The sequence below is a fragment of the Lontra canadensis genome, unplaced genomic scaffold (assembly GCF_010015895.1).
Source record: "Lontra canadensis isolate GAN:19392208 unplaced genomic scaffold, GSC_riverotter_1.0 scaffold6, whole genome shotgun sequence".
Taxonomy (NCBI): domain Eukaryota; kingdom Metazoa; phylum Chordata; class Mammalia; order Carnivora; family Mustelidae; genus Lontra; species Lontra canadensis.
The window spans coordinates 3,768,129-3,840,217 of NW_022631000.1; the positions used below are offsets into that span (position 1 = coordinate 3,768,129).

General features: G+C 36.3%; 1 protein-coding gene across 1 annotated transcript; it reads left to right on the forward strand.

The window, feature by feature from the left end:
- The first annotated feature begins 2,540 nt into the window (after window positions 1–2,540).
- Window positions 2,541–47,086, forward strand: ZPLD1 (zona pellucida like domain containing 1). The gene is made up of 10 exons (XM_032852646.1): window positions 2,541–2,649; window positions 17,513–17,733; window positions 20,831–21,012; window positions 22,296–22,368; window positions 27,026–27,123; window positions 28,495–28,575; window positions 39,021–39,192; window positions 40,437–40,545; window positions 46,477–46,506; window positions 46,906–47,086. The coding sequence occupies exons 1-10, from the start codon at window positions 2,544–2,546 to the stop codon at window positions 47,079–47,081; spliced, it is 1,248 nt and encodes a 415-aa protein (XP_032708537.1). The 5' UTR covers window positions 2,541–2,543; the 3' UTR covers window positions 47,082–47,086.
- Window positions 47,087–72,089: the final 25,003 nt, after the last annotated feature.

Sequence of the window (72,089 nt, forward strand, 5' to 3'; positions counted from 1 at the left end):
AGATGTATCCAGTTTAGTCTGTAGCAATAATTCTCACAGTTTTCATAATGAGGGACTTTTCTCCACTTTTTAAAAAGTAATTTTCTTCCTCATAATGCCTGTATTATAAAAATCTAAGCAGATTGCATTTACCACATAAGAATTTGTTTATCCATTTCGGATGAAAATATCTATTAAAAATCTGTTAATTAATAGGATGCCTGGATGGCTCAGTTGGTTAAGGGTCAGACTCTTGATTTTGGCTCAGGTCATGATCTCTGGGTCATGAGATCAAGTCCTGTGCTGGGCTCCGTGCTGGGCATGAAGCCTGCTTAAGATTCTCTCCTAGTCTCTCTCTTCCCTTCCTCCTGCTTGTACTTTCTCCTTTTTTAAAAAAAAAAAAAAAAAAAAAAAAGGAAAACAAAAAGATTCATTAATTCATAAACTTAAAGAAAAATAACTGATGACTGATGATAAATAACAACCAAAATAATGCTGAATTTATTTAATAAGAGATGATATTTAGGTAGTGTGAGCAGCAAATGTTACTAGAAAGACCTGGAGTTAAAATCTGGTTTCTCCACGTGTTTTCCATGCCACTTAAACTTCCTGAGACTTATTTGTCTCTCTCTATATATATGGAATAATAAATGCAATCTCATCCAATTATTATAAGGAATATGAATTAGAGACAATAGGCAAATGATCTGGCTCACAGTGTCTTCTTCATGCATAGTGTCCAAATGGTAAATGTTATTTTTCTCCTATGAAAGAATATAAAAGCTAGAAAGTGTTTCAGAATAAAAATCACTCATCAATGAAAATTCTCGACTCTGTGAATCCTAAGGGATGGATCCACACCGCTCTATCTAATCTAGAAATGCCTATTTTTCTAGATTAGAAGACAACAGTATGAGTCTAGAGTCTCCAAAGCCTTGAGGGAATCAATGGGAGTTATCATGAGAAGGTATATGTATACTACATGAGAAGGGTAGGGTGTATACTAAGTTTGTGTGGGATGGGATATACTGCTCAAAACAAGCTGCTCTCTTCCTACTAGTATTCCAAAGACTCCAAAAGGGCAAGGATTTCTTGTCTATTTGAAGTGCCTTGAGGAACTAGACAATGATGTTATAGATATGGCCAAGAGAACCCAGGATCTGGGTCAGCCATTTGTGTGAACTTTTAGTTTACTGAATGTCCTAGGGAATCAGAAGTAACCAGACATATGGCTGTTCTCCCAAAAGTCATGAGCCTGGTACCTGAATAGCATGTTATAATGCTGAAGGAAGGAAGCTCCTGTTGAATAAATATTTTTTCAGTCTATTTTTGAGAGTAAACTCATGCCTTCCTTTCCCACATCCTTACCAAAGTGACTTTGTTCACCATAAACTTGTTATACTAAAATGATGGTTCAAAAGCAAAATGTATTTCCTTCCTTTTGTTAAAGACTTGATTAATCATCTAAGGACAGATCTTTAAGGGAAGCTAAAATACCATTCCCCCCAACCCCAAGCTTTTAAAATGCACTAAATTATTTGAGTAAACCATTTATAATTTTCTTTTCCTTCTGCTTTTTACACACGGACCAAAACCACCAACCCAAATGATTTTTTTTTTTTTTTTCAGTGCACAAATTGCACTGAGACTAAATTGGGTGCTTTTGGAAGATGTTTTAACTTTATCTGGCCAAAAAAAGGGCATGTGGGGAAAAAAAAAAAAAAAACACACCAGACTGACTGCTGTTTAATTATCAAAGCCAGTTTATATTTATTTGTTCAACACAGAATGACAATTTAAAAAATCACTTTTCATTACTTTCTCCTAAGAATTCAAGGTGCTCATTTATCTGTATAATCAGTCTTATTTACCCACCAGTGATGAGTCATTGATGGAAGGATGATGTCAGTTCACACATAGTATTTTTCTATTCTTTGCTTTAGCCCTGTGTTTCTGAAAAAAAAAAAAAAAAAAAAAAAAAAAAAAAAAAAAAAAAAAAAAAAGCAAATGATACACACAACACTGATTTTGAGAAGCAGCACTAGTCTAGAATTCCTCTGTTGAGGGGAAATTTTTCCTGACATTGTTTAGCTATTAATAGTATAGAGAATTCTTTGAGAATCAAGTATTGAGTGTTAAATCCCTCTTAATTATATTGGTATTTTAAAGTGCAAAATGGTCTCTACATTGGTCAGTTTGTCTAGGTATGTTGTTCAAATCTATTAAATATTTGGCTTGAGTTCTTCTTATTTATAATACGTTTTCTTTTGCAAGCTTTATGACTTATATCTTAGTTCTTCCACTAGAACAGTCTGGATTTGTCACCTTTAGCAAACTCACACCCAAGAATGGGAGCAATTTACAAATATTGTCACCAAAATGTCTGCCTCATTTCTGATAATTATTTCTCATAATCCTCAGACTTTAAATGAGCTTTGCTTGCATGGAGATAGCCTGCCAGTCTCCTATCCAACAGTGAGTTCAGATCAGCCTCAGTCTTTCCAGCAAGAAGGAGTGAAAGCTGGTGATGTACACATGATAAGAACTCTTTTCTAGGTTTTGCAATGGAACGAATATGGTTGCTGTTGCTTCTAGCAATTGGAGTGCTTCTGGGGTCTGCTCAGTTTAATGGCTACAACTGTGATGCCAACCTCCACAGTAGATTTCCTGGTAAGTCTGAACCTAATCCTTTCTCTAATTGCATCTGCAAAGAGTGATTATGTTTGAATAGTAAGGCCCTTAAATACATATGGAAAATGGAAGGAAGTGATATCCATCTACATTAAGTGGATATTAACAAGTGGCAAATGACAAAAGACCTTTTTCTGGAGTTGTAATTTATATCCAGATTAACATACAAAGTGTTCATCATAGTTAATATTATTATAATGGCTGCTCACAAATGTGAAAAATATCGGTTATTGGGTGATAGAATTGGGAGAGGCTAATTTCATCAAAACTTGCCTAATTAATGCCCTTTTTTCCCCTCATAAGTTAATCCAGACATTCAAAACAACCCTTACATGCTAACAGTTTTACTTAGGAATAATACTTAAGAAAATGATTGTGAAATACTGTGCATTACTGAAAAATATTATTTCAATGGTGTGTTGGTCATTTCCAAAGCACAACGACCAACTTGAGGATACATGGCCCAGCAACCATCAATGTTGTGGACAGACAGGAGATTTTGACCAGATTGATGGACATGTCCTACAGGTTCCTACACTCAGTGAGAAGTAATTCAGTGTTTCATTTAATTATTCATCATTTTATGTCAGCTAAAGTTATAGATTCACAGATAAACATTTACAAAATAAAGATTAGATAGTCTGGAATCATTTTTCCAAGTTTGCCATGCAAACTGAAATACTTCCGGTCATGTTTTACATTTTCTAAACCTGCCAGTACTCCTGTGTTTGGAACATGCCAGAGCAACAACAGACTTGCATAGAGTAATCACTAGGTAGTTATGTTGTTGATGTGGGATTTCTAATTCACTTGAAGTGAGGTAATCTGTATCTCCAGAATAAAGATCCAAGTGTGTAGGAATGCATTCAAGAACCCAAGTGCTTGGCAGGTTAAGTACGACCTGGAGGTCAGGATGGGGAATGTCTAAAGGTAAGTCAAGCAAGGTGTTCTAAGGCAGGGATGTTAACGATTTTGAGTACCACAAAGGAGGGCTTTTAAAAAATATTTTTTGTTATGGAAAATTCAAATATATACAGAAGTAGAGGGGAGTAAAACAAGCATTTGTACTGATCACCCAACTTCATCAATTATCAACACATAAATTTTGCTTCATCTCTCTCTTCTTACCAACCCCCTCTCTGGAATAATTTAAAGTAAATTCATTATTCATGTTTCAGAATGTGTATGTGATGGAAAAGAACTTAAAATCTTTATACTTCATGTATATGTCTAATAAAGTTAATGATAATTCCTTTTCAGCTAAGTTGCCTCTAATACATCCCCATGGTCCATTTATTGACATGTGTCTTTAGTCTATTTTATTTTATTTTATTTTTAAAGATTTTATTTTATCCATTTGACAGACAGAGATCACAAATAGGCAGAGAGGCAGGCAGGGAGTGGGGGAGCAGGCTCCCTGCTGAGCAGAGAGCCCGATGCGGGGTTCAATCCCAGGACCCTGAGACCATGACCTGAGACGAAGGCAGAGGCTTTAACCCACTGAGCCACCCAGGCGCCCCTCGTCTATTTTAATTTATAATAGTTTTCTGTCCCTTGCTTTTCTAAAATGTTAAGAAATGTGGTCATTTGTTTTGTGGAATTGTGGCTTGAATCTGGTTGATGTAGCTCTGACGTGTCATTTTACATGCTCCTCTTTTCCCGTATACCCTATAAACTAATGAGGGCTAGCAGTTTGAGTAACTTCAAGTGTGGTTATTTTGCCAAGAAGACTTTGTGAGTTACTCATGTGAAGTATTTTGTCTTTGATCTATAGGCAATGAAGACCCATTGTGTCCTTCTAAATATATTATTCGAAGGATCTGACCTGGCCACATTTTGTTTTAGAGAGCCAACTTTGGGAAAAGTGAAAGAATCAAGTTAGAAGAACCTAGAGGCAGAGAGAAATGTCATGAAGGCAGGTCTGTGGGAGCGGCAGAACGAGACAGCTCGTAGAAGTATGTTGGCGGTGGAATTGACAGAGTTTGAGAGCTGGTTCAGTTGGGGAGGTGAAAGAGAAGATGATGTTCATGTCTTAGACGATGTTTTGAATTCAGATAACTGGGTGGTGATATTGCCAAATAACACCAAAAGTACAGGACACTTGCATGTTTGAGGAAAAAAGTTTGGGTTTGAAAATAATGAGTTTGAGGAGTTTCTAGAACTTCTAATGGCAGCCTCTATCCAGTAGTAGAATGGACCTGGTCTAAGGAGAGAGGTTGAAACCAAAGATAGCTATGTAGGAGCTGAATCGCCGTAGAGTAAGTAATGAGTGGGGAAATAAATAAAAGGTAAATAAGAGGTAAGAAAATAGACTATTATTTTAGATAACATTGGTGATGAAGGGAAGAGGAGTAACCTGAGCCAGCAACTGAAATACGAAGAGAGGATTTGGGGATTAGAGAACTTGAGGCCACTTAGTATACATGAGTAAAGGGAAAGTATTCAGAGATTGGGAATAGCAATAGAGAAAGAATTGATGTGATGAGGCAAGAAAATATGGAAGAGAGCAAAGATACAGGTGGAGGAGTTAACCTGGGGAAATTGGTAACTCTTTCTCTAGGAGAGAGGGAGAAATAAAAGACACAGAGAAGTTGATGGGTGCTCATTGTGACGTGGGAGCCAGAGGCAGAGACCCTCCGGAGAGTGAGGGCCCAGAGGCCTGGTTGGAGCCAGAGAAGGTAGTCAAGCTGTCTCCTATTATGTGCAGAAAAGAAAGTCAAATGTAAAAAGATTGTTCAGCAGAGAGGATCTACCCGATCTTGTACTTAATACTTGTAAAGGTAAATAAAGCATGTAAATGAGCCAGGAAGAGGCTAAGACAGGATAAGGAAGTATTTTTCATATAGAAAATTTAAAAATTATGTTAAAACACTCACTTATAACGGTGCCCACCAACCACTTGCATTAAAATCACCTGGGATAGCTGTTAAAAGTGTTTTACCCCAAATCTATTTACTTCACTGTTTTACCCCAAAAATGTAGTGTCCAAATCTCTGATAGTGGTGTATTTTAAATCCTGAGGATGAGTCTAATGCATATTTATGGTTGGAAAAAACTGACACAGTGTATACTATTATTTTCTTTAGCCCATTATTCCAATTAAAAGCATAGTCATGTGTTAGGGGAACAAAATTAAAGACAAAATCTTCCCGCCATCCAAAAATGCTCTCTGTGAGGAGAGTAGAGACGAAAACACTTATCATCGAATAAGCATTAAACCAGAATGTAAGACTTATCATAAACAATCCATCAGGAGAGTACAAAGACAGAAAGAAATCTAACCCTTTTATGTAGCCAAGCAGATGCAACATATTACATATGTTTTCAAGATAAACAATAACTAGTCCTCCAATAAGAGGACTTGACAGCACCATTTGTCACATATAGTTCATTCTAAATATACCTGGTAATTGGGATGACCATCTGTGTTAGCATATTGGCTTTATCTAGAGGAAAAATAAACTCCTATCTTTACAAAAGGAAGTCCTTTTGTAATTTGGAGCCGTGCTCCCTCGAGGGGAGGCTCCCATCCACCCACCTATAGAAATAGGGGGGGCTATTTTCCTTGATGTTTACATTTCCAAGAGATGGTTCCCTGATCCTTGAGAAACATTCCTGGGTCATAAAGCTGATAGCAGGCCTATTTAATCTTCAGAGGATTTATATACTTAGAATTACAAGTTTTCTAAGTACAAGTATTCAGAATTACAAGTTTTCTGATGTAAATGATTTAAGAAAAGGGAGGGAGAAGTTTCTTCCTTTATTTTAAACAGGGAGAAGTAAATCTCTCTTTTTTTTTTTTTAAGATTTTATTTATTTATTTGACAGATCACAAGTAGGCAGGGAGGCAGGCAGAGAGAGAGGGAGAAGCAGGCTCCCTGCTAAGCAGGGAGCCTGATGTGGGGCTCTGTCCCAGGACCCTGAGATCATGACCTGAGCTGAAGGCAGAGGCTTAACCCACTGAGCCACACAGGCACCCCTAAACCTCTTAATTTGTATTTGTCCTTATACATGTTAAAACTTCTAGTACTGTTCAGCTTAGAGAACAAATATCCAGACTTTCTAAATGTACACGCATGTGCACGCACTCACATGTGTACATGCACACACATATTATTGCAATGAAAAATCTATGTTAAAGAAGTCTAAGATCCGGATAACTCAGAAGTCCCAGGAGAGGCTTTAAGTTTATATGGGTATTATTTTCAAGTAAGCCTATTTTTGCAGGTCATTTGCAGAAGACTAGAATGAGCAAATAAAGCATAAAGGTTAATTGCTCACTCCCCTCTTGACTTGTGGCTTCTCTTTCACATCAGGATCACCCTTGATGTCATCAGGAGTTCCACAAGCTGCTTAGATACTAAGCAATGGGGTAGAATGAGAATGAGCCTGGCAAAGGAGAGGGACTATCTAAATGCAAAGTAATGTTAATAATGATGAAAGTAATCATCTCACCCTATCTGACCTTTGCTGTTTCATGACATTAGAACTATTTTCTTTAATTTCCATGGCATTTATCCTTGGGCCAAGGGAACTGCCATGGTTTAATTCATTTTAAATTTAAAGGGACCCCATTTAATTTTAAAGGTAGTTAACTCTTGGCTATCCAAGCTGATAGTAGGGGACAGACTTATACCCAACTGACATTATGGTAACGCTCTTCCCAGAATAAAATTCAAACCACAGTTGACTTTTAGAGTACCACAGAATTATTTAACCTAAATTAGATATATGGATAAATGCATTTGGCCTCTGTGACCAACAAATACCTTTCTGGAACTACCCCACCTTTTGGAAGATGGTAGCATATAAGGGTTAACCTCTAAGAAATCTTTAATGATTGGGGCACCTGGGTGGCTCAGTGGGTTAAGCCACTGCCTGTGGCTCAGGTCATGGTCTCAGGGTCCTGGGATCGAGCCCCGCATCGGGCTCTCTGCTCAGCGGGGAGCCTGCTTCCCTTCCTCTCTGTCTGTCTCTCTGCCTACTTGTGATCTCTGTCTGTCAAATAAATAAAAAAATAAATCTTAAAAAAAAAAAAAAGAAGTCTTTAATGATAAAGGCACCATGGAGGAAAGATGAGGCTTATAGCACCAGAAACTGTGGCTTGGTGCTCTCTTATAGTGAACTAACCACTCATGGGAAACTGAATATATCAGTGTTACACAACTTGTCATTTTGATTTCTACTTAAAACAACACTAATAAGGAAGAAAACAATGGGTCCCATATATTGAGTGAAATGTGCATTACTGATTCTTTCTTGTAGTCCTTATGACAAACCTATAAAATCTTTTAACATCATTTTACAATGGGGAAATTGAGGATTAGCATCTGTTTAATGTTGCAAAGCTAGAAATTGACAGAGATATAAAACTAAGACCTTTTCCATCAAACCATGATGCCTTAAAGTGAATACTAAGTTTAAAAGAATCGAAGTGGGAATTATCACATCAAACAATCTGAAAAATCACGTAGTAGGGAAAATTGTTTAGCCTTTTAAGTACTCGCTTGACTAAGGAAATCTTTTTTTCCAGTGATATTTATTAATATTTCAGTAAACATAAGTGTTCCACAGGAGATAAAATTAAGAATCACCAATTTAATTGAATTTATGAGCAGGTCAAGCAAAATGAACTCTAATCTTGTGTTCAGTTCTGCTTGACCATTGCATTATCCTGTGCTCAAAGTAAAAGTGGTTAATGGAATAATTATTCAAGGGAATATGTTTTGGACTTTCTGTGGTAAGAAAGGCCTACTCTCCTGCCTTCCCATGTAGTAGTAGTGTTTTGGTCTCCAAGCTGTCCAGAGAATGCCTGCCTTCTGCATTGCACCTGTGACTGCCATTACAAGACCAGATGAAGCAGAAGAACTGATCCAGGCAGTGATTGCTGATCACTTCCTGATTAATCTAAGTGATACAGTGCAGTGGCAGGAAGAATAATTAGCCACAGGTTCAGTGGCTTAGTAATTCAGAGTCCATACCCTTCTTTATTTCAATAAAGAATTTCTTTATTGCATGAATTTTTCACTTCCTCTGCTTGTGCAAGTAAAATCCATATGCTTTTTCCTGCCTGAAAGAGATGACCAATCTCTTCTGGTTCCAAAGAATGTAGAGCAGATAGTAATGAATGTAAGTCTGCAAAATTTGCCTCAGACTGCACATGAATTTTCTGCAGCAGTAGAAACAACAGCTTGTATTTGCTAATGAGAAACAGATGTGAAAAACCAAGGTGGCAAGAAACCTGTTCCATGTAGAAAGAATTCCTAATCTACCTTCAGTTCTCCATCAGCTGCTGGTGTTTTGTGTGGAGGAAATATCATTACCTCTTTGGGACTTCTTGCTCATTTAGCACCAAAATCTCAATATTGTATAAAATCTTGTTGAGAAGAAAATCAACTTAAAAAAATGAGTTAAAACAATGAACATAGCATCTGTTCTCTAAGCAATTTTTAGTTTATATAGTGCCAAATATTTCTCTCATTTTACAGAGTTAGAAATGGAAATGATATACAAATTACTCATAATCTGCTAAAATGGCACAAATTAGTTTTGGAATGTCTATTGGAGTTCAGGAAGTAAATTCTTTCCAGGTGAGATCTCTATGGCACTACAAAGCAGTGTACTCTTCAGTATAGTAAAGGCTCCTCCTGTTATATGTAATAGGTTTTGGTTCACACAATCAGTTTCAACTCAATGCTACTTCAAAGGGCATGTAATCCAACCTGTGAACAGAGGTGGAGTCTTATTCACAGGGTCACCTGCATCTGTGTCCGACCTGCACAGAGCCTCCATCTGCTCACAACAGATATCCACCCCCACCCCAGGTCTCCTTTGGTTTGGGGAGAGTGCCCAGAACATACTTGTCATTTCAGGTGCTCCACTGGTTATTAAACTGATGTGGTTTTTGCAATGGGGGAGAGGTGGGGAAAGAAGACTGATCCTATTCCCAGCTTTGTTTCACATACCACCACCTGAGCACTAAGATAGATTTTTTTTGGACTCAGGCTCACAAAGTTTTTTATGAGCCCTCTTTCACTGAGATTCAAAAACCAGACACAGAAAGGAGTCAGGATTCATCTCCTTCATGCTTCCTCCTCCCCCCCTCTCCCTCTTCCCTCCTCTTGCTTCCTCTCATCCTTCTTCATCCAAACTTTTTCTTGTCAGCATGGAAATCATACAAATAGGCATTTGGTGGGTGTGCTTAATCCTACCAGATAGAATCCACCCTAAGCGTTAGATTCTGCCCCAAGTATATAGGTGTGATTAAGCAGTTCAAGTGACTAAGAGACTTGAAATATTGGCATCACCTAGGGGCTTGTGAGAAACACACAAATCAGCCCACCCCCCACCAAGATCTCCTGAATCAGAATCTGCACTTTAATAGGATTCTCTGATAATACATATGCTTAGTAAATCATAAGAAGTGTTGGTTTGAGGGGTACCTGGGTGGCTTCTGCCTTCGGCTCAGGTCATGATCTCAGGGTCCTGGGATCGAACCCCGCATTGGGCTCTCTGCTTAGCAGGGATCCTGCTTCCCTCCCTCTCTCTCTCTGCCTGACTCTGCCTACTTGTGATCTTTCTCTCTGTGTCAAATAAATAAATAAAATCTTAAAAAAAAAAAAAAGAAGTGCTGGTTTGAGAATGGTGCCATGATGTCCTGCTAACTTTGTGTTGCTACATAACCATACTGTGTATGTCAAGTCCAGGTGGCTGTCGTGCACTTGCTCACTATTGGTGACAACAGGAATCAGCAAATCTATCACTGTTAAGGGAAAATAATTAAAAAAAATCATTATTAGTAATGAGGCAAGATAATTAGTTACCAAGACTAATGCATTTTAAAAGGTTAAATACCTAAACAAAAATAGAAAAAAAATCTATTAATTTCATATTCTTTAATGGGTTGAATTTTCTCAATTGGAAGTCAGAAAATATGTGACATTAAAGATATTGATGTCTGACTAAAACTCTGAAAACAGTAATCATCTCAGGCACTTAGCAGAGTACAGATAGGAAATATGAGTTCTGGATGAACAGTCAAGATGACACTGTATTAATTGCACACATATTTTCTTTGTGAATCTTGGAACTTATTATTAACCATTAGAAACCATGTATGCTGTTTGTGAAGGAATTGAACTAAGCATGTTTTTTTTTTTTAAGATTTTATTTATTTATTTGATAGAGATCACGAGTAGGCAGAAGCAGGCAGAGAGAGAGAGGGAGAAGCAGGTTCCCTGCCCAGCAGAGTGCCCCATGCAGGGCTTGATCCCAGGATCCTGGGATCATGACCTGAGGCAAAGGCTGAGGCTTTAACCCACAGAGCCACCTTGGTGCCCCGAACTAAGCATGTTTTAATAGACATTTGATGCATATTTGTTAGGTACCTGGGGAAATCCAGAGTTTTCAATGAGATCATAATCTACTGGGAAAGCAAATATCCACTCCCAGACATAATGTCAGCAGGTCAGTAGCCTCACAGTTAAAGGGATGCAAGACAGAGTCCTTCCCCTGGGAAATGAGGGAAAGTCTCATTAAATGGACAACATAGATATTATTTTTCTGTTCTCAGCTCATCTCCCTTCTTACCTCAATGCTATCATGAGTATTTCATCTATTATTATTGTTTATTAGTGATACATTAAGTATTTGGTGATTCTCAAATTTATGTTTTCTGTTCTTTGCTATACTCCAAATATTAGAATTATATTTCTGATCACCTGTTGAACATGTCTCCTCTTTTTCTTTCCTGTGTTCCTATCTCAGGGAATGACCTAGTCACCCACTAAAACTAGAAATCTGAATATCAGTTTGACATCTCTCTCTCTCTTCATGCCATCATCTAATTAATTTCTTATAAGTTAGCCCATTAGAATGATTTCATTTCTATGGATGGATGGATGGATGCAATCTCCACACCAACATGGGACACAAAGTCCTGATCTCAAGATCAAGAGTCACATGCTCCTCTGACTGAGCAGCCAGGTGCCCAGGAATGGTTTCATTTCTTCTCAATGGTCCCTTCAAAACAGCTCTCTCTTACAGAGGCATGGTTATATACAACAGGTATGTGAGCCTCTATCATGTCTTTATCAGGCTGCTCTATAATTGCCTAATTTTTCTGCCTCCTCTAATCAAACATGAACATCTTGAAGTAAAGTAGTATTCTTAATGCCTTTATCTTCAGAGTCTAGCAAAGAGACTTAATATGGATACAATAAGTAGTTTTAAAAAATTCGTTTTTGACATGAAGTAGCATATAGTTTAGATCTTGAAAATAAATAGGAACAATAGGTTCTAGCTTGTATAAAACTGATGGAACTGATTTTATCTTAAAGATTTTTATTTATTTACTTATTTCAGACACAGAGAGAGAGAGCATGAACAGGGAGAGGGGCAGAGGGAGAAGCAGATGCCCAGCTGAGCAGCAAATCCAACATGGGGCTTGATTCCAGGACCCTGGGATAATGACCTAAGCCAAAGGCAGATGCTTAACAGACTGTGCCACACTGGTGCGCCACTGATTTTGTCTTAAACTCCTGTGCACCTCGCCTTTTTTTTTTTTTTTTTTTTTAATGCACTGACCCCAGAGTTACTGATTTTCATGTGAAGATTTTTCCATTTTCAGACAGTGGAAGAATATTTTTGAGCCACTGCTCTGTGGGGCTGAGTACTAGCCTACAGTTCAATTTTTTGGGGGTGTCACCCTGTTTGTATCAGAATATGTGTATGCAGATTATTTGAATAATGTATTGCTTAGTGCTCTTGTTATGCTTGGTAATAATTAGAGAATTTTAGAATAAATATGCTGATGTTAATGAAAGTAAATATAGATCTCAAACTTAACAGTATTGAGATGAGATGAAGATTAGTCAGTTTATCAAAAGCTGGGGATCTTTAGTCTCATCTGGATGCCATTGGATTTAAGCTAGTTGAGTGTGGAATTGAGGAAAAAGAAGAAAGTTAGATATACTTGTTAGATATATGAATGATATGTTGCAAATATATTGTCAGTAATTGTGCCTAAAGGGAAATTATAGTTAGGTGTTCTAGGAATTGAACTTTATTGGGAATGAAGAAACAGAATGAGATTTTTATTCATATATATAGAATTAGATTCATCCCTTCTTTATTCCCATTTATATGGTAATAATACTCTAAGAACTCTAAGTTTGGACACTTTTTTTTCTCTATGTGGTGAGATAGATGGTTGATAGTGTGACAGGATTTAAAATTTGCATAATTTAAGAAAGTTGAGACAAATTCATGGCCTGATTGATTGGAGAGGGAAGTACAGAGCATTTCTTTATTTTTACCTGAATTTGATTTAATACTGTATTTTTTTTTTATTCTTATGAAAAACTTTAGCCTGGTTAAAATATTAGAGGTGGGGACTGGAGTGGTGAATTTGGTTGGGCATCTGACTCATGGTTTTGCCTGAAGTCATGACCTTGGGGTTGTGGGATTGAGTCCCACATTAGACTCAATCCTCAGTCTGCTTACGACTCTTCCCCTTTTCCTGTGCCTCTCCCCACTGTTCTCTCTCTCTCTCTTAAATAAGTAAACAACTCTTTAAAATATCAGGGGCAAAGTAGCTATTTTGTCAGTATAACCCCACATAAACTCTGTAAGCTGACATATCGTAAACATGCTTAGTATCTTTAAATACAAAACACTAGAAGTAAAAAAATCTAAAGGTATTTATTCCTTGATCTTGTTTTTAACTTGTACTCATTGAGTTGTTTAATACTCAAGTGTTGTTCAAAAGAATATAGCAATTCTGGCCAGAGATTGGACAATAAAAACGTTGAAGAAATTTAGTTGTCGAGAGCAACTGTTACTCACTAACTCTGAAAGAAAACTTCTCTTATTTTGGTAGAAATTGCCCTTTGGCAACTTAAAGGATCTTTTCTCCCACCTCAAAGCCTCACAAATGGAAAAGTTGTGCTGAATGGATGTCTTTAGTATCTACAACCAGGGAAAAATGTGTTTCTCAGAAGGGATGGTGAAAAGTCTTTAGAAAACTAGGTTAGGATGGATTTGAACAGATCTCTTTTCTTCTACTGCAAAAAGCCTTTAGCTTGTTATCGTATCTCCTAGTGGGATCAGCTTGTAGCAAATTCAGTTCCATTTCAGGAGTTACAAGTCTTCAGTTAAATGCAGAAAACTGAAGAGAGCTCTACATCTGGACAGAGCAATCTTTGCCATTTATTAAGCTCTTCTAAGTATCCACTAATTCCTCTCAAACAAAGGTGACGAAGCTGAAGTCTTAGTTGGTTTAAATTAAGGGGAATGATATTTCTCCTTTGTAACATATTTAATGATATGTATTCACTTCGATGAATTTGTGATACTCCAAGTAATGCAGTGATACAATTCTCTATTCCACTGGACAGAAAGAGAATTCTTAGTAAACTCACTGGTAGTTAAGAATTTGATCTGACATTGAGGAAGACATTTTGTTACCTTACAGAGGCCATTTTTTATGAAATGGTTTCCTGTGATTTTGCCAGTGTGTTTGTCACTTGGCCTCCTTTTCTGCCATTTCCTTCTTTCTATTTTAAATTCAACTGAAAACAGAACCATCCAGTTCTCCATCAAGCCTGGACATATTTCACACTTACGTTGTTATTCACACTCCCCTTTGTGTTATAAAATTTCTACTCCTTTAAATCTCCAATTTACTGCTGCTTCGAAACTCAGGTCAGGGACATCTTCTCCAAGAGACTGTTCCTAACTAGCTCATCTGGGTAAGGTTCATTCTTGGTACTACCCCAAAGCTCTCTGCCTAATCTTTCTGTCAAACTGGGCCACATATATCTCCTTTTACGGACTATGATGTGCTGGAGAACAAGTACCACTACTTTGTAAATCCTCTTTGCAGTCTAGTGTTCCAATATTTCATGTAGTTAATTACTTAATTAAATATTCACATCAATGAATATTATAGCTTCCTCCTTTCTGGGACTTTCAGTTTATATAGAAGACAACTAGACAAATACATATAGGATTCTAGGGCAATATGACAGCATAATTTAGTGGCATAATTTTGATTTGGGATCAGGGAAGTCTTTGGGGAATGGACAAGAAATTTGAGACCTGAAGACTGAATAGGAGTTAAGCAGACAAAGACTTGGGGGGAGGAGGAACATCCTAAACAGAGAAAAGAGCACTGATCAAAGGCCCCGTACAAAATGTATTAGGCTTTTCAAAGTACTCATAGCATTTGAGGAATAATTTATATAAAATAATGTTACATATTTGTAGTGATTTTAAGGGTACAGCTTGTGATTTTGACAGGTGTATGCAGTCGTGTAACTACTACTCAGATCAAGACAAAGAACATTTTTATCATCCCATAAATTTTCCTTGCTTCCCCTATTCCAGACAATTCCACCCATGGAGGTAACAGCTGTTCTGCTTTTCATCACTCAGTGTGATGCTTTCAAAGAGCTAAAGAAAGTTCAGTGAAACAAAGGTAGGGAGCAAGGGGGATGGTAGAGCGATGTGAATGCAGAGGTAAGATGATGGCAGATCATGGAGCATCTTGAGGACCTGCTTCAAGATTTGGAATTCTGGCACAAGTAAAATGGATAGGTTGAAGACCTGAGCAGAGGTGAAATGATTGCATTCATGTATGAATAGCTATACTAATTAGAGAAGGTTAAGTGTGGAAATAAAGGAATCAAGTAGGAAGCTAACATAATACTCTAGGGTAAGAGATAATGGTGGCATGAGCCAATGAATAGCATGTAGATAGAGAATAATCAATAGATATTAGATCTTATTTGGAGTTTGTAGACCCTCAAACATTTATTAAAATGAACTCTATTATTTTAGTAAAGAACATTATTAAAAGTTATGGGTTGCATTTAAACAGCTAATGTTGCTGAAAGCTAATAGAGATATTTTCCCAATTTTAAGTAGTATGTATTATTTCCTATATACTTCATAATGAATTATATTTACAAAGGGAATATTGCTTGGAGTTTTCTAGAATAACTAGCCTAATATTTGCCTTTGGCCAAGAAATAGATTTTCCATCTTTCTCTTCATCTTTAACCATAAAAAATATTTTCTTTCTTTTTGTAATGAGTTTAAAATCATAACCAAACAGAAATTTTCATTTTTACTTATTCACATTCTCAAAATATGACTCACTTTTCCAGCAAAAACCAGTCTGGGGAATGAATACTCCAAAGAAATATGCTGTTGAACACTTAACCCTTAGATTACATTTGAGATATTTAAGCCAATAATACTATGCCAAAAAACCTTGAGTGACATTTACGTATTACTAAGGTGAACATCATCTCATTTACTAAAAATACATTTTAGTTTGCTTGTTTTTCCTTTTTTTGAGCAAAGTGAGTTTACTTCCCCAAAGAGCTTAGTCAGTTTTTGCTTTGTTTGTGTCCACATTTTGAAAACCTGATGCTTTTTTTGGATACTTTAAGTGGTAAAATGGAGTGTTAGAAAGTGGTAAAGTTATTGTATTAATTTCCTAAGGCTGCCATAACAAAATGCCACAAAAGAGTGACTTGAAACAAGAGTAATTTATTGTCTTGGAGTTCTAGAGGCTAGAAGTTGAAAATCCAGGTGTCTGCAGGGCCACATTCCCTCTGACACTCTGGATAGAATCCTTCCTTGGCCCCTCCTATCTTTTGGTGGTTTGCCAACAAGCTTTGGCATTCTTTGGCTTATAGATGCATCTCTCCAATTCTGTGTCTTCACATGGAATCCTCCCTGTGTCCATCTCTTCACATGGCATTCCTTTTTTAAGAACACAAGTCATTTTGGATTAGAGACCCACCCTATTTCAGTGTGACTTCATCTAAACTAATTTTATCTGTAATGACTCAATTTCCAAGTAAGATCATGTTATGACAGATTGAGGGTTAGGACTACAGTGTATCTTTTTTATGATGGGGGGAGGGACATGATTCAACTTAAAACAGTTACCAAAAACAATAAATGTAAAATCTTCTGGCACTGGGGAATCGCCTCCCAACCCACCTCTCCATTTGCTACATATCTTTTCTTCATCATATGAAGAAATATAACTCGGTAGAGGTATGAAAAGCTTGTGTGTGTGTCTATGCTCACCTCTTTAGACCTAGAGTGGATCCCGTCACTGATAACTCATGGAATAGTCATGGAAACTGTGATAATTGTGTTTTAAATTTCCACGTCTCATTCATTCCTTTTATTTTGGCATAGTCATTGGCAAAATTTACTTAGAGCAGGCTATGCATTTTTTTTTTTTTGTAGTATCAGCACATTTGTTCTCATTCCTTTCTCTCTAGAGTAATTTAATACAGGCAAAGTAAAATGGGATTCTGACGGACAGCTTTTGTTTCTCCATCCTGGATAAGATGGGTTACAAAACACCCAAATGCTCAGCAATATGGCTTACAATGGATTTTAACTTCTCCTTCCTTACACTTGGAAAGATGCATCATTTGTAGTGAGTCTCACTACTCTGGACAGGCTATCTGAATAATTCAGTTACTCTAGCTCTGAATTTTCTCTGTAACTTGATTTTTTTCCACTCGATTCTCTAATCATTCTGTAATACTCAACTGACATTTAATGCACATCCACTGTATACCAGACACAAAGCAACAGAGATATTTTCTAACTCCTAAATTACTATATCTAAGACTATTCTTCCTGGCTACTTTTCTTAACTTTCATATTGGATTATGGTATATTCAACTATAGGAATCAGTTAAACAGACTGAAGGGATGAGTAAATACATTAGAGGAGGTTAAAGTTATTCTTGTACCCTGTACTGTGCTTTTGTGACTAATGTTTACTTTTTGTATATTTTTATTTCAGCTGAAAGAGACATCAATGTTTACTGTGGGGTGCAAACCATTACAATGAAGATTAATTTTTGCACTGTACTTTTCTCGGGTTATTCTGAAACTGATCTGGCCCTGAATGGAAGGCATGGGGACTCCCACTGTAGGGGGTTCATCAATAACAACACCTTTCCTGCAGTCGTCATTTTCATCATCAATCTTAGCACCTTGGAGGGCTGTGGAAACAACTTAGTGGTAAGACAAGTGTGAAATTATGTGCTAGGTTTGGGGTCAAGACAAAAAGTCTCCCCATTTCATGAAATAATCAGAAGACCAATCTATCTTTCAAGAAAAAATTTCCAATAAAACTAAACAAATCACTTCCTTTGCCTGTTTGAGGCTTCAGACATACAATTTTATTTCCCAGTAATGGTTCTGTTTATTGTTGTTGAAAGTTGAGGGGAGTGAGATCAGCTGTGCTATTCTAAACAACATTATTTGTGTGAGTGACATTGATGAATATTTCCCTACATTTTATTACTAGCTATGCTTTTCGTGCATTTTTATGGAACTATCTTATACAAAAATTGTTTGTTCTGGTGAGTTTGGCAATGAGTCTCTTGGCCCCTTGCTTCTAGTGACCTTATTCAGAAAGAAAGATGAAATACAGAATGGGAAACTCAGAATCTTCTAGGTCCATGTTTACCATGGGACTATCTACAGCAGTATTTAGTGGAAGAGGACTGTCAGCATTTTCAGTGGGATATTCTTCATCGTGTGGGACTGTTCTTTGAATTTCCAAATGTTTTTCATATCCAATCTTACTCATGAAATCCCAGTATATTGTTCAAAGAAAGAAATCTCTCTAGTCATTGTAAAAATCAAAATACTGCTTCAAATATTCCCACCCTGAATGAGAACCACTAGTCTATGCTATTCATTTATTTGTACTTGCACTAAACACCAATAAATAAATAAATAAATAAATAGAAAGAAAGAAAAAAAAGAAAAGGAAAAAGAAAAGAAACTGAGTGAGGAATTGATACTCCCAGGAATTAAAATTAATCGAAGTATAAATATTATGATTTGAGGGGTGTTACACTGAAATTCATTGAATATTATTTTTCATTTTGCTTGTTTAAATATAATCTTATTGTTAAATCCTAGCACAGACAAAAAGGAGATGCAGTGAGCATGACCGCTTAGCCCAGTGTATGAGGAGAAACTGGCTTTTCCTCTTCATAAATTATTGTTTGGGATTAAAGGGGAAGGCTTAATTTCTCTAAGGGCAGGTTTTCTAAGAATTGATGGGAGATGAGAGACAGGAAAGGGATTTCTTTGATCTCCTTCCTCATCTTCTCTCGGAGGCCAGTTAGAGTATTGTGCCTGCACCGTGAGTATTGTTGACTCTTTTTATTAAAAACATTTATTCATCTCTCTGAGTTGTGCACAGAGAGGTTATGAGATGGGTCTGAGAGAGAGTGATGCAGGCTGATTATTACATGTCTGTGTTTCCTTGCGGAGGGAGGAGCCCACACGGAGAGCTAAGGTCTCCCTCCTCCCACCATATCCTGGGGTCTCTCCTTCAGGCTGCTTTCTTCTCTGGATTTAAGTCTTGCCAAGCTGCCAAGAAAGTAGTTCAGGAGAAATGCCAGGCAAATCATCTGGGGGTGTGTGTGTATGTGTGTGTATGTATGTGTGTGTATGTGTGAACGTGCGTATGTGTGCACGTTGGTACGCACATGTGCTATTTACCTTTTTTAAAAGCTGAATGACTTGGGTACAAAAATTATTACGTATGTGTGTGTGTTTTGTTTGTTTTGTTTTCACAGAATTTGTATGTTTAGTTAGCCAGTCAGGAAGGTGTGAGAGGAGGGGAAGATTTGCTTATTTTTTCATTTTTGCTTTGGATGTCACCTGCTTTGGAGTCTGTTCCAATGACAATCCTACATGGGAAAAATTAAGTAGACTATTACATCACTAAATTAGAATTTTTAAAAAAAGTTTTCATTTACAATGATTCTGGCTCTGTTCATGAATCAGCTTGATGATTGCCTTGGCTTTGCCCATGTACTTCTAAGTTCATGCAGAAGGTTTATTCTATTGTTGAAAAGTAAGTCTTACAGGTTTCCATAATATCTGCTAAAAGTATTCATGAGTGTCATACTGTCTTTGACATAATGGGAGAAGCTGTATTGCTCTATGGTGTTACAAAAGTCAAGAACATTATTGATTATTCCTAAAATGGTGGTTCTTACATTTTAGTGGGATTGAAGAATCCAATGAAAGCTAATCAGTCCCAGGAAAATATGCATATGGACAATATTTTAATATAACTTCTGGGAGTTCATGATCCCCCTGAAACCCATCTATGAATGGCTCCCCTGGAAAGAGATGAGAGTCTCCATGTATGTACTACAGATGAAGGCCCATAGATTGACCCTCAGAAAATTTGTGACCTTAATTCATTTGTTCAGAATTCATCTTTGGGGCCCCAAGATGCTGGTGTCACTGTGTGATGCTGACCATGCAAAGTCAAACAAGTCTAAGAGGACTCCCACAAAGGGTTCTGATTCAGTGAAGGGGACTGCCAATTCATGCACCGTGGCTACTCCTGTGATGGAGATAAGCACCACCTATAGGGAGGTCAGGAACTTTCTTAGGAAAGATGAGATCTAGGGGGGAAGCAGGATACATCATGGTGAAGTGGGGGAGAAGAAGGCAGAGGGAGCATGTGTGGCTAGGGTGTTATTTTTATTACTATTATTTTAAAAGATTTTATTTATTTGTTAGAGAGAGAGCATAAATAGGGGTTGTTGCAGGCAGAGGGAGAAGCAGATTTCCCACTGACAAAGAAGCCCACTGGGGAACTTGATCCTGGGACCATGGAATCATGACCTGAGCCCAAGGCAGATGCTTAACTGACTGAGCCACCCAAGTGTTCCAGTGGCTGGGGCATTATTAGCCAAGAGTTTAAGTCTGGAGACATGATACCAAAGTGGAAAACAATATCAGATTAACAGGAATTTTTTAAGGCAGGCCACAGAATTTGGACCTTACTCATGAACATTTTCGAATTACTTGCTGTAGCCCTCTGAACATGTAATCTCTCTCCTTTCTTATTTGTGAAATATAAATAAAGTGTCTTTGGTGAATATGGAATTTCCTTTAGCTAAAAGACATATATAATCATTTATAAATTGCATTTTGTGTATATAATCTCAAAACTATGGCATGTTGTAGTTGAAACAGACCCTAGGAATGATCTGATCTAATGTTTTATTTTGCAAATGAAATGCCTAGATTTACATATAGCTATTTAATCATTAAACTTGATCTACTGTTTTAATAGGTATCCACAATTCCAGGAGTCAGTGCTTATGGAAATGCAACTTCAGTACAAATAGGAAATATTTCGGGATACATTGATACTCCAGACCCACCAGCAATCATCAGCTATCTACCTGGGCTTCTCTACAAATTTAGCTGTAGTTACCCACTGGAGTACCTGGTTAATAATACCCAGCTTGCCTCGTAAGTTCACATTCTATCCCTGTTTTCACATTCTGTCTATCTATCTGACCTTGCTATGACCCATATCAACAGATCAAATATATCTATTTCTCCCCAAATTAAAACTGGCTCAAACTGGCCAGATGTCTGCCTGGGGGTTCTCCTCATAACCTTCAGAATCATCCAAGCAGCTAAGAACTCTGGATGCTGATGCAGTCCAAGAGGACTGTCCTGTTTCTGGGGCATAGAACAGTTACTGCGTGTTGGGTCCTGCCTGGCTTCAGTCTCTGCCATAAGCTCTCACTGTTGGACTCTCCTGCCTCAGAATGTGGGACTGCATGCTCTTGCTGGGGTGTCAGCTGCACAGGTGCCGATGGCTCCCAAAGAGAGGTGATATCCAGAGCCAGAGGGCTTCAGATGTGGATGGAGCTCATAGCCTTTTGCTTATAGTCATGCATTCATTCATTTGTCCCAAAGCACACACTCCAAGACAAGGTTATGTTCACAATACTGCATTGCCCCCTGGATTTGTCAAAACTTTGACAAAATGGGATAATTGAGTGAAAACCATCTCTCCTCAGATCTAGCGTTTGCTTTCACAAAGGTGTAGTGATTGTTTAATCTTAGTCATGAGGCAGTGTGGAGGCCACATTCTCTTTCATTTAAAAAAAAATGATCACAGCTGGTTTTAGTGGCACAATGATGACAAATAACTTGGTGAAAAGCAAAACTTGGAAAAACAAGAAAAGAAAGGCTTTGAGTCAAAACAATACAGGTGTAAAGGGAAGTGACTCATTAGGGTGTCATAGACTTAATCTGCTCCCCTGTTCTTCCCCAGTAAACACATTCCCAAGCTGCAGTGCACCTGGAAAGTCATTCATTCATTCAATAAATATTTATTACACTTCTACCATGTGCCATGCAGTGTTTTAGCAGTGAACAAAGTTAAACAAAATCCCTGATCTCATGAAACTTCTCTGGGGATTGATGAAAATGTGTTTGTATCAGATTCAAGTTATACTGGAATGACATTTTTCTTTAAAAAGTCCCATATACGCAATGCAAAATGCAAAGATGCCTTTGTAAATAAAAAGATCATAAAGAACAGTCTGTCTTTATTTGGTCTCTCTAGCTTTTTGATTATTTATCTGTTCAGTGATTTAAATAGTGTACCTACTCCAGGCCTAGTTAAAAGTATGTCACACTTACTCAAGAGTTTGAGCCTTAAATCCAACATTAATGTATAACTGAAACTTTTAATTTAAAAACTCATCAGTGCTTTCCTTTCTCTAAATCTCTTTTAGGTCCTCAGCTGCTATTTCTGTGAGAGAGAACAATGGTACATTTGTCAGCACTTTGAACCTGCTCCTTTATAATGTAAGTTGATGGGTGAAGGAGGTTATATTCCCTCTCACTGTTCTGAGGAGCCATTTATGCGGATGGGTTTTATATCAAAATCTACAAAAGCTACATTAACCCTGTTTTACTTTGGTAACATTTATTCATCTTTACTAGAGTTTTTGTATAGCTTAGTGATAAAGGTATACTAAAAACTGCATTACTTTCGAAAAGTTGATAAATGACTTAGATTTTATTTTGTAAATGTGATTTACATAGTTGCTCCAAGTGTCTATCTATATTTATATGTATGTATTTATTTGTGTGCCTGTGCGTGTAGCCATAGTCAGGGTCAAGATTTTGAAAGTAATATTATGATAAAAAGAGAGGAAAAATCCAAATGATATTTTTCCTGGTGATGAATGTGTTAATATTTTCAGTATGGGATTTGTCTGATGACAATTCTGTCACATTTGAAATAACTTGGGTTGACTACATAGTATTGTCTAAACTCTTGTCATGTAAATATAGACAGTGGCAGCAAAATGTGAAAAATACATGGATTTCTATTTATAACTCTAACATTAATCCCCCAAATGATATTTTCATGTTGATTAAAAATTTTTATTCATACATTTTAAATGCCTGATTTAAATATCAATTTTTCAATCTATCAACCAACATTTTGTAAATTATGAATCTGATTTTTACATTATTATTCATGTCATCATGGCACTGAGTTATAATTCATGTAACTGATTTAAAAGTCAGTGCTTTATACTTTGAATATAATGAGCTATAAATATTGTAGTAGGACATTTTCCAAAGGCATTTAAAAAAATCATGTTTATAAGTTTGTAGTCTGACACCACTGAGTTCTAAACAACAAATTAAAATGTGTTGGAATGAAGATTGCCTTTCTCTCATTTCCAAACTTCCCTCTGCAAGGAGAAACTGCCAAGTTACTTGGTTCCACAGTACTCAGCAAATATGTGCCAATATTCATTCCCAATATGGCCAGATATTTATTTTTGTTTTGAGCAATATTTTTTGAACTGGAAAATTCCTATCTGTTGATTTATATGTGTAAGTTCCCTGGTAGAATTGAGGTGACTGGTTTGGATTCAGTATTACTTGTTATATTTGAGTGAAACAAAGATGAAACTTCCTGATCCTAAAAAAAGTAAAAAAAAAATTTATCCACATGGTGTTTAATGACACCATTTTTTTTTTGTGAAATTAAACTATTCTATTACTGGTAAAGCAGAAAATAAAAATTTAGAAGTGTGGATTTGGGGAGAGCTTTGCTGTGAGGGTCTTTTCTTTATCATTAGAAATAGTAATCTCCTATTGCTAACTAGACATAATCCTTCAAAACTTTCTAGAATCTTTTTTTTTAATATTTTCTTTTTTTTTTTTTAAGATTTTATTTATTTATTTGACAGAGATCACAAGTAGGCAGAGAAGCAGCCAGAGAGAAAGGAGGAAGCAGGCTCCCCACTGAGCAGAGAGCCCGATGCGGGGCTCGATGCCGGGCTCGATCCCAGGACCCTGGGATCATGACCTGAGCCGAAAGTAGAGGCTTTAACCCACTGAGCCACCCAGGCGCCCCAAAACTTTCTAGAATCTTAATGCTAAATGAAAGCCTATAATTTGGTGATAACCTTAAGGTTTAAATTCTGTGGTAAAAAGGTAACCAATTGTTTGATATCAGACTATAAGTAAAACAGATAGTGTCAAAACACATCCCTTTTTTTTTGATGTGTCATGCTTTTTATTTCACAAGACACAACATCCTGAGAGCTCTGATGGGAACAGAGTCTAAAAATGTAATTCAGGGAATGCCTGAGTGGCTCAGTTGGTTAAGCATCTGCTTTTGGCTCAGGGCATGATGCTACCTCGCTGGGCTCCCTGCTCAGCAGGGAGCCTGCTTCTCCCTCTTCACATTCCCTACCTCCCCTCCCCACCCTGTTCTCACTTGCTATTGCTCTCTCTCAAATAAATAAAATCTTTTAAAAAATAGAATTCAGAAAACAGAATAAATGCGTCTCATTTTTAACCAGTTTGCAATAAAGTTGTCACTAATGGTTGAATTAAAAAATTAAATTGAATTTTAAAAGTTATTTACTAAATAATTATATAATGAAATTTGGCCATTTCTCCACGAAGTATTTTTTTAATTAACAGACAATTTTTAGAGCAGTTTTAGGTGTACAGAAAAACTGATCTGAAAATACAGAGATCCCACAGACGTCCTGTGCTTGTACACAATTTCCTCTATTACTTACACCTTGAATTTTGGGGTCTATTCATTACAATTGATGAGCTCATATTGATATATTAACTGAAGTCCATAGCTTATATTTGGTTTCACACTTCATGTATATTTTATAGATTTTGACAAATGCTGATGACTTGGATCCATCATTACTGTATCACACAGAAGAGTTTCACGGCCCTAAACTACATTTTTAACATGGCATGGGTGAAATATTTTGTCATGATACAGGATATTACCAAACTAGTAATTTATGCAAGCTTTCAGCTTTAAAATAAATAAGTCACAAAGGTGAAAAGCAAAGTCTAGGGAATATAGTCAATTGTATTGTAATAACAAGGAAAAAACCCTAGTAATTTACTAGAAAAAATTGATTTCCTTTCACTAATTGATCCAAAATCGTACTTATTATTTGTTTGGAACACTAACATTTAGCTATCCATATATAATTTCATTATAGCATTTCAAAATGAGTATTATTTTATAACGATTAGTGGCCATATCCTCCTATTTTACATGCAGAGTTTTTGATTTTTAACCCATAGCAATGGGTTATGAAAAGTTATGAAAAGCATGAAGAGTTATATACCTACTACTCTCATTCTTTGGAAATGAAAAGTTGTGCCTAGTCTGGTTTCATGCAATTGTTTAAGTATTCTGGAAGTCAGTAAATATACTTAGGAAAATTTTATTTATAAAAAAAGATAACTTTTATTGACTATGCAATTTCCATATATGTGGATTATTTCAAGTTGAACTGTGGCCTTATTTATGTGTAATATAAATATATAGGTTTTCTCCATTGTGGAAATGGAAAGTGAAAATGACTTTGTGCATTTGAATTGTACCTAAATATTAGTGTCTTCTGAGAAAATACAGAAAGAGTAAATCTGAAATAGTACTACATTAACTATGAATGTTTCTTAATAGTTGAAGAAAAAAATATAAAATAAATATAATCGACTTTAGGGACAATATTATACTAACAAGAATAAAAAAGCAACTATAAAAACAAAGGAGGAAAAAAATACCCTTAGAAGCAACTTTAGGAGGAAAAAATGCGATGATTCATGGTTAAACCACAGCTGAGTCCCACCATTTGCAAATGACTTAGCAGTATGATATTTGTAAATAAGCAAACATTCTTCTGGCCCCTGCTAATACCCTGTTGATGCAAGAATCCGATCTGTATACTTAATGAAGTGTGGAATACTTGGAGAAGTTTGCAAAGGGAGCCGGAAAGATAAATAAAAATACTACCTATTAGAAATGGTTGGAGGAGCTATTATCATTTATCACAGAAATAGAGAAAATAAGTACAGCATATAATCCCTCATTTATATGATTTTATTTGGGAATGAAATGTTCCATACAAGTACAACTTTTTCAAAAGTAAAGTGTCCAAACCATTATTTTAAAAATTTATATTTTCAAAAATTCAAAATCTGTTGCTTTCTTCCTGTCCTTCTTGGACAGAATATGCTCTGTATTTTGCCTTTGCTTGATGTCTTTGAAATTTCATAATGAACATTAACATTTTTCCTTTGCTGCAAAATATCATTATCTTCAGGGTTACTAAATTTGGAGGAAACAATTTGCTTGCATGCTAAATGATTTGACAGCTTACATTTTTAGAAGTTCTTTTCTTTTCTTCTTGTTTTTTTTGCATCCTACAATTTTTGTCATTAAAACTGTCACTTCTTAATTTCTAACCTATTACTTTAATACTGTAAATTGGGGAGTAATATAAATAAGCTCTTGAAATTTTTAATAAAATAATGGTAGAAAGGTAGAAGTGAAATCCTGAGACACCCTTCTGTAAGTAACTGCCAAGGAATTAGGTGAAGGAACTCCGTGGCATGCATTTTGGCAACTTACAGAACATGTTGGTTTCTTTTTAGGTTTTCAAAAACATTTTGGTATTTTCAAATTGCCAGATAAGTGATTTTGGGCAAATGACACATTATCAAGAGCATAAAGAACAAAACCCTAATGGGAAAGGGCTTAAACTGAAGTAGATGTAATTTAAAGAAACTGAGTATTAGCCAGTAATGTAATTTAAATAAATGAAGTATTAATTTAAATAAACTCTATGTTGACAATTGATTATTAAACAAATTAAGTATTAACCACTGTCTATCAACCATTGAATGCAATTTAAATACACAGAACATTAACTATTATATATGATAAACTATGGAAACAAAAAGATTTACGCATGGAAATGAATTTGTTACTTGGATATGGTTTAAGAACAGTTCTGCTGAGAAACTAAAGGATTAACTGGTTCTTTTTGGGGTTGATTCTGTATATTTATGTTGATTCTCTCCCTTTTTATATGACATCATTGTTTTAAGTGGCAAATGTGCTGTTTGGAAGACAATGACAGATTAATTGCTCATTTTTTTTCATCATTAGGATTCAACCTACAGCCAGCAGTTAATTATCCCAAGTATAGGATTACCTTTGAAAACCAAAGTATTTGCAGCTGTACAAGCCACTAATCTGGATGGCAGGTATTTTCAAACTCTTTTCTTTTTTTCTGTTGGTTAAAACATTTTGACCACATAAAGCCTAATGAATCATAAAGTTAGCTCATTCATTTTTAATTTAAAAAATACTGTCGTTGCCACACCATTTAGGAATGCTAATAAATAGAAATAATAAATTACAAAGATTAAAGAGTGACACTTATTTTGTGTCATTAATTGGAAAATAAGAAGTCTTCCCATAAAGAAGGAGGGAGAATTACTGGAAGAGGGAATGAGCAGATCTTCTGGGATACCACAATGTTCTAGTCTTTCATCTGAAAGACGATGAATCAGATGCAGTCATTTTGTGACTGCATGATTTGTGCACTTTTCTATGTGTATGTTACTATTCAATACAAATGTATTTTAAAAAAACAACACAAAGAACTCTCCCCATAATGATCTGGGCCAAAATTATATAATACGATCCTCAGAAACATCTCCATAAGAAACCCCAAGTCAATTGAGTTTCATATGATTGAGTTTCTTATGACCATGTTTTAGATAATCCAGAATGATCAAAATTGAAAGGGAATTCAAAAGCTGAAGATCCAATCCAATATTATTATAAAGATCCAATCACATATTATTACATAAACTTGGCATCCTGAAGAATATTCTCCAGTATACTCTGGAAATTTAGTTTTTCTTTACCTTCTCTCTTTCTTTCTTAGTATTGTTTTTCTTGGATATATATGTTTCTTTAAAATTATCTTATCAAATGCAGGAATTAAAAAGAATTATTGGCATTTACTTCCCATAGACTAGTCATTTTTATAACACCAGAGTTGGAATGAAATAATGTATAAATCTAAGCACAGTATGGCCTTGTGGAGGAAGGCTGTGTATTTGCCTCGTGGTTTTCTTTTACCTAAAACTGTCTGTCATGGACTCCCACTCTCACCACCACTGATTCTGGCATAATTTTCAGCGTATAATTTATGCACCAAACTCCTTGCTGTATGTGGTATTATAATATCTTCTGTCATTTGTTAAAGATAGTAACTTCTGGAAAAAAAAGGCTATTGTTCAGAGAGAACATACAAGCATCTCTGTAGCTCACTTTTGGCTTCTGTTTCTCCAGACTTTGAACAGCTGTCTTGTACAGAACTTTTGTGTGTGTATGTGTGATATTAGCCTTAAACCCACTTGATGTAGGATGGCAATTTGCTGGATATTTTTAAACACCTCGAGCTTAGGAGAATATTCTAAAACAAGAAGCCTCTGAAATAACTAATAAGACTATAATTTTATCCTGTGGGGGTAAGATATTTGTCAATATTTACTTCCCTTGGATTAGTAACTAATACCCAAAAGGAGATTCTGAATCATGATTATGCTTACTTCTTTCTGTAGATGGAATGTCTTAATGGATTATTGCTACACAACACCATCAGGGAACCCAAATGATGATATTCGATATGATCTCTTCCTTAGGTAAGTCTTGTATTGATAACAAAGACCCATTGAAATGAAAACTCCAAGTTAGATAAACAAATTGTAGGGTACTTCTATAGCTTTTAAATTTAAAGTTTTACATTGTGAGCGTTTAGTCCTTACAAAGCCAGAAGTATAAAAGTTGAGAAGAGTTTTCAAGACAAAATGCTGATAAAGCTATTGCTGAATGAGAATTGCAAGTAAGTTAGGTCCATCAAAGATATTTTATTCATGTTTAGGACATATGGGAATATTTCACTGTCTTAGAAAAAGCATGGTTAGGATATTATTGGCAATCAAAGAAAGGCAGTAGGAGGTACTATTTATTTGCAGCTAGATAGTCTCATCATATGTCAGAGAGAGTAAAATTAAAGTAATGGTCTAGATAATTTAGACCCCAAAATGCTTTTCTTCATTTATCAGTATTTAATATGAAAGTATGATATAGCCTGCTACTCCTTTTTTATCAGAGCCAAAAACTTCAACTTCATTCCCCAATAGACAGTGATAGAGTGAATGTAATCTACATTTGGGGAAAGGGGACATTGATCATAAAAACATTCAATCATCCAAGTTTCCTTTCAGCATTTTTATCTGACAGGAGAGCAGACTTGAGAGTCAAGCAATGACTTCTAATCATGCTTATAAAATGCGGTTGGCTCAGATCACAGCTACTTATTGACACATGATGGGAATAATATGATGGGAAACCAAAAAAATGTGCTTTGTTGGCTAATCAAGGTTAAGATGATGGTCAGAGGCTAGGTCAAACTCACACTCTTATATCCTATTGCTGGAAGTGTTAATTTGGGAAATATTTTTGGGAAAAAAAAATGTTGGTATGTATCAAAAACCTTAAAACATTCCATATTCTTTGATGTTGCATGCACAAATTTAGAAGCATATTCAAAAATATTTATGATTTTCTGGTCTATCAGTTATACTTAAAATGCTGAAACTTGGGGGGCAAACTGGATGTTCATCAATGAGGAAATGGCTAAGTGAATTAGGGAGCGCTAGTAATTTGGGAGCTTGCACAGCGCTAAATTATATAAAATTCTTTATAAAACAGAAAAAAAAAATTGATTCTATTTTATCTTCTACCTTTCTGTCTTCTTGGTATTTTTAATCCTTGGAAATATGTGATTCTTTAAAATTTAAATGATCTGAAATATGAAGTGAAAGAATCAGTGTATATAATTGTATGTACAATGAACTTCATTTATATAATATATGATAGAAAAGACTGTAAGGAAATACATCAACAGGTTGACCTTGATTACTTATGCATGGTAGGATTGTGAATCATTTTGTTTTGACATTTTTTTCTTACTTTCCAAAATTTCTATAGTGTTCACATGTTGGTAATGTGGAATATGATCATCAGACTTCTAGTATGATTATGGTTTAGGGCAAACTCTCTTTAGTGTTCTTATTAGAACTACAGAGAATGAAATGAGTAACTAAATGAGTTTCTCAAATGTCTGTGTCAATGAAAGTAGGTGAAAAAGAAAACTGAGAAATCCCCAAATAATGTGTTCATGTTAATAAAAATAATTAAGATCAAGAGCAAATAGTGCAGGGAGAGGGGTTTGCTGCAGGAAGCAGTGTAGGGAGAGGTGGTAGGAGAAGTGGGGAAGAAAAATCAATGTTGAGGGATCCCAGAGGTGGCAGATTTCAGAAACAGCCAGGAGAGATGCATACCCATGAAGGAGAGGGTACCAATCTGAGTGGGAGCTGCTAGGAACAGGGCTGAAAACCAACAAGCCGACAGCCCTAGAGAATGTGAAGAGTGAAGGGATAGAGAGTGACCAGAGCTTCAGAAGTGGCAGGTCTCAAAGTGCCAGGAATACACATTCTAAAAAGTGAGGGATTCACCTGGGAAGACAGGGGCCTTGGTGGAAGAGGCGTATGAATGAAGCTGAGGAACATGGAACTGGTAGTAGAACTCTTGAACATCTTTAGGTCCAGAGAGGCAGGGAAAATTCAACCACACAATTATGGCACATTCAATGGAAACTTTTGTCCTTGTAAAACAAAGGCGGGAGAACCTTGAGTAGAGGAAATCTTTGAGGAAGGTCATTACTGTTCCACATTGCCCAAAGAGTCCTCAGAAAATGACAGGTCTAGGGAAATCCAACTCTTTCAAATGTGAATGGTAAGCAATGAAGATACTGCTTATAGTTTTCCAATGTACTGCCTGAAAAATGTAAAAAAAAAATAGCTGAGGAAAAATAATTTAAAGATAAATTAAACTCATTGGAAAAGTTTGCTATGAAACAGATAAGATTTGCAATTAAACATAGCAACATTAATTTTTTTTATTAAAAAGTAACCATAGAGCAACAAAAGCAAAATTAAACTAATGGGATTATATCAAGCTAAAATCTTCTGCACAGAAAAGGAAATCATCAACCAAATGAAAAGATAATCTTCTGAATAGAAGAATAGGAGAAAATATTTACAAAACATATATCTGATAAGGGGCTAACATCTAAAATTTTTAAAGAGGGTGGCTGGATTATAGACATTGAGGACAGTATGTGTTATGGTGAGTGTTGTGAATTGTGTAAGACTGATGATTCACAGACCTGTACCCCTGAAGAAAATAATACATTGTATGTTAATTAAACTAAACTAAACTAAACTAAACTAAACTAAAATATATAAAGGAACACCTGGCTGGCTCAGCTGGTTAAGTGTCCAAGTCTCTATTTAAGCTCAGGTTATGATAAGGTTATGAGATTGAACCCCACATCAGTCTCTGTGCTCAGTGCGGAGTCTGCTTGAGATTCTCTCTCTTCATCTTCCCTTGCCTTCTCCCTTTCAAGTAAATCAATCTCTCTCTCTCTCTCTCTCTCTCGCTCTCTCTTTCTATTTATATATATATAAAATCACTCCTATAACTCAACAGTAAAAAAACAATCTCATAAAAAAATGGACAGAAGATATGAATAGATATAGAGATGGCCAACTGGTACCTGAAAAGCTGTTCAATAATCAAGGAAATGCAAATCAATTCTATAATAGAGATATCACCTCACACCTATTAGAATGGCTACATCTAAAAGATAAGAAATATCAAGTGTTGGTGAGGATGTGGAACAAAAAGAACACTTGTGCACTGCTGGTGGGAATGTAAATTAGTATAGACCCTATGGAAAACACTGTGGAGATTCCTCAATAAACTAAAAATGGAATCACCATTTGATCCAGCAATTCCACTATTGGGTACTTATGCAAGAAAATGAAAACACTAACTCAAAAAGATATAGGTGCCTTCATGCTCATGGCAGCATTATTTACAATAGTCAAAACATGGAAACAGTCTAAGTGTCCACTGATGGATGAATGCATAAAGAAATCGTGAATGGATATCATATTGGGGGGAAAAAAAAAGGCAACCTCTCATAGGTTGATACAGAAAAAATAGATACAGAAAACAGATTAGTGGTTGCCAGACATGGAGACTTGGGGGTGAGAGAAATGGGTGAAGGAGGTCAAAAGGTTAAAAAAAAAAAAAGGAATTGAAACAGAGGAAAATGAGAAGAGAAGGACAAGAAGAGAAGGAAAGAAAGAACAAGGAGTCAAGGCAAAAATTGTCAAGGGTGAAGAGAAGAGACAAGGGCAAGGAAAGGAATGGAAGGAGAAGGAAGGAAAGAGAAGGGAAGTAAACAAGTATGGAAAAAGAAAAAAATTGATATTCTTCTTTGTAGTAAAAATAAGTGACCTGAAATCATTCCTGGGAAGATTGAGTAGATAGAGTTTTGCCTATTCTTCCCGCTAAGTACAACAACAACAACAACAAAATCCCTGAATGTTATATATAAAATAAAATATAAAATAAATTTAAAAAGATGGAGATAGGGTTCAACAAGCTAGGAAATTTGAGACCTCATGAATGATATTGTGGTGAGTTCCCTGGGTTTTCTTTTTGTCTTATATATCCCAGACTTAGAGCTGAAGAAGTTAACTCAAATATCAATGGGCACAGATATAAATGAATGAATGGATGAATGATGATAAAGCTTGCCCTCTCAAGCCAAAAGACTAGGAAAGGAGAGCTTAGTAAAACAGAAAACTTAGATAATAGTTGTACTACTCTAGTTTAACAACACAAAATAAAGCGTGACTTCATCCCCAGGCAGGCCAACAAAGACTGAGTGGATGGCCAAATTTCCTTCCTTGGTCTGGCTGTAAGAAGGTATCCCAATCTCCGCTTATGGGATGATTTCAGAGAAGGCTGAATGGGGATTCTGTACTTCTACTCTCACCTGGCAATAATGATATACCCTTACATGCCCCATTGAGTTAATGTCAAAGGAGTCCCAGTGGAGAGTCAGATGTTACTATTACCCCACTGTAACGAGACCATAGTCCTTGGGGTGTTGGCGGAAGACCACTCTTACCCCAGCTAGTCAGAGAGATATTATTGGGTGCCTAATGGGGATTGGAAACTCCCACCCTACCCAGCATTAACAAGATCCCCACTCCTTGGTGGTCAAGAAAGGCCAAGAAGGAGTCTGGATTTCTACTCCTATTTGGCAGTAATGACACAGTGCCTCTCCTTCCCTGATGAAGTGTTGGCAAAGAAAGCCAGCTAAAATATAAGGTTTATATAAGATCCTGAGTCTCATAAAATACTGGTCCAAATGTCCTAGGTTTAGTAAAAATCACTTGTCACAACAACAATCAGGAAGATCTCAAAATGAATGGAAAATGGACAAAAATAAATGTGACAGGGAGTTTAGAATTATCTAAAAAAAGATTTTAAAGCAGTCGTCATAAAAAGTTTTGACAGACAATAGCAAACATGCTTATAACAAATGGAAAAATAGAAAGCCTTAGCAATGAAAGGAAAGTCTCTCAACAGAAATGGAAGACATAAAGAACAAATGGAAAATTTAGTACTTAAAATATAATATAATATAAAAAACTAAATATGCAATTATTCTAAAATCTAGCAATTTCATTCCTGGACATTTTTCTCAGTAATTATGAGGTTTATATAAAAAAAAAATGTATGCAAATATTAATGACAACTTTATTTGCAATAGCCAAAAGCTGGAAAATAATGGATATTCTTCAATAGGTAAATAATTTAATGTGATATATTCATGGCATGAAATACTACTCCTAAATAAAAAAGAATGGATTATTGATATGCATAACATAAATGTATCTCTAGATAATTACAGAGTAAAAAAATCAAGTCCCAAAAGATTACATATCACATGATTCCATTTATATAACACTTCAAAAAGATGAAATTTTATAAAGAAGTTTATTCTAATGTCTAAATGAATTTCTCTTAAAAAATCATAGTGATGGCAGGGTGCCTAGGTGGCTCAGCCAACTGGTTAAGTGTCCAATTCTTGATTTTGGCTCAGGTCATGATCTCAGAGTAATGGGATCAAGTCCTGCTTTGGTCTCCACACTTAGCAGGGAGTCTACTTGAGATTCTCTCTCTCTCCCTCTCCCTCTGTCCCTTCCCCTGCTTCTGTGCTCTCTCTCTCTCAAATAAATAAATAAATCTTTAAAAAAATCATAGCGATGGTGATAGAATAATAGAACTCACTTAGGAAAGGATAGGACAGTAAAAGGGAAAGCTACAAGAATGAGAAAAGGGAACTGGAAGAATTTAAGATGGAATAGGAAAAAAGTGTGTTATAGAAACATTTTTGTGAAACAAGAGGAATACACAATTGGGTGTTCTAGGGAGAATAAACACAGCAGAAAGCACAGTATAGGACAGAGAAAATAAAACTAGGATGCAAATAAAAAGAAACAAATATAAAAGAAAGGATAAAGAGGATTACAATAAAGATAATAGAAATAAAAGGTAGGCCAAAGGAATCCAACACATGTCTAATATACATAATTGGAATGTCCCCCTCTCCACAAAGGATCCAACATAATACAGTAGAACAAGTAATTAAAAATATAGTCCAGAAATACTTGGTGGGTATTAAGGAAGGCATATATTGCATGGAGCACTGGGTGTGATGCATTAAACAATGAATCTTGGAACACTGAAAAAAAAAATTAAATTAAGATGTTAAAATTTAAAAAATTAAAAAAAATATATAGTCCAGAAATACTTTCCTAAATTGAAAGAAGACTTACACCAACATAAGGAAAGGATGCCCTGAATAAAATCAAAGGTTTCATCAAGTGGAAATGAGCAGAACTGTAAAAAGACATAATCAGAAATGTAATAAAAATGGGAGACTTTAATTCCCCTCTCTCAGGAAACTCAGATCTGGTAGCCAACAATTAAGTAAGGGTATAGAAGAGCTGAATGAAATAGTAAGTGAGCTATATATTAATAGATGACAATGCTTAACAATATTAAAACAAAAAGTCACCATTACTTAGAAGTTTAAAAGAGAAAACACTTGGATCAGAATTGGAAATATGAACCAAAATTTTGCAATAAATAAAATTCTTTGAAAAAAACAAATAAAGAATCACAAGTTAACCAAATCAAGAAAAGGGATGAACAAATCCACAAAATACCCCAAAACATAGAAATAGCCCAACCACATATTATAGTTAATAACAGTTCTAAAATTATTAAAGGAATGTGATATTATACAAAATAAGCCACACAGACAAAAATTGGAATAGTGAGTTGAGAAATAGATCCAAAACATATGGGAATTTATGATATGATAGACTGATATCACAAATCAGTAGAATAAAAAGAGACTTTAAAAATGGTGTTGAGGGGCACCTAGTGGCTCAGTGGGTCAAGCCGCTGCCTTCGGCTCGGGTCATGATCTCAGGGTCCTGGGATTGAGTCCCGCATCGGGCTCTCTGCTCAGCAGGGAGCCTGCTTCCCTCTCTCTCTCTCTCTGCCTGCCTCTCCATCTACTGTGATCTCTCTCTGTCAAATAAATAAATAAAATCTTTAAAAAAAATAAAAAATAAAAAATAAAAATGGTGTTGAAAGTGCATAACCGTGAGGGAAATATCATCCTGGATCTATAGTTCATTTAATGTACAATAATAAACTTTAAGTAGATTATTAATTTAAATATAAAAATACAGTTTTAAAAGTGGCAGAAGAAACCATATTAACATAAATATTTTTAAAACTTTGGAGTAAGAATGATCCATCTTTGGTCCAAATACAGACGTACCTTGGAGATACCGTGGGTTTGGTTCGAGACCACTCTGATAAAGCACATATTTCAATACAGTGAGTCAATTGAATTTTTTGATTTCCCAGTGCATATAAAGTTATGTTTAAATTATACTGTAATCTATTAAGTGTGCAATAACATCGTGCCTAAAAAACAATGTACAAACCTTCATTAAAATGTACTTTATTGCTAAAAAAAAGCTAACCATGCTCTGAGCTTTCGGTGATTTGTCATCTGTTTGCTGGTGGAATGTTTGCCTCAATATTGATGGCTGCTGATTAGCCAGGGTGGTGGTTGTTGAAGGCTGGAGTGCCTGTGGCAATTTTTTAAAATAAGACAACAGTGAAGTTTGCCATATGGGTTGACTGTTCCTTTCACAAACAATTTCTCTGTAGTATGCAGTGCTGTTTGATTTTACCCACATTTTACCCACAGTAGAACTTCTTTAAAAACTGGAGTCAGTCATCTCAAATCCTGCTGCTTTAACAACTGAGTTTATATAAAATCCTTTGTTGTCATTTCAATAATCTTCACAGCATCTTCTACAGGAGTAGATTCCATATTAAGAAACCAGGTTCTTGGGCGCCTGGGTGGCTCAGTGGGTTAAGCCGCTGCCTTCGGCTCAGGTCATGATCTCAGGGTCCTGGGATCGAGTCCCGCATCGGGATCTCTGCTCAGCAGGGAGCCTGCTTCCTCCTCTCTCTCTGCCTGCCTCTCTGCCTACTTGTGATCTCTCTCTGTCAAATAAATAAATAAAATCTTAAAAAAAAAAAAACAACTTAAAAAAAAAAAAAGAAACCAGGTTCTTTGCTCATTCATAAGAAACATCTCATTTGTTGAAGTTTTATCATGGGATTGCAGTGATTCAGTCACATTTTTCAGGCTCCACTTGTAATTCCTAGTTCTCTTGCTATTTTTGCCACATCTGCAGTTACTTCCTCCATAGAAGTCTTGAACCCCTCCATGTCATCCATGAAGGTTGGAATCAACTTCTTCCAAAGTCCTGTCATTTGATATTTTGACTTTCTTCATGGCATCTAGAATTGTGAATCCTTTCCAGGTTTTCAATTAACTTTGCCCAGACCCATCAAAGGAATCACTACCGATGGCCCCTGTAGCCTTACCAAATGTATTTCTTAAATAATAAGACTTGAAGTCAAAATTACTCCTTGATCTTTGAGCTGCAGAGTGGACATCGTGTGAACTTGCTGGGTAACTTGCTGCAGCTTCTGTCAGCACTTGCTGCTTCACTACTTTAAAGTTACGGAGATGGCTTCTTTCTTTAAACCTCATGAACCAACCTCTGTGAGTTTCAAACTGTTCTTCTGTAGCTTCCTCATCTCTCTCAGCCTTTCTAGAATTGAAGAAATTTAGGGCTTTGTTATGGAGTAGCTTTTGGCTTAAGGAAATGTTGTGGCTAGTTTCATCTGCTCACCAGACCACTAAGACTTTTTTCATATCAGTAATAAGGCTGTTTTACTTTATCATTCATGCGTTCACTGGAATAGCTCTTTTAATTTCCTTCAAGAACTTTTCCCTTGCTTTTATAATTTGGCTTTTTGGTGCAGAAGGCCTAGCTTTCAGCCTGTTTCAGCTTTCTACATGCCTTCCTCACTAAGCTTAATTGCTTCTAGCTTTTGATCTAAAATGAGAGATGTGTGACTCTTCTTTTCACTTGAACAATTAGAGGCCACTGTAGGGCTATTAAATGGCCTAATTTCAATATTATTGCATCTCAGGGAATGGGGAGGCCTGAGGAGAGGGAGAGAGATGGGGGAACATGTGATCAGTGGAACAGTCAGAACACACGTTTATCACTTTAACTTCACTGTCTTAGAGGGTCATAGTTTTTCGGGGGGGTGGGCAAATTACAATAGTAACATTAAAGATCACTGATCACAGATCACTGTAACAAATATAATAATAATGAAAAAGTCTGAAATATTGTGAGAATTACCAAAATGTGACATAAAGACAGAAAGTGAGGAACTGCTGTTGGAAAAATGGCGCCACTAGACTTGCCTGAGGCAGGGTTACCACCAACCTTCAACATGTAAAAACCACAATCTCTGCAAGCACAATAAAGCATAATGAAACAGGATATGACTTACTAAAAGCTATATAATAAAATATTGAAAATTTAACATAAAACTAAACCTCCTATGTATGTATGAACAGATACACACAGGCATACTTGAGAAATGTCCAAAACTGGGCAACAAGCAATTTGCCACTTATATAACAAACAATGAACTAGAATCCTAGCACATAAAGAACTTGTAGGAAACAGAAAGAAAAAGTCAACAACAAAGTAGAAATTTGGGCAAAGGACATAAACTGTTTTCAGATAAATATAGATGGCTCTAATGTATATGGAAAGCTGTACTTAGTCATTCCCACTGACAAAAATGTAAATTAAAATTATTGGTGACAGTTTACTTTTCCTCCCCAACAGTGAACAACTAATTTTTTCCCATACACTTTGTTGTTGCTCTGGGAGAAAGAAATTACTGCATATATTACTGGGGGAGTACAAAATGCAGTAATATTTACAGAAGGCAATGTGGCAAAATCTATTAAATGATATTGTACAGATAATTCTGCTTATGTTCAAAATAAGGTATTATAAGGCTATTCGTTATTACTTTGTAAAAAGCAGAAGATTCAAAATGATGCAAAGTTCTGTAAATAGGGACCTGATTAAGTAACGGTTGCCGCATGTGCGTGATGGAATACTGTATAGTACGCAAAAAGAATGAGGGGGCTTGCTAAATACTCATATGGAAAGATCCCTAAAATGTCCTGCTAAATTTTTTAAAAAGCAAGGAACAAAACAATGTAGGTTTTTTTTTCTTTTCTTTTTTTTTTTTTTTTTTAAGAAGAAGGAAACAAGAATTCATTGCTTCAGCTTCTGTATATGTATACACTGGGAGGATACAATAGCAAGTGAGGTCACCTCTGGCAGATTTGAATGTGGATATGGAATGGTGTGGACAAGGGCAATGATGAGAGGGAGACTTTTCACTACGTATGTTTTATACTGTTTGGATTTTTGAACCTTATGAAAGTATAATCCCTCTAAAATTTGATGGTACTATTATAATCAGAAATTGATCTGTTTAAACTTTGCAATCTAGGTCACTCTTGTCATATTTGTTGAGTTAGCTTATGCTCTTATTAAATATCTGTAACATGGCATGATTTTGTTAGCTCTTAATACTGCAGAAATTAGTTTACCATTTCCAGTGGGCTGGTAATCTTCAGTAACATCCTGTTTTCACATTCCCTAAAATGTAGCTGTGACAAAGATCCTCAGACCACCGTCATTGAAAATGGCAGAAGCCAGCAGGGCCGGTTTTCCTTTGAAGTGTTCCGATTTGTGAAACACAAGAATCAGAAAATGTCTACCGTCTTCCTGCACTGTGTTACGAAGCTCTGCAGAGCTGATGACTGCCCCTTCCTTATGCCTGTATGTTTTTAGCAACTTTCTTCTAAATTGTCAAATTGATCTAAGCTGAAAGGTTATCCAGTGTTAGGGACTAATTTCTGTATAGAAAGTGAATATGGGTCAAGCCAAATAGTTTGAAGTAGAGTTTATTTATTTATTCATGCAGTAAGGTCTATTGGATGCCTACTTTGTGCCAAGCATAATACTGGGAAAACAGACATGTGTGCATAAATTCTGAACTCATTTAGCTGATCTTTGAGGAACATGAGACTGTCAGGGAAGAAAATATGACAAAAATGTTATGGTCCAGAGACACATGTATGGGTTGTTGTAAGAGGCAGTAATCACCATTGTGAGAGTAGAACAGGAGAGACTGGGAGGTTTGATGGAAGACATGAAACCCAGGGTACGACTCTGAAGATGGATGAACCCCAAAGAAACAAAATCAAGAGTGTGAGAGACACCCCGTCCCAAAGGTTGACTGAATTCACAGACACATAAGACAGAGTAACCAGGGAACTACCAGACCTTCATGAGGTGATGGGACAGAGTAGAGGATGATTGGAAAACATAGGGAGGGGGCAGGGCTGACACTAGAAAGGTAGATTTGGGATGGATGGCCCAGGAATCCCTTGGATTGCAAGTTAGAAGTTATAAAATAGGTGTGGATCTGAATTGCATACAGCCATCATTAAAATATTGATCCATTTACTAGTGAATAAGAAAAGATAGCTATTGCTGACAGGTCCCTAAGGTCACATCAATATTAACCTGAGAAAAATGAAGCCACATTTTAAAATTGGAAATAGCTTTAATACATTTTTATTTATGCTCTAATTCATGCATTTCCTTCACAACGATTGATTACTTTGGTCCTAACTAGCTGTATTAGATGGGGTTAAATGGTGAATCCACATTACCTTGACTCTGTGCTGACCAACATTTCAGAAAAAGATTTATTAAAGGCTTGAGAGAAATAAAAGAAAAAAGTTTGATAAATACAGCTCTTTTTCAGGAGAACCATTGAGCTATGTAAATTAATGAGGCAAAGCACAATTATAACAGGAGGAAATAAGAAATGTGGCCCAAGCCAGAATGAGAAACACTGTAGCAATCATCTGCAAAGTAATTAAATAAATGCACAGAAGTAAATGAATAAAATTAAACATGTGGTATCTCTTCCAAAAGAATCTGCTTTCCAAATGGCCATAAAGAACCAATTTTGTGCTGGTGTGGAATTTCATTTGTTTTCATTAACACCTCAGATTTGTGGCCACAGAGAAAGAAGAGATGCGGGGAGGAGGACCACTTGGAGCCCCCAGAGCACGTCTGGAAACGCCGTCCTCTCTGCTGGTCCCATCATTACTCGGAGTGGTAGGAACGTTTCTCCTTTTGTGTGTAGTAATAGATTGTTCCAAAATGGCTTATTACTTGGCTTCTAAGGAGAACTCAAAGTGGTTTCTCAATAACACTAATTAACTGTGAAACAAGATAAACTGCTGAGCAACTTTAATTTCACAGTAGTTTCCTGTTTACTCAACTTTCACACAAAGGGCAATATTGTCTTTTACATTATTTCCCTTTTTACACATGCACACACTACACACACACACACACAAGTATACAAATGTACCGTGCTGGACATGTTTCACTCACCCTTTTCTCTGCCCTGCTCTCTCCCCTGAAGACCGGGCCTGTGTGAACTGCACCCATCTAGTGCTTTGCCATCCAGTGCTTGGCTGGGATTGGCCAGTAGGTGGTGCTATCCGAGGATGAAAATGAAGTCCACAGAGTTCCTCCCCAACAACTTTCTCCACAGAACAGGAACCTTCCTATAGCCCAGGGAACTTGACTTTCTTTCGTGAATTCCCTGTATCTTTAAAATAGTCCTATTAAACTTTTCTTAAAATGCCCAGTTTGAGTACCATTTGTTTCTTGCCAGGATCCTGAATATTACATAGCCCTTCCAGCACACCCAACCACGGTCACAAATCTAACAGATACAACAGCTTATCCGCACATATTCTCATATATACAAATATTTGTGCATGCATGTACATCCACAGACACTCTCCAAAGGGATATTGTTTTCTATCAGTGTGAACCCAGAGACATTCAGAATCAACTGGAGAAAATAGACATGCAGGGTAAAAAACCCAAACTTAAGTCAGAAAAACTGATTCTAGCTCCGGCTTGTGTCCAAACAAGCTATATGACGTGGGATTTTATGACACCTCATTGGGAAAATATCTTAAAACAAAGGGTTTGAAGAAATTGCTTTAAGATTCTTACCCTATAGATCTAAATTTGTCTTTAAAAAAGTAGAGTTCTGGTTTGGATTGTATTCTAATAATTTTTCTCACTTTTATCTTAGCCATAAGGTTATTATTATGTTTCAATTAGATTATCTTTACTTTTTCTCCCATGCCCTCTGTTCCACAGTGAAAAGAAAGTTTTGCCTGAAATAGGTAATTAAGCAAAAAATGATTTGGCCTAGAAAGTTTAGACAGTTGCTTAAATTATTCACTCCTCTGTGTTTGTTTAGACATAGCATTATTTAAAAACAAGCTAATGTTTTTTTTAAAAATAATGCAGAAATTTATTAAATATTAAATTTCAAACTTGCTCTGCATTCCCTGAGGTTTGTTATGTGTTTTGAATGGTTTGAAAATGACTGGCTTGTGGTTTGTGAAAGGCCCAATTCTTATCTCTTGTCCGGCTGTCAGAAATAGCTCATAGAATTACACTGTATGGAAACTCAACTCTCATTGCCAATAACTAGGAATGGTTTTGGGTAGACACTATAAAAATATTTTTATTTCTATGGAGCATATCTAGCATCAGTTTTGTGTAAGAGAAAAAACCCCTTGAAAGGGCCATCTCTCTGCCCATGTTGAGTAGGTGGCTTTTCCTCCTTATTAACCTGCTTTCTTCCTTCTTACATGCACCGAATCAAATTTAAATGGTACACATTTTAATTAATTTTTTAGCATATGATACATTTTTACAAGGACCAACATTTTTAAGATCCCCAAATTCCAGTAAAGATTAACAAAGTAGAGGTTTCTTTTCTTTTCTTTTCCTTTTTTTTTAAAGATTTTATTTATTTATTTGTCAGAGAGAGAGAAAGAAAGAGTGGCAGGCAGAGCAAGAAGCTGACTTCCCGCTCTGAGCAGGGAACCCGATGCGGGACTCGATTCCAGGACTCCGGGATCATGACCTGAGCTGAACGCAGACACTTAACTGATTGAGCCACACAGGCGTCCCCCAAGTAGAAGTGTCTGATTCTACCATAGCCAGCTAGCCATGCAAGTTTACAGGTTTCACCTATACCATATTCACTCGCCCCAAGTATCTTGGCTCAAACCTCAGGCAGCTAATGCCTCGATCACAATGTCACTGATGTCATGCCTGAATATCTTCCTTTCCAATTTCAACCTATTTTCACCTCAAGGATAACATTCATTTTCCAACACAGTAGTGTTGTTTTAGTAACCTCAGTCTCCTCACCGGCAAAGCCCCCAAAGAATCATGTTTAAAAGTTCTGGATGCCCTTCATTCCTCTCTTATTCTCTGTGGTTTTATTTTTTATAATTTTGATAAATAGCCATAGGATGGTGCTCATTTCTGGACAATCATGGTGACCTCACGGTGTAGAGGGCCATATATAACAATTTTTACTTTATGTTACTACAGTATCATAATTTAAAAATTATTATTTTAAATTCTACATACCTATAGAACTCAGAAATCAAGCCATATCCTTCAATAGGAAAATCCTATATAAACATAAAGTCTAGCTTAATGACCAGGGCTACCTTCTTTTCTCAGTTTCACCTTATTTTTACCTTAGGTCAGCTAGAATTTATCTCTCCAGTTCCTGTGGCCAGTTTTATATAGACAAGTCCAATTTCAGGCTTGATTTGCTCTCTTCTAAGTTCTCTGGTACTTGGAATTTTTGCTCTGTTTACTCATTGAACCACTCCTTTCCCTTACATCTGACTTAGGTCAAGTTTAATAAGTTGTTAAAGCTTAGTACTTTTCTTTTGTTTTAATACAATCGAAGACATTCTGATCATTTTACCCAACACTGTAAATCCTTTTGTTGATTGATTTAGGAAAATATTCATATCTTCAATATTTCAAATTCTCAAAATTCCTGAAGTGTTCTTATTTCACACCTCCACATGGTAAAACTATTCAGTAGGGAATGCTTATCATGGGGTATAATTCTGGAAATTCACAGTTGCAAGTACTGGAAACCAATAGTACCTAATTGTTTTATTTACATAAATTCTGATGGGAGGAAGTCCTAGTCAAGCTATTCAATGCATATCATTGAATTTTATGGGGACTTAATAATTCATACAAACCTCCACATGGCACAGGCATTCTGTTCGGAACTGGGAATACACTAGAGAACAGGCCACAGTCTTTGCTCTCAGGAATCTTAGTCTTCAAAGGTAGACATGGACTATTAACAAACATAACATAATGGAGGGTAAAAAGTTAGGAAATCCTCAAGGTGCCTCAGTCAGTTGGGCTTCCAACTCTTGATTTCAGCTCTGGTCATGATCTCAGGGTTATGAGATTGAGCCCCGGCTCAGCTCTGTGCTTGGTGTGGAGAGAGGGCCAAGATACTCTCTCTCGGGCACCTGGGTGGCTCAGTTTGTTGAGCTTCCAAACCTTGCTTTTGGCTCAGGTCATAATCTTAGGGTCCTGGGAATTGAGCCCCAAAACAAACTCTGTACTCAGTGGGGAGTCTGCTTGATGATTCTCTCCCTCTCCCTCTGGACTCCACCCCCCACTCTCTCTCAAGTAAAATAAATAAATATTTAAGAAAACGTGTCTCTTTCCCTGTCCCTTGGCCCCTTTTGCCCTCCTCTCAAATAAATAAATAAATAAATAAATAAATTTGGAAGCTCTGAATTTGAAATATGTGGTCCATTTTACCATATAGGTAGATAATCAAAGATTAAAGAAAATAGTTTGCTTGTGCTAAGAAAGGAAGAATATTTATTCTGTATATATCTTTGCACCAATGTTTACTTTGTCCATTTATTTCTGCTACTTATATGAAAGAAAAGCAGAGAAAAAATGTTTATCAGGTGCTTCTGGGTTTCCAACAGCCATGATATTGCTGCTGTCACTTTCTTCCTCTGGGTCCTCAACTAGCTGCATGCATTTTGAAGAACACACCAAGTTTAGTATTCCCATATGTTCTAACTCCAGAAGGTGTCTTTTAGCATATATGTATATGGTAAGACCAAGTGTGTATAAGAGAAAAATAACAGAGTGTGTGGTGAAAAAAAAATCTCCTAGAAAATATCTACCTTCCCTTTGGGGCTAAACCAAATTGCAGGACACTAGAAATGGAAGGAAACCGGAAACAGCAACTAGATAAAGTGATTCGCTCTATGTTTATCCACTATCAAATGCAGTTCCAAATGGTATTCAAATAGTACATGCTTTGATTTTATTTCTCTGCTGCCATCAGAGGTAGGACACTTGTACTTTTTCAGTCCTGGAACCTGTGGCTGGTATGGCTCATCCGACAGTTTGTCTCATGTGAAGATTTTGTCCATAGCCCCATCCTTATGAGTGACACCTGGGGTAGTTTTCTTACAGAAGTTTTGCTGCTAATGTGGGAGAGAAGGGAACTTTCTGACTTCTTTAATTAACTTCAGGATGCAGAAAATAGCATGAACAGCCAATCTTAGCACTTTCACCTAATTTGGGACACATAGGAGAAGGAGCTTTCTAGTCTTAAAAATAAATAAATAAATGCAAATAAATGTGGTTTATAAACAAAGAATAACTTTGAAAAAGGAATTTTAGAGCCTTACATATTATCCTCCATGTTCTGGTGAGACAGTTTGTCTTGGAAATCTTTTGGAAGAATTGATCACATTTCATTCATTCCATCCAGTTCCATGAGAAACAAGTGTCTTTATAAAATAGTGTTGGTCGAGGTTAGGATTTTCCTAAGGGTGTCCTGTAATGAAAATTTGGCTTTTTTCCCCCTCCTTTTTGTCCTATAGTGGTGCACTGCACCATTCTAAAGAATACTATAAATGAGCACTCTATTAATTTGGAGCGTTGTACTTCCGGCTCAAGCAGCAAAATCATCATTTCCGCCAAGACTCATATGTCTTAAAAGAAGTGGCATCAGATGGCTTATAAATATCACGCCAGGTTCTCCCAATCAATCATTTCAAATACTAACCCTGGGGTTTCATAGCTTGAGATAGTCATCTTTATAACTAAAAATATTTTCCATACTTGGCTAGTCTATATTATTTTAGAAAAAGGATTCTGAAGTTGAGCTGTTATTTAAACATATGTTTACTTCATCATGGAGGCTGTGACAGATGGAAGTTTCTTCATCTGTAAAATGGGGGTAGCAATAATGTTAAAACCATATGGCTGTTACAAGGACAAAACGTGATGACACATGAAGCAGCACTTTGTAAACTGTATGGCATGACACACATGTTAATTGTAATAGTATTTACACTCCAAGTCAACTGCACACATTTTATGGTTCAGATAACGGACACCCACAGGCACATACACACCCACATATTTAAGACCAAAAATGAAATCTACTCATTGTACAAGATTAGGGGTTAATGGCTATACGATTACCAAATACGTAACCCAAGTTGGGGGATAGCAGGTGAATGTATTCATTGCATCGATTATGAGGTTTGCCAGGTACAAGTAAAAAATCACCAGCTTTAATCTTTTACTTAACAGATGCAAAAAATCCTGCAATGCAAGATTAGGAGTATGTTTTCCTTTCATTTAGTTACTAAGTGTGAATTTATCTTTTAGGAACTTAAAATGATGTTTTTGCAAATTATGATGGGCAAATTTGCAACACTTAAAATAGAGCTGCACTAAATAATGAATACTTCTCTAAAACAAAATAACAAATGGCAGGTTATAGGGCTATAAAAAATGTAATAGCTGTTAACAGTTACTGCCCCCACTAACCTGACTAGAGAGAGAATGACAAAGCAAGGTTGGCAGGAAAGAATATTGTAGAGTGTATTTTGTGATTATATCTGTATGCCTAGGGAAACTGGCAGGGTGTGGGCTTATGGGAGAGACAGAAAAAATCTCAGACACATGGAACAGAAAATGGGAAAGCAGAATGGTTTAGGAAGATTTTCATGATTCCCTCACCCATGGAGCTTGTGGATGAAGCACATATAGGTAAAAAGTAATCACCGAATTATAATAAACATAAGTAAATATTTAGAGATACAATATTGCTTTTCTTTTTCTTTCCTCTCTCAGATGAGACTCCAACCAACAATTCGCAGCTTGGTAAGCTAATGAACATATATTGAAAATAAAAGTATGATTTTTAAAATTTTAAGTGTTTTTTGATTATCAGTTGCAACTAAATATGATGAGTTCTGATTTTCCAAGTTTGTTATATTTTACATAACATCTGAACTCATATGAGACCTGGTGGTCAATTTTTATAGCATTTTACAGATAATTTTTTTTTTTTTTTTGGCAGCCCAGGGAATATCAGTCTTCTAAACTGCATAATCCTTTGGTTATTGGATTGAATTATAGTCAAATAGATTATAACATTTATCATGTCATGCTGTTATTTCACAAGATACTAATGACAGATGTTTTGCAGGTATAAACTGGGATAAGGTGAGATAAATCCAATATTGGACCTTTCCACTATGTGTATTTTATTGCTTGCAGGTTCTCCAAGTGACCCTCCTTTCCAGCTGAACGCCGTTACCAGTGCACTGATAACAGGAATGGTCATTCTGGGAGTCATGAGCTTTTCCCTTCTCTTGTGCTCACTGGCCCTTCTACACAGGAAGGCACCCACTAATTTAGTGTTGAATGGCATAAGAAACCCAGTCTTTGACTGACTGTAACAGGTCCCTCCTTTTGGGAAAAGGATTCACTGACCATACCATGGGTGACTTGTCAGTGTTTCATCCAAATTGAATGCCAGCCAGCATTTGGTATTTATAGGTTTGATAGATTTCACAATGTAGCTCATTAGCATGATGATAGTGAAAGAATTTTGATGCTATTGTTCTTGTCATTTATGTATGTGGTCAGCCCTATTTGTATGGCACCAATGGGTATAATGACAATAAGCAAACAATATTCAGGACTTAGATCTTACAGGATCAGTCACATTTCATTTTATTTCAGTTTTCTTTTGATTATTGGTTGTTACAGAGATAAAAGGTGGGTGTAGAAAAAAATACATTTGTTGCATTTTTTCCCCCTGGTAAGTGTTAAAACCCGATGTAATAGCATTTAGAGTTGTATATGTGGTCCTAAAATGAAAGTCATTCTTTTGTTTTATTCCAGATAATTCCAGCTTGGGGATATGTTTTAATTGGACTGGCCAATTTGGACACTTGAGATTTAATTACTTATTCTATGATCTGTGTTTTTGGCTGATTTCCATGTCTGATGACATTCATTAAAAAAACAAAACAAAACAACAAACTCTTGGGAAATGTATCTTAAACTGGAGCATCTACTTGTGTAACAAATAGTAAAAATAGTCATTAACCTCTAAAAGATACTAAGTGACCCTAGATCGTTATTCATTTGTATAGAAATGACTGTGATCAGTTTTCTCCTGGTTCAAGTGAGAACATCAGCGCATGTTGACTCTCCTCCCAGGTAAACCACTCAGCTGCTTTTGCAGCTCTATTTCCAGCAGTGAGGCAACTGCAAAGATCTTTGTTCATTCAAGAGCCATTACATGGGAAAACAAACCATAGTTGTGGGAGAGGACATTGTCCCCATATATACGTGTAGTGTTCCCATAGGGGTTTTTAACAACCTAGTTTCCCTTTTTTTTCCTATGACAAAGAGGAAACAGGCTAAGTGTGTTTTGCAGAACGTTGTTGCAGTCTCTATGAAAAAATGTCCTTTTCCCACAAATTTCTGATGCTGGCCAAACAAAGAATCTGGAGGAGCCTAACTTGTTAGGGTGTCTTCGTGAAAGTGTCATGTTCACCATGGAATAAACAGTATTTTCCTATATAGTAAACTGCAAGAAGTATGTGGTCTTTTATCAGTTTTGCAAAAAGTTTTTAAAAGCCAAGTTCTAAGCAGACTATGTTCTTACAAAAAAAAAAAAAATATCCTTCCTTTTCTTCAGCCTATCTACACAACTGAATAGAACAATTCAGTGACAAACATCAAAATCTAGCACATGGCTACTAGATGTATTATGTTACCTGTAACAACTGCTGTAGAGACTAATTTATATTCAACATTTGTGATCCATTATTCAGAACTTAATTTTCTATCCTATATGCAAATCGCTATGCAATTTTAAATTTGTTTCAAATGAAGTAGCTATGCTCTGAAGTTAATAATTAAATCAATCATCAAATGAAAAACACCTTTTCTCCAATTTGCCTGAACAGATCAGAAGAAAGTGTTTATATTATAATAATTAGCTATATGATTGCCTCAACTTTCTCTTTCAATGTTTAGATACAGTCAAAGTGAAATGGGTCTGGAAAGTCTTCGGATAATTTATTCAATATTAAAAAGTCTAACACTTAGAAAGCCAACTTCCTCTTCCCTGTGTTACTTCAAAATCCCTTTGAAGTGACCATTCTGAACTTTATCTGTATTAAGAATTTATTTTCTACTTTAAAGGGAAAAATTCTACAGAAAAGAAAAAGTACGGACCATGTGTGCTACTTATGTGATCTTATATGCACGTGGATAATTAAAATAGTCTAGTAAATCTATTTCAGATACTTTAAGTGAATTGCCATTAATCTGAGGATTAAGTCCTGTGAATAGGACATTATCATTGAAACCAGTTGGTCAGTTTGATTTTGTGCTTTGGGGAACTGTTTCAGGTCAGTGACCTTTTACATTCTATATACCACTTTTTAAAAATTGAAAAATGGACACATCATTTTGTAAGCAACTTACATCTCACATTATTTTTTTTTGCCTTCCTGTCACTATAAATGGGAGAATCAGAGCTATAATGTGACAAACCATGTTTGTTTTTTTATAGTTTTGTTCTTATCAACCTGCAGTTATGTGTAGTATTTAGTTGCACTGAATATTTTGGTTACTATATTGTGAAAGCCTTACAAAATATGTGGAAATGTTCTTTCAGTTTTAATACCTCAAACCGTTTTGGTTTTTTTTTTTTTTTGGCACTTCAGGGGTTAGGTCTGATGACATGTAAAAGATGATTGTTTAATAAAATAATTGTAAATGAATATCTTTAAAATAGTCATCTGTTTTTTTTTTTTTTAAGATATTTCTCTTTTCTAATCTCAACATTCTCTTCCTAGTTTCACGAATGTTAAGAATGACTGAACTTAAAATAAGCTTCATGCAACAGGGAAGGGCAGTGATCTCTGAAGCTAGATGAAGCTTGTTCTCTCCATATTGAGCTTCCTGGTTACAGCTCTGTGTCAGGAGACCTATTCAGGAGATCAGCTGACGGTAAAGAAGTGTGCTTTACCTTGAGTTTGAACACTAATACTGAACCTATAATTTTTAAAACTTTGAGGGGAAAATCAGAACTGGAAAGACAAGAAGCTCAGCCTCTGCCTAGAGTTTCACAGGCTCTCATGACATTTCCCAGGGTCAGCCTGTCATCTCTTGTTTTGAGAAATGACACAGAGTTGAGGAAAAAAGCTTTTCCTGACTCAGGGAAAATCTCATCTTAAAGAAATGAGTAAACCTCTGGGTCTCCATGTGATGGCATGTAGCTTTGGGAGAATCACAGAAATGATGGTTCAGGAAGGGACATTGTCAGCTGTGGAAAATATAAGGTAGTAAACGTCTAGAAGTGAGAAAAGAGCAGGAGAAGAAGTCCATGGGAGACACTTATTTGTGAACACATATGAGGCATAATTTGAAGGATTTCCAGAGCACTTGGCAGGAAAGAATTATAACAGGATGGAGAGCCTTCTATTATGACTGTGGAGGCTATTAGGCTAGCACACATTGGCTTTCATTCCATATTTATAAGGGAAAAGCAAGTTGATCACAGATCAATTGCTTTTGAGAATGAGGTTCCTCAATTATTTACAAGTGGGGAGACATTTAATATAAAACAACTCAAATTTGCAATTTAGAAAAAAATGTAGTTGGGTAGTAAACAGAACAAATGCCAGGACTACCTGTTGTATTAATCAGGGTTCTCCAGGAAAAGAGAACTAATGGAATATATGTACTGGATATAAAGAGGTTTATTTTAAGGAATTAGTTTACATAATTATGGAGGTTGACAAGTCCCAAGATCTGCAGTCAGCAAGGCCCAGGAGGGCTGGTGGTGGAGTTCTAGCCTGGGTCCAAAGGTCTGAGAACCAGGAGAGCTGATGGTGTATTTCCAGTCTGAAAGTTAGCAGGCTTAAGACCAAAAAAGATCTATTATTTCCATTCAGTTCCAAAGACAGGAATAAACCAGTGTCCCAGGTTGAAAAGTAGTCAGATGGAAATGATTCTCTCCTACTCACAGGCTGGTCAGCCCTTTTGTTCTAGCCAGACTTTCAAATGACTAAATGGGGTCCACCCACATTAGGTAGGGCGATCTGATTTGCTAATTTATTCAAATATTAGTGTCATCCAGAAACATGTCACAGACACACCCAGAATAAGTTTTGACCAAATGTCTGGTGACCTGTGATCTAGTCAAGTTGATATAAAATGAACATTACAGCTGGTAAACTGGCAAACCCACCATCTATTTGTCTGGCACTTCTGAAAACCAGAAGTCCTAATCAGTCCAGTAACAGTAAGGGAATGAATAAATAAAAATGTTACAAAATTTGGCAGTTTATGATTGCAATGATTGTGAAACACTTAATATCTAAATGTAGGGACTTATGAGCAGAGGGTCCTCTTTTATGTTAGCTAATAATATGGATCAAATAGAGAAAAGAGAGGGCCACGAGTGGGTGGGCAGTGATGAGCTCCAAAGTCATGCCAAATTATCCTGCAGCATCAGGAGAAACAGGACAGAAAGAGGCTTGGCATCAAAGTACCAATGGGTCCCCATTCCACAAGGCTGGCCTGGGAGCATAGTGAGTGATGACATCAGCAGTGACAGTAGGCCAGAGCAATAAAGAACATAAGACAGCAAAGCAGAGATATTGGGGGCAAATGCAGCAAAGGAAGTGCTGGAGGCTGAGAGAAGAGGCACCTTCTTAGTGGGAATAAGTTCACTAGTGGGAGACAAAAGAAGAATTATCTGGTAGCTGTTACCCATATTTATCCTGATGGTGACCGATCTCCTCCAGAGGCTCCAAAGAAGTGGAAACTAGATAAACATGTCACATTTTCATGATTGTAAGAATATCTTGCCTGATTGCTTGTTGGTAAACAGCATCAGCCTCTGCAAATTTGAACACAGGAGAACTGAAAAATAACCTTAGTTAATGCCACTTTTTTGCTAAGCTAGCAGGGAGAGAATTGGTTTGGGACCTTCTACTCACAGGATACAAGATTTGGGAAACTCTGCTCAGTAAACTTCATTTATAAAATGCTTTGTATTCTTGAAAAAGTGAAATCGAGAGCTCAGATTGTTATCTCTGCATAGTTTAAAGCTCCAGTTCCTTTTGCCTCAAGTATCTGGGTATTTTCTGTTTTACTTAAATTGCCAACATAATTACCTCAATTTTCCCCTACATTTTCCATGTTGAAAAGTGAAGTGCTATCATTATATGGAGGTTTAGTGAAAGTCACTGTGGCCCCAATTTTGAGGTTACTTTTCATCAAGAGTAGAACTCTATTAGCATTGCCCAAAGTGGAATCCATTACTGAGTAGTCCTGCTGGTTTGGCTAATCAACCAGCACGGGAAGATCCTTGGAGAGTTGTGGTTTGACAATTTCATGCAACTTTGCCTCAAAGTTATACAGGTCCTTAAGCTATTTCTCCTCTTGTATGTAGTTTGTAACTTTTTCTTTTTTTATAATAGTGAACAATTGACTAAAATGAAAAATTACTTGAGAGGAAATGTAGTACTTTTAAGAAATTATTTACCACTTGGGAATTGGAAATGATTTGCTTTTTAAAAGTTGTTGCTAAAATGAGGGGGGCAGAGAATAATGCAGAGACCCAGGATTACCAGAGGATCTGACTTAAGCCTATGTCACCATTTATTCACGACCTTAGAATGTTAGATATATTGATTTCTGTACAAGGATCTTTATCACTGTATTACTTTGAATCAAAAAAGTATTAGATGCCACTTATATGTTCCCAGATGCAGAATTCTTAGACATACTATAGTACGTTTTTGGGATATAAGAATATGTAGACACTGAAAATCAGTTATAAATAACCTTTACCAAATAAGAATGTGCTAGACTATGAAAAGAAAAAAGAACCCTGAACCATATACATAATATAAGCTCCCACAGAAAAAAGATAGGAAGGAAACTGATAGAAATGTTAACAATGGTCAGTAAGGAAAAATAATTATAGGGTTCTCTAGGATGTTTCCTTTTTTTGAGAAACTATCCAAGTCATTTAAACAGAAAGTAATTTTAGTTTTCTAATAATTTAGAAGCTGAAGAAAATGTTTTGTATATATTATTGAGATAATTGCCTCAATTTTAAACTTCATTTCATTTCAGCTACTGAAAAAATTATTTGTACCTATTTTAAAAAGCATACACCTGAAAGAAAAATCCCAAACCTTTCTGGGAGGTAGAATGTAACTGCTTTGCTTATTCCCAACATTTTTCTCAATTGTTAATTTTAATACTTTAGTCAATATGCAAATGGCCTGCAATGCTTCAGATTATACAATGGCCTATACTAGATAACTAAGCGGATTGGGGGGAACTCTGGCTTCTATTGACAGCAATGAATGAGCTATCAGATTCATTGTTTTTCATTTGTGCATTTGTTTTTCCCACGTCACTGACATTCGTTATGGTAAGCTGGGCTCTCACTGAAAATGGGTTTATGCTCTGGGAAATGGTTGAAAAGCATCATTTTCATTATATCAACAATGAAAATAATGTCTGTCCATGCTCTCTAGAGTTGATGGCTGGAATGTTTGAAAACGACACCCAGACATTTTGCCTCTCACCCTGAGGCGGGAAAAAAAAATCCATGCCAGCGTTATGTTTTTATTTTACAAATAATCTGTTTTCCCCTTGCCCTTTAGATCTGAGAAAAAGCTGCGTGTAATGAATGCTATTTGAACACAGAGGCAATTTCCAGAATGAGTATAATGCCACTGCCTGTCGATTCTCGAGAGAGCTGGCATATGAAAAAGATACAGAAATTCTCCAGATTACCTCCTCGGTTGAACACTACCCATATTCTAAAGTAAACAAATAACTATGTTCTCTATGTTTTCACCTCACCCTATCTCCCCTTCAGAACAATGATAATTGCTTTGTTGGCGTTTCACATTTCTTCCATTACCTATTAAGTATTCCTGAGAATAGGTGGACAGAAATTCATTACAAATATAAGATCCGAATTCCTGCAGGTCTGAGAAAAAAGGCTGTGGCAGCTTTCCTCCGTTAACTTGTTCATTCTTGGGGTTAAATTTTTTTCTCAACAATGGATCTTTCCTCAAATGGCAACTGGCGAAAGTAACTTTATACATACCCAGAGGGGTTGAAATAATGCCTTAAAAACTGTGTGGTTTTTCCTAAATTGTCAACTGTACCATTCAAAAGTTATCACGTTTTGCCTCAGCTTAAAATCAACATTTTTTCTCTCTTCAGATGGGATTAAGGGAATAACAGAGCCAAGGATAGCACATAAATGTGTATCTTTTGCTCTTCAGTCTAAATTACTTCTCCCAGTATCTAAACTCTGCTAACTCTAAATGGAAGGCAAGAAGTAAAGAATAATGTCCTGTCTTAAATGTAGATGGAAGATAAGATGTAGAGACTAAATTTTAAAAAACCACACCAAGATATATTCATTCCACTCTCACATTTAAATAATGCTCACATTAAATAATTGTTCCAAAGGAACTGTCAAAATGAAACAGTCATAGCTTTCCTTAGCTGAGCTCTGACAACTATAAAAGTCTAATGCTCACAGTGAAGCTATGAAAATTATTTTTTTAAAAATCATCTGCAAAACATGAATAAAAACTTACTTCTATCTGATTATTGGCAGAAAAAATGAGCAAGTTCAAAAATATGCATAAGGTGAAACTTTCCAGATTATATTGATTATCAGGGCTGACCCAAGGAATCTAAACCATGTAAGACAAAATTGAGTTTCAAGGACCTATGTGTAAATTGCAAAGGTATAATAAGCACTATTGTTTTTAACTTTTGTCTTAGTTGTCATCTATATCTATGCTTTCTGTGTTCAGGGAAAATGTGGAACTTACTGTGGAATGCATAAGCTCTGCAAATTAGCACTTATAGGTTCCTGGGGGCCTTAGAGTCAAGGAATTGAACACTTTGCTTTTATATTTTATATATATATATATATATATATATATATATATATAACACAACTTCTTTTTTCATTCATCTGTTGATGGACATCTAGGTTCTTTCTATAGTTTGGCTATTGTGGACTTTGCTGCTATAAACATTTGGGTGCACATGCCCTTTTGGATCACTACATTTCTATTTTTAGAGTAAATAACCAGTAATGTGATAGCTGGGTCAGAGGGTTGCTCTATTTGCAAAATTTTGAGGATCTTTCATACTGTTTTCCAGAGTGGCTGCACCAGCTTGCATTCCCACCAACAGTGTAGGAGGGTTCCCCTTTCTCCACATCCTCACCAACATCTGTCATTTCCTGACTTGTTAATATTAGCCATTCTGAGTGGTGTGAGGTGGTATCTCACTGTGGTTTTGATTTGTATTTCCCTGATGCCGAATGATGTTGAGCACTTTTTCATGTGTCTGTTGTCCAGTTGGATGTCTTCTTTGCAGAAATATCTGTTCCTGTCTTCTGCCCATTTCTTGACTGGATTATTTGTCCTTTGGGTGATGAGTTTGATAAGTTCTTTATGGATTTTGGATACTAGCCCTTTATCTGATATGTCATTTGCAAATATCTTCTCCCATTCTGTTGGTTGTCTTTTGGTTTTGTTGACTGTTTCCTTTGCTGTTCAAAAGCTTTTGATCTTGATGAAGTCCCAATAGTTCAATTTTGCCCTTGCTTCTCTTGCCTTTGTTGATGATTCTAGGAAGAAATTGCTGTGGTTGAGTTCAAAGAGATTGCTGCCTGTGTTCTCCTCTAGGATTTTGATGAATTCCTGTCTCACATTGAGATCTTTCATTCATTTCGAGTCTATTTTTGTGTATGGTCTAAGGAAATGGTCCAGTTTCATTCTTCTGCATGTGACTGTCCAATTTTCCCAACACCATTTGTTGAAGACACTGTCTTTATTTCCCTTGGACATCTTCCCTGCTTTGTCAAAGATTAGTTGACCATAGAGTTGAGGGACCATTTCTGGACTCTATTCTGTTCCATTGATCTATATGTCTGTTTTTGTGCCAGTACCATACTGTCTTGATGATTACAACTTTGTAATAGAGCTTGAAGTCTGGAATTGTGATGCCACCCACTTTGGTTTTCTTTTTCAACATTCCTGTGGCTATTCAGAGTCTTTTCTGGGTCCATATAAATTTTAGGATTATTTGTTCCATTTCTCTGAAAAAAATTGATGGTATTTTGATAGGGATGGCATTAAATGTGTAGATTGCTTTAGGTAGCATAGACGTTTTCACAATATTTGTTCTTCCAATCCATGAGCATGAACTATTTTTCCATTTCCTTGTGTCTTCCTTAATTTCTTTCATGAGTGCTTTATAGTTATCTGAGTACAGATTCTTTGCCTCTTTGGTTAGATTTATTCCTAGGTATCTTATGGTTTTGGGTGCAATTGTAAATGGGATTGACTTCTCAATTTCTATTTCTTCTGTCTTGTTGTTGGTGTATAGAAATGCAACTGATTTCTATGCATTGATTTTATATCCTGACACCTTACTAAATTCTTGTATGAGTTCTAGCAGTTTTGGAGTGGAGTCTTTTGGGTTTTCCACATAAAGTATCATATCATCTGCAAAAAGTGAGAGTTAACCTTCTTCTTTGCTGGTTCAAATGCTTTTTATTTCTTTTTGTTGTCTGATTGCCAAGGCTAGGACTTCTAATATGATGTTGAATAGCAGTGGTGACAGTGGACAGACCTGCCATGTTTCTGAGCTTAGAGGAAAAGCTCTCAGTTTTTACCCATTCAGAATAATATTCACTGTGGGTTTTTCATAGATGGCTTTTATGATATTGAGATATGTACCCCCTATCCCTACACTGTGAAGAGTTTCTATCAAGAAAGGATGCTGTATCTTCTTCAAAGAAGACATACAAATGTCTAAGACACATGAAAAAATGTTCATCATTATTAGACATCAGGGAGAGTCAAATCACAACCACATTGAGATACCATGTTACACCAGTCAGAATGGCCAAAATCAATAAGACAGTAAACAACAAGTGTTGGAGAGGATGTGGAGAAAGGGGAACCCTCTTACACTGTTGGTGAGAAAGCAGGTTGGTGCAGCCACTTTGGAAAACAGTGTGGAGATTCCTTAAGAAATTAAAAATAGAGCTACCCTATGACCCTGCAATTGTACTACTGGGTATTTACCCCAAAGATATAGACGTAGAGAACAGAAGGGCCATCTGTACCCCAATGTTCATAGCAGCAATGGCCACAGTCGCTAAACTATTGAAAGAGTCAAAATGCCCTTCAACAGATGAATGGATAAAGAAGATGTGGTCCATATATACAATGAAGTATTATGCCTCCATTGGAAAGGATGAATACCCAACTTTTGTATCAACATGGACAGGACTGGAGAAGATTATGCTGAGCAAAATAAGTCAAGCAGAGAGAGTCAATTATCATATGGTTTCACTTACTTGTGGAGCATAAGGAATGCCATGGAGGACATTGGGAGATGGAGAGTGAGTTGGGGGAAATTGGAGGGAGAGACAAACCATGAGAGACTGTGGACTCTGAGAAACAAACTGATGGTTTGGGAGGGGAGGGGGATGGGGTATTGGTTGATCCTGGTGGTTGGTATTAAGGGGGGAAGGTATTACATGGAGCACTGGGTGTGGTGCATAAGCAGTGAATTTTGGAACACTGAAAAAAAGTAAATTAAATTAAAAAAAAAAAAAAAGAAATGATGCTGTACTTGTCAAATGCTTTTTCAGCATCTATTGAAAGTATCATACGGTTATTGTTCTTCCTTTTATTAATGTATTGTATCACATTGATTAATTTGCAGATGTTGAACCAATCTTGCAGCTCTGGAATAAATCCCACTTGGTCGTTGTGAATAATTCTTTAAATGTACTGTTGGATCTTATTGGCTAGTATTTTGGTGAGAATTTTTGCATCTGTGTTCATCAAGGATATTGGTCTATAGTTCTCTTTTTTAATGGGGTCTTTGTCTTGTTTTGGGATCAAGGTAATGCTGGTCTCATAAAATGAGTTTAGCAGTTACCCTTCCATTTCTATTTTTTGGAACAGTTTCAGGAGAATAGGAATTAATTCTTCTTCAAATGTTTGGTAGAATTCCCCTGGGAAGCCGTCTGGCCCTGGGCTTTTGTTTGTTGGGAGATTTTTGATGACTGCTTCAATCTCCTTACTAGTTATGGTTCTGTTCAGGTTTTCTATTTCTTCCTGGTTCAGTTTTGGTAGTTTATAGGTCTCTAGGAATGCATCCATTTCTGCCCAATTGTCAAATTTGCTGGTGTATAGTTGCTTATATTATGTTCTTATAATTGTTTGTATTTCTTTGGTGTTGGTTGTGATCTATCCTCTTTCATTCATGATTTTATTAATTTAGGTCCTTTCTTTTTTCTTTTGATATGTCTGGCCAGGGGTGTATCAATCTTATTAATTGTTTCAAAGAACCAGCTCCTAGTTTTGTTGATTTTTTCTACTGGTGTTTTTTTATTTCTATTTCATTTATTTTTGCTCTGATCTTTATTATTTCTCTTCTTCTGCTGGGCTTAGGCTTTTTTTTTTTTTTTTTTCCTGTTCTTTCTCCAGCTCCTTTAGGTGTAAGGTTAGGTTGTGTACTTGAGACCTTTCTTGTTTCTTGAGAAAGGCTTGTATCACTATACACTTTCCACTGAGGATGGCCTTTGCTGTGTCCCACAGATTTTGAACGGTTGTGTTTTCATTATCATTTGTCTCCATGAAATTTTTCTTTTCTTTTTTTTTTTAAAGATTTTATTTATTTATTTAACAGACAGGTAGGCAGAGAGGCAAGCAGAGAGAGAGACGGGAGGAAGCAGCCTCCCTGCGGAGCAGAGAGCCCGATGTGGGGCTTGATCCCAGGATCCTGGGATCATGACCTGAGCTGAAGGCAGAGGCTTTAACCCACTGAGCCACCCAGGTGCCCCTCCATGAATTTTTTCAATTCTTCTTTAATTTCCTGGTTGACCTATTTGTTCTTTAGTAGGATGCTCTTTAGCCTCCATATATTTAAGTTCTTCCCAACTTTCCTCTTGTGATTGAGTTCTAGTTTCAGAGCATTGTGGTATGAGCATATGCAGGGAATGATCCCAATCTTTTGGTACTGGTTGAGACCTGATTTGTGACCCAGGATGTGATCTATTCTGGAGAATGTTCCATGTGCACTAGAGAAGAATATGTATTCTGTTGCTTTGGGATGGAATGTTCTGAATATATCTGTGATTTCCATCTGGTCCAGTGTGTCATTTAAGGCCTTTATTTCCTTGTTGATCTTTTGCTTGGATGATATATCCATTTCAGTGAAGGGGGTATTAAAGTCCCCTACTATTTTTGTATTATTGTCAATGTGTTTCTTTGATTTTGTTATTAATTGGTTTATATAGTTGGCTGCTCCCATGTTAGGGACCTAGATATTTAAAATTATTAGATCTTGTTGGACAGATCCTTTAAGTATGATGTAGTGTCCTTCTTTATCTCTTATTATACTCTTTGGCTTAAAATCTAATTTATCTGGTATAAGGATTGCCACCCCAGCTTTCTTTTGATGTCCATTAGCATGGTAAATTGTCTCCCCTGCCCCACTTTAAATCTGGAAGTGTCTTTGGGTCTAAAATAAGTTTCTGACAGACAGCATATCAATGGGTCTTACTTTTTTTAATCCATTCTAATACCCTGTGCCTTTTGATTGGGGCATTTAGCCCATTTACATTCAGGGTAACTATTGAAAGATATTAATTTAGTGCCATTTTATTGCCTGTGAGGTGACTGTACTGTATATTGTCTCTGTTCCTTTCTGGTATACTACTTTTAGGCTCTCTCTTTGCTTAGAGGACCCTTTTCAATATTTCCTGTAGAGCTGGTTTGGTGTTTTCAAATTCTTTTAATTTTTGTTTTTCCTAGAAGCTTTTTATCTCTCCTTCTATTTTCAATTATAGCCTAGCGGGATATAGTATTCTTGGCTGCATGTTTTTCTCACTTAGTGCTCTGAATATATCATGCCCTTCTTTCTGGCCTGCCATGGCTCTGTGGATATGTCTGTTACCAATCTAATATTTCTACCATTGTGTGTTATAGACTTCTTGTCCCTAGCTGCTTTCAGGATTTTCTCTTTGTCACTGAGACTTGTAAGTTTAACTAGTGCATGATAGGGTGTGGACCTATTTTTATTGATTTTGAGGGGAGTTCTCTGTGCCTCCTGGATATTGATGTGTTTTCTCTTTGTGATATTAGGGAAATTCTCTATGATAATTTGCTCCAATATACCTTCTTCCCCCCTGCCTTCTTCTTCTGGAATCCCAATTATTCTAATATTTTTTCATCTTATGGTATCACTTATCTCTCAAATTCTCCCCCCATGGTCTAGTAGTTGTTTGTCTCTCTTTTGCTCAGCTTCTTTATTCTCCCTCATTTGGTCTTCTATATCGCTAATTCTCTCCTCTGACTCATCCTAGCAGTAAGAGCCTCCATTTTTTATTGTACCTCATTAATACCTTTTTTGCTTTCAGATTGGTTAGATTTTAGTTCTTTTATTTCCCCAGAAAAGGGTTTTATTTCTCCAGACAGGGTTTTTCTAATATCTTCCATGCCTTTTTTGAGCCCAGCTAGCACTTTGAGAATCATCATTCTGAACTCTAGATCTGACATATTACCAATGTCTGTCTTGATTAGGTCCCTAGCCTTTGGTACTGCCTCTTGTTCTTTTTTTTGTGGTGAGTTTTCCTGCCTTGTCATTTTATCCAGATAAGAATATATGAATGAGAGAATAAAACCCTAAAAGGGTGGCAAAGACCCCAGAAAAAGTATGCTAACCAAATCAGAAGAGACCCCAAATCAGGGGGAGAAGAAAGGGGATAAAAAGAAATTTTAAAAAATTTATATATATATATATATATATATATTAGACTGGGGATTAGAACAGAGCCACCCACTTGATTTTGGGTGTATTTTGGTCTCTTAGAAGAAACTATGTCCCAAAATTTTAAAGAAAGATAAACATATATATATGTGTATATATATATACATGTATATATATATATATATATATATATATATATATTTATATATATACACAAAAATAAGGTTAAACACAATGAAGGGATGGAATATAACTGTAAGTATGATGAAATTAAATTAAATTAAATTAGATGAAATTAAAAATTAGATGAAATTAAAGTAGTTGAAATTTTTTTAAAAATTATAAAAAAGGAATTGATAAGTTGATTGGAAAAAGAAAGCAAAAGAAAGTGAAGAGAATTTGCTCAGGCTGGAGACTAGAACAAAGCCCTGTGCTATATTTAGGGTATATTTTGATTTATTAGAAATTGTATCCCAAATTTTTTTTAGAAGAAAAAGCCCTATATGTATACAAAAATAAAGTTAGATACAATGAAGGATAAAATATGACTATAATAATGAAGGTTTAAAAAAAATTTTTTAAGAAAAGTATTGTTAAGATAAACTAGTTAAAAAATGTTAAAAGCAGAAAAGAGGAAAAGTTAAAAAAATAGAATAAGAAAAACATAAAATTAAAAAAATTTAACTTTGTAAGACTAAAGTATCATGGGGAGAAAACCATGAATTCCATGCTTTGCTTTCCTCTCCTCTGGAATTCCACTGTTCTCTTTGATCAGTGAGCTTGGTCTTGGCTCATTGTTCTCTCAGTCTTCTGGAGGAGGGACCTGTTGTAATGATTCTCAAATATCTTTGCCTGAGGTGGAATTGTGCCGCCCTGGCCAGGGGTTGGGCTAAGTAATTTTCTCGAGTTTGCTCTCGGCAGCTTTTGTTCCCTGAACACTTTCTGTAGAGCTCTGGAGGTCGGGAATGAAAATGGTGGCTTCCCAATCTCCTGCCCAGAGGAGCCAAAAGCTTAAGGCCCCACTCCTCAGAAAAGAGCAGTCAATCACTCTTGTCTCCCTGGTCTCTGGCCATGCTCCAAGCTGACCCGGCCTGTGACTGAGAATTTCTGTCTCTGGCACATGGCCCCGTTTGGAGTCTCCAAACCCAGCAGATTTCTGCTGCACAGCTCTTCCAGAAGAGGAAGATGGGTATACCCGGATCTGCCACTTGTGGGGTCTCTGTTCAAAGAGCAGTGGTCCAACTGTGCCACGGATCACAGTTTAAGGTAACCCCAAGCTGAGCTCACTCCTCAGCTCTGTCTCTGTAGTTGGCTTCCTGCTCTGATACCTCAAGCTCTGCTATACTCAGACACCCCCGATTTTTCAGTGACCCTACAGGACCTGAGACCACACTGTCCCCGTGAGGTATCCACCCCCACTTAGCCTCTGGAGCAATGTCCCTCAGTGGAGCAGACTTCTGAAAGTTCAGATTTTTTGCTCCATTGTTCCACTGCTTTCTGGGAGCCAGCCCCTCTCTCTGTGGTCTATCTTTCCATTGCTTTGGATTCACTTCTGCACATGTACTATCTTTCAGAAAGTGGTCGATTTTCTGTTTCTAGAATTGCTGCTCTTCTTCTCTTTGATCTCCTGTTGTATTTGTAGGTGTTTGGAATGGTTTGATAACTATCTATGCGAACTCCTACGACCTGATGTCATCTCAGTCTGCTACTCCTCTGCCATCTTGACTCTCCCAGAATAAGTTCTTAAGACATGGATTTACATTTACTGCTTACTGATTCTCCAAGTTAGTTTTCTCATCTGTAAAATGGGGATAATAATAATCCCCTCTGTATCTATGATAAAGTGTTACAAATAAAGTGAGGTAATAAATAAGATTCCAAAAACTGAAATGAAAAGCTTCAATCCTATATGCTTGTAATCAAGCCATAAACACCCCCTGGATAGCATAGCATCAAGGCAAAGGAGTACAGATATTGTTCCTTCTTTCCAAAAGTATCCCCCAGCTTCCTATTTGTATTTTCTTTGGCAGCCTTAGTGCTCTTGTTAGAATGAGATGGGGGAGAAGAGCAAACAATTTAACAAGTAAGAAATAAATGAACAAAAAGACCAAATACACAAGGTTTGGCTCTTCTTCAGAAGCTTAAATTAAGCTCTAGATAGTACTTTAAATATATTGTATATTACCAAGGTAATTTGTTGAAAAGAATGTTTATCTACCACTGAGACTCTGGAAACAAGAACTTGATTTACGAGCATCAGATTAGGGTAACTGAATGACATTTGAGTGCCTGTGTGTTGGTCAAAGTGCAGGTGCCTCCTTGCTCTAAGCTGAGGAAATGCAGGTTATTTTTCTTTCTTTCTTTTTTAAAGATTTTATTTATTTCTTTGGCAGAGACAGATCACAAGTAGGCAGAGAGGCAGGCAGAGAGAGAGGGGGAAGCAGGCTCCCTGCCAAGCAGAGAGCCTGATGTGGGGCTTGATCCCAGGACCCTGAGATCATGACCTGAGCTGAAGGCAGAGGCTTTAACCCACTGAGCCACCCAGGTGCCCCAGAAATGCAGGTTATTGTAGATGCAGATTAGAGCCAAGGAAGACAACAATGGCAGTATTAAGGGTCTCTTCTCCATCATGGGTGATGATATGGTCTTAAGTTTGTCTTGCTTCTTCTAAGATCTATTGTCTTAGATAGGATCTCTTGTCTTAGATAGGATCTCTTGGCATTCTCTGGTCATCTGTGTGTCCATGAGGATGCACTCTTTGCTGATATTTGTCACCTTTTTTGACTGGACATTAGTCCTAATACCCAACTCTGCTCTCTGAAAGTTTTCTACTTTTCTGACAATTTTCAGAGCACTTTTCTCTACCACTATTGCCACCTGGGTCCCGTCCTGCGAGAATAATGAGCTGCAGAGCTCCTTGACAAAAACCCCAGTATTAGAAATTTCTTCTTTGGGTCTTCTCTATCACTTCTCCCCTTGAAATTTTGTACTGGCTGAGATCATGTCTAAGTCTCCTGAGGCTTGATTTTGAATTTTAGATGGTTGACAACCCCTGGGAGATCCCTTTTATGTGGATTTTTATTTATGCTTATTCTCAGCTTACTTCTCTTATGCTGTAGTCTGCTGATCAGTCTCAGAATCTCTTACAGCCTGGATCATGCAGGTCAAGACAGGGCATCTTTCGAAGAGAGAAACTTCCCTAGGCAGCAATTTCAGAGACCGTTCAGGCCATTCAAATTATAACATTTCTAAGAAGGCAAGCAAAAATACTGCTAATTAAATGTTTAATTTTTATTATAGCTGGGATATTAATTTTAAGTAGCTTTAATTTATAGTTTAGCATGATTTTATTTATGTGCAGCATGTATACTTTATAACACTGAGTGCCCTCTTTTATAATCAATGTGTATAGGATATTTATGTTCATTTTATTGGACTCTGAGCATCATTTTACTATTAAATATATGGAAGAATTTTATGCTTGTTTTTATGACATCGTTGGGTTAAGCTAGGCTTACTTTTATGCCAAGTCTCTTGTCAAGAACACAGCTCTCAATTTTGACGTTGTTTCTATGGGAAAATACATAAATACATTGCCTTTCATGAACATCTGCTTGCCTATAATTTCAATAAAGCTAATTGAGCAAGACCCAGGTTTTCTTTCTTCTACTGAAACATTTTACCTCCCTGTGTTTCCCTCTCCTTCTTGGGATAATGATTTCCCTTGAGGTTATGTAGTTATGTTATATGGTGGCCAAGTCTTTTACTATGAATGAAGCACTCATTTCCTTGAGATGCAACATTCTCAGGAAACCAAAGTTTTTTAAAAACACATGTGTGTGTGTACCTACATGGAAGGTGTTGTATGGATAAATGTATTACAACCAACAAAACCCTTAATTTGAAAAAAGATTTCAAATAAGTATTTTTATTGTTAGTGCTTTGACTATTCTTCTATCAGGTATTTTACTTCACAGCTTTGTTCAGAGATCTAGATTTTACTGGCCAGTGAGGCCTGAAAACCCTTTCCTTATTATTTGGTACAAGATGGAGTCTGACAGATATAATGTAGTGATATTATGAGTAATCTGTGGTGGTCAGTAATAAAAGTAAAATGTACCCAGGATTTGAGGTACCATTCAAAGTGGGAGGAATTAATGGTATGTTGGAAGGAATGTTGAGTAAAAAGGTGGGATACTTACATTTACTTTGCCAAATCATAGTCTCTAAATTTCCATTAGATTCCTTATCATTGTGCTTTAGTAATTTCCTGTAAGAAATGCAAAAACCATACCTCTTCTACTTCATATGTCAAACTACTTCATTATATTAACAAATTAACAAAAGTAGTATAATTACATGTGGAAACATATGCATTGGCACTTTAGGTTTTCCACACTTGAAGAAAGAATATCTGTTAAGCCTAACCATGTAGCCTTAGGTTAAACCAACAATAAATGTAATTTGATAATTTGCAATTCCCATCTTAAGACTTTATATAATAAAGTATACATACTAGAATAATAAGATCTCATAAACCCAAATACCTAATCATCTTTTGTTTATTATTGAAAGCTTTTAATTTCATGCCAGTTGTTCTTTGTCAGTATATATTGTAAGATGCAAATCCTCACAACCATCTTTTTATACTAATGAAAAGTCATATAAATTTAGAAAGTATTTCATTTCATCCATGCAATGTGCATTTCAATCCAGAGTAAGCAAATATTTCACATGCACACAGTGAATCTCTTATAGTCCCATTTTAAGCTTGTCAAGTACTCTGATTCAATCCTATTTGACCAATTTAAATTGCAATTTAAATGGTTAGATTCTACCATTAGATTTTAATTACCTTCAATTCTGTCAGAGTGGGTTCCAACCTTTTGTAGCAAATTCATTTCCTGCTTAACCAAAGACACAATACGCTTTAAATAGATAATCTCCCCCTGCCAGTGCTTTCTCTGGAAAGAGTTTTCACAAAGACTGTTGTTTATTTCCTCTCTTACTATGGGGAAAAAAATTATGAACAAAATAAGTGACACACCTATACAAGGGAAGGACAAGATGAGGAACATGATAATATTTACTTTATGCAAAGAGATGCTCACCATTTCTTTAATATTTTGTGACTGGGTGGCTTTATCTTGTTAATTAGAGCCCCTAAATACTCACAATAGTATGACTCTGCACCTTTATGCCTTTCTTTGCATAGGTCTTTCAAATACAACCTCTCTCTAGAGAATGTAATTGGCTAATTAAATAAATTACATAGAGAAAAAGAAACCTTCATAGCAGCCTGTGATTTTAAGCATAGCAAAGATAAAAATCATAGAGAATCCCTCTGATGTGTACACATTTACACTTTTATAAAAATACATTGTAGAAGATATAGCAATAGAAGGCCTCATTCTTATTCTTGATTTAAGCTATAACCAAGCATTTCTGGACAAGTCATTAATTGTTTCATGCCGCCAAGGGCCCACTTAGTGCTCTGAAGCAGTAACTTCTAAGTGGTCCCACTGGCCACAAAGATTTAAGTTAGGCTCCAGAAGAAACCCATAATAATTTATACAAGAGTGCTGAAAGGCAGGCATGTTGGAAATGACTTTGTGACTACATATGGTGATGTTGGGAATGCAAATATTGTCATATGTGACTAGGTGGTTAAAGGAAAATTATTTTTTTCACTCAAGGCTTGAGGATTTTTGATCTAGGTGGTATCTGAGAGTAAAGGTGACTCTATCATGATGCTACAGCATCTTGGCAGACAAACTTCCCCTTATTGGTACACCATTTGAATCAAAAATCCAGTGTGGCAAGAGATTGTGAGGTTTCTTTAAATGGGATCTGTTGACATTATAATAGAACCTGGCAGGCTCCTGGCTCATACGTTAAAAGAAAGTACCATTTATCCTTGAGTCAAATAATGAATAACCTGAGAAAAGTCAAGTTAAACTTTTAATAAGATCTGGATTTTTTTTTATAAAACATGCAGGTATAAACAGAGTTTGTTTTTTAAGCTTGTCACTGACCAGTATTATGACCTCTTTAGATTCAAACAAGTCTAGGCTTTGCTTCCTATCTGATCTTGGACAAAGTTTTTAATGTCCCCTATATCTTGGTTTTCTAACCTGTGCCATAGGGTGAGCACATACAGTTATTGTGAAGATTAAATGAGATCATTTAATATAAATTCTTAGCACAGGGCCTAACACCTAGTTTGTCCTCAACATGTTGTTGCCAGTAATGATGATGGGGAGCTCTCAACTCAGACTGAAGTCCTTGGCCAGTTTTCTCACTGTCCATTCTAGTAATGGTCAGAGTCCTCAATTCAGCCTCCACAATAGCTCATATCTGTGCTTCATATTTAGTACTGTCCTTTTACCTTATATCAGGGTGTATTCAAATGAGAAAATGTCTGTGAGATAACTTTGTAAATTTTAACACACTGAAGAATTATTAGTTACTTTAAAAACATGTTATTGAAATTTACCAACACTCTAGCAGTTAATTAAATGGTATCTTTGCCACTCCACATTCTAATCTGTTCTTAACAGAGGTACCTTTTAAAGTATATCTTTTTAGATTGTTCTCTTCTTCGGGTACTTTCCATGACCCCTCAGCATGGTGGACAACAGTCCGTCAAAGTGGGTCATCATCTCTCTTTATAACTTTTTTATCTAGTATTTCCCCTCACATCCCACCAATACCCTGCTCTCCAGCACATCAGAAAAGATGTTCTCTTCTAAATTTGTTCTAATGTTGTCTCATTTAAGTAGTTAACTGTTTAATTGGATAAATATGGATCGTAAATTTTTTCTTATGGTTTCTTTTTGTACCAAATTGTCAATTTCTCTTTCCACTGTTTAAATTTCTGTTCTCCGAGTCTCTACTTAAAATTTTATTTTTTTCTGTTTATCCTTTCCAAAAAGGCTGGTAGGAATCTGCCTTGTAGGAATCAAGCTCTCCTTACCCACTCTCCATTTCCCAGATTATATCCATATTCATTTTTCTTTCTATCTCATCTTGTCATTTATAATATAGTCTGATAAATCTGGAAGGTAAGGACCGGGTCACCATTTTCCCTCCAATTCTATAATGCCCAGTGGAACATCCTTCACAAGGAAGGTGCTAGATCAGAAAAAGAGATATTAAGTCTTTTTATTTATGGCTGTCTTTTTTAATAATGAGCTATGGTTAAAAAAAAATAGAGGAACCAAAGATAGAGCATTGACTGGATTTGGGAGGGAAAAAAAAAGAGAAGAAAGAAAGAAAGAAAGAAAGAAAGAAAGAAAGAAAGAAAGAAAGAAAGAAAAGGAAAAAGAAAAAGGAAAAGAAAAAGAAAAAGAAAAAAAAAAAAGAAAAAGAAAAAGAAAAAAGAAAAAGCCCGAAACTCAGAGGGGACAGAGGTTGACTTTGATGTTCTCTTCTACTTCTTCTCCTTCTCCTCCTTTTTCTTCTCCTCCTCCTCCTCCTTCTTCTTCTTTTCTTATGTACTATTCCTAAGCTATACCTTCTTTTGATATTTATTTTAACCAGAATTCACCAGGATAAAATGTTAGGTGAAGGTCATAGATGAAAGATGGAGAAAGAAACAACTGAAAGTGTCACTGTGGACCCAAGTCTTTGTTCTGAAGTGTTTCTACTAAGACCTGTGAAAAATCCTCACTGTCAGATAGCAACAATAAAAAAGCACATCCATAATTCTCTGAATTTTGTTTGCCATTTGATGACAACATGTATTAGCCTGATCTGGTCAATTTGGTATTCAGAATAAGGTGAAAATTCATTACAGAAAAAAATGGCATTTTATCAATGGTCATTTTCCTCATTTTCTGTATCCCTTGTCTACCCTAATATTTTAAGTTTCTCTTTAGCTCTAAATTGCCTTTCTGGGTGAGATGCTTAAGATTGAAAAACAGAGTTAGAAAATACTTTCTTGGCCCTCACCACTACCAAGTTTCAGGATTACCAGTGTTTACCACATCTATTAATCAGGTAACATTGTGAGGATACCTTCAGGCTTCTCCAATCTTCTTTCACTCTTCATGTAAATCACAGGAAACTACCATTAACTTTGTGTAAAATGTAATGAGAAGGGTTATTTGGGGACCACGGTATTGATGGCTGTGGGCGAGATACAGTTATAAGTTTTGCCATACCTTTAATGGAGTAATTAACTGGATAAATAGCATCGTCCCTTTACAGATTTTTAAATCCAGCCAGAACCACCCATATTTCAAAAAAAATGAGTGAAATTGGTCAGCAGCTACAGTTGCATCTTATCCAGCCCTGTGGTCAATGAAAACGAGTCATCTTCTACTGTGAGGAAGGCATGGTCTTCATCCCAACTGTTCTGAATACCATTTAAGCATAAGAATAGATAGAATAAAGGAAAAAGTAAATGTACTCATCCTCAAATTAGCAATTATGTTGGGCAAAACAAGTAAGTTTGCTGTTGGCTCATTTCCTGACTGGCAAACTAAATCAGAGTGGAGAAAGCATTGCCTTATTTTTTTCCATGTGTCAAAATGTTGTTCTGGTCTCCTTGGTTCCTCAAATGGCCCACAATAATGGTTTTCATTCTCCTGACATCCCATGAGTTTTACTTTGCATCAGATCAGGGTGAGGGATGTATTGAGTGCTTTTGTTTCTGTGATCAACTCCTCTCCTTTCATTTAAAGGTGCATTAAACACGGTTTACAAGGATATTCAAATCACACAGGTTTTCCTTTTAAAGTTTTCCACTTCATAGAACAGAGCAACCATATCATAGCTACACTGCTATTTGTACTGAATTCACTGTTTCAGAAAGATATTGCCTTCTAAACTGCTGCTAGCTATAAAATGAATAAAATATCAATGCTGAGCTACAAGGTACACACCAGATGTAACCATGCTTTTCTGGAAACTATGCCCACCAACAGGAGCTACGTGAGAAATTGGCCCTGAGCATTTTCAGCCTCATAAACAGGACTCTAATTAGTACGCTGATACATACTTCAACAACTAGCAGACCGAGTAAGCATTTTGTGGTCTAATTTATACAATTCTTTTGACATTCTCTGGTAAAGAATGATAAGCCATACTGCTGATACCAGGGATTCATGAAAGCAATAATAACATTAACCCAACTCTATTTACAAAATAATTTCATTATACCTCAATCTTGAATATCTCTGTAAATGATGAATAGGAATAGCAGGGATAAATTCAACTTATGGATATTTATTTCATAAAAACTCTTAGCTTTTAGTTTTAGATTCTTATTCTTACCTCTTATTCTCTTACTAAAACTCTTTGCTGAAAATGTAAATGTAGACCAATGTGGACTGTCACTGCCTTCTGCTACCCTTGCTGACATACTCTAGGTTTTTGCGTATTCAGGAATAAACCCATTTTGGACCAGATACAACAAGTTGGTTTTATGGAAGCTTACCTACCTTGACTCCGGTTGCAAGGAGAAGGTATGAAGGTTGGAAAAACAGAAAGGTATGCATCTTTTGGTCAGAATTCATACAGAGAGAACAGAACAAAGTCTCAGCAGCAGCTAATCAGATCTCATGGAGAACTGGAGCTCAGTAAAAATTCAAGCTGCTCTTGCTGTCTAACAACAATTCTAGTGATGATTTAGTCCTCAACTCAATTTCTTTCTGTGATTTTTTTTCTCCACTTCTATTTCTGCTTTTAACTGAGATCAGGCTTTCCTCCAGGTTTTACTCATGGTTACTCCTGTCTCATGGCTCCTGTTTATTGCAGACTCTCTATGTTTCTTCTTCTGTGCTACTATATCTTCTAATCTCTCTATACTTTGTATTCAAGTTCCTCAGGAAAATGATCTAAGAAAGACAGATCATCATGGTCCTGCCCAGAGCACCTGCAATGAATAGATATTTAACTCTGGGTCATACATCATAGACTGTGTAAGTCACTGTAGATTTGAGTGCCTTTGCTTAGGGGTTCTTCAATCACAACAAACATGTTGGGGTGAAATGGTCCAAAACATGGTGACACATGCATTGGAATCAAGCATCTTTGTGGAGAAGACACTCATTTCCATTGTGAGCATTGAATCGTGAGCAGACAATTCCAGGAAATTGATGAAGAGTGATATGAAAGAAATAGAATGTCTAAGAGGATAAAGAGGAAAAAAAGGCATGGAGAAAGTATATAAAATGAATACTTGACACCCTTTTTAAGTTCCATTTGAAACTGATAATTGTAAATATTACTTACTAAGAAGAGGTCTTTTTTTTAGTTCCTGGGGGAACTTTGATATTAAAGAAATTATCAACCAAATTGTCCACCAAAAATACATTATGTAGTTGTTAAAATTAGAGCTTTGTTTGCATGAGATTGAGATAAACTTCAGCTCATTTGGTGGTCCTGCTACTTTAGAAGATGTCAGGAAGTACCTCAGAATCCCCTAATTTAATAATTGTAAGGGAATAAAAGATCATCTTAACCAAACCTCTTATTTGACAGTTGAAGTATAAGTCTAAGTGAATAGTCCAAGATCTCATAGCTAATCATTTTCTAGGATCTGCACCACATTATAAGGGACACGTTCAGTGGTATAGGAAAACATTCCTCTAGATTTCTGTGTTTTAGCTAGACCACTTCTGGATGCATCTAAGGGAATCCTACCAGTTTCAAATAATTATTCCATGACTTAAAACTGTAAATCAACAGGCCAAAGAAAGACTACATATTTCATTTGAGTTCCTGACAAATGGCTAAAATAGCTATTTTTTTCCAGATTTAAATATCCAAATTCATTTAATTTCCCATATTGTTTATATAACACTAAAGAAACTTTAAATTATTATGCCATTTTTCATTTTTCAAAGATGTGATATTACTATTTATCATAGCATCAATACAACTCATAATCATTCCTTGTTTCTAGTTTATATCACAGGCCACATTTGAAGCTTTACAAAAATATGTGTAAGGCCTTAAGGCCAGAAATGAGCAGCACTGGGTGAGGATTTCACATTTTTTGATTATCTTTTATTATAGTCATTGTTATATATATACTCCCAATTACAATTTTGTACTTTTAGCATAGGGAATATGTCACACTAAGTCAGCCATTTAGAGCACAAGAAATTAGATTAAACTGAGAAATCCCGAGGTAAAAATTATGTTCACCTAGACACTTTCTAGGTGCCCAGCTTAAGTGATAGATGTCTTACTCCCTCAGGTTCATTCTTCCTCATCCCTGTGTCAGCTCACCTTTTTATGAGATTCTTGGTCCTTGAGAAAACAAAGTCAGACTTTCTGCTTCATTTTTAGGGCATGTTCCTGGAGTGAAGATAAAATCATTTTCCATATCACTTCCTAACACCCTAAGTTGGGCAGAGGAGAATAGGGCTTCGAGGGTAGAAAAGCAATAGTGGAGTCTTGTTGCCAAGGAAAGAAAAACACATAAACCTGTTGGAAAATAAAACAAAAACTTCTCACCCATCAAATGACCACTGTAGCCAGCAATAGATTTTGAAGTGCTTCATAGAACCATACTAAGTTGGCAACAGTAAATTACTGGATCCAATGTATTGTTGGTATTCAGAGTC

Excerpts from the sequence above, each read along its gene's own strand:
- ZPLD1 (XM_032852646.1), top strand. The coding sequence starts at position 2,544 with ATGGAACGAATATGGTTGCTGTTGCTTCTAGCAATTGGAGTGCTTCTG. Across the intron at positions 27,124-28,494 it reads GCCACTAATCTGGATGGCAG|ATGGAATGTCTTAATGGATT; the intron begins GTATTTTCAAAC and ends TTCTTTCTGTAG. Across the intron at positions 40,546-46,476 it reads TCCCATCATTACTCGGAGTG|ATGAGACTCCAACCAACAAT; the intron begins GTAGGAACGTTT and ends TTCCTCTCTCAG.